This window comes from Cornus florida, unplaced genomic scaffold, assembly GCF_030987335.1.
Source record: "Cornus florida cultivar Cherokee Brave unplaced genomic scaffold, ASM3098733v1 CherokeeBrave_3.0.0_Hap2_Chr09, whole genome shotgun sequence".
Lineage (NCBI taxonomy): Eukaryota > Viridiplantae > Streptophyta > Magnoliopsida > Cornales > Cornaceae > Cornus > Cornus florida.
In genome coordinates, this window is record NW_026775579.1 from 55,515,846 (window position 1) to 55,587,934 (window position 72,089).

At 37.8% G+C, this 72,089-nt stretch overlaps 2 protein-coding genes and 1 non-coding gene across 3 annotated transcripts; all 3 read left to right on the forward strand.

Moving 5' to 3' along the window:
• Positions 1 to 27,044: 27,044 nt before the first annotated feature.
• LOC132275733 (small nucleolar RNA R71) lies at positions 27,045 to 27,151 on the forward strand. The gene has a single exon (XR_009470723.1). It is a non-coding gene; the product is annotated as a small nucleolar RNA R71 (small nucleolar RNA).
• Positions 27,152 to 37,422: 10,271 nt separating this feature from the next.
• On the forward strand, positions 37,423 to 41,140 carry LOC132273993 (receptor-like protein EIX2). Its single transcript, XM_059775127.1, has 2 exons — positions 37,423 to 40,150; positions 40,820 to 41,140. Exon 1 carries the CDS (start codon positions 38,011 to 38,013, stop codon positions 40,132 to 40,134), a length of 2,124 nt encoding a protein of 707 aa, XP_059631110.1. The 5' UTR covers positions 37,423 to 38,010; the 3' UTR covers positions 40,135 to 40,150; positions 40,820 to 41,140.
• A 25,391-nt stretch (positions 41,141 to 66,531) lies between these two features.
• On the forward strand, positions 66,532 to 67,143 carry LOC132272639 (uncharacterized). The gene has a single exon (XM_059773742.1). The coding sequence runs from the start codon at positions 66,532 to 66,534 to the stop codon at positions 67,141 to 67,143; it is 612 nt and encodes a 203-aa protein (XP_059629725.1).
• The last annotated feature ends 4,946 nt before the right edge of the window (positions 67,144 to 72,089 follow it).

Consider the following 72,089-nt stretch of genomic DNA (forward strand, 5'->3'; position numbering starts at 1 on the left):
GAATGAAGATTCCGAGGAGGAGAAAGAAGTCTTCCAAAAGAAAAATGCAAATGAAACTAACCTTAGAGAGTGAAAACGGCAGAAAGTACTGCAAAGCCACTGGAAGGAGGATCTTTCGCGAGAGATTGCCAGAGAGGATTCAAACAGCAGAAGGTGAGATGGAGACGATAAAGAGGATCGATGGAGAATCTATGAAGCTTATAAAGACAAGGTGAGCCCAAGGGCCGAGGAGTCAGGAAAGCGATGAGTTTTTTTTTATGAATCTCGAAACGCCGACCCCTAAATCTAACCGTCCATTCTCCCACACGATCTTCTCGAGCCGTCAGGTCATCATTAGCAGCCTCTAAAAATTACCCCCTAATCAATAAGGGGTAATTATGGGGGCAGTTGAGGATGCGGCAAGTGGCATGGGCCGGATATAGTTCGCTGAAACGGGATCGGGTCGAATGATTGAAGTAGGATCCATGCCAAAGCGCCCTGGAATGGGCCGAACCTGGGGGATCCACCGAGGAAGGTCAAGCCCATTGGAAGATCAAGCCCAGAAGGAAGAGAGCTTTTGAATATAGGCCCAATGTAATCAGTTAACAACAATAAGGGTGATGGCCTATAAATAGACCATTACAGGTGGAAAGTGAGAAAGAAGAATTCTAGAGAGAGAGAGAGAGATAGGAAAAGAGAGAAGAAATGAAATCTTGCATCGTCACCTACCTAGGGTTGTGTGGAAGGTGGATTGCATTGTTTACATACTTATATGTTAAAGTATTTGTTATCTAAGAAGCATGTTTACTTGCTTAATTGCTTATGTGTTAATGATTTTAAAAGGCATGCTTATTTGCTATAATTGTATTCACATGTTTAAATGTTTAATTGCTAAAATGTGTGTTATATGGCCATGACGATGAAATGTATAACTAATTAAAAATATATTAATTATGATATGATGACAAGTGTGATTTAGATGGTAATGGCAAGTGGTAAGCATGGTGTGTGCAGTTTTAATTTAAATGATAATGTGGCAAGTAGTGAATATGGTAGGTGCAAGCATGTCTCATATGGTATTGTGATAGTTATTAGGCATGGATATGCAAGTATTTTTTAAAAAAAATGAAAGACGGAATGTTTAAAATAAATAAATAAATTTAAATGATGGGATATGATTGTATCATGGTATGGGATACGGTTATTATATATATATGGATACATGTATAGGAGTATGTGGTTGAGCATGGATGGTTGTGTGGGTTTTAACCTGAGTAGGCGAGGAGCTCGGTTGCTCCGTGGTTGTTTGGAGTGCCGGTTCTTATCGAACGAATGGCGTGGACTTTTAGCTCGTGGATTGAGCTATTTGGTGTGTAGTCATTTTGATTTTCTTGATGCATTTTGTGCGGTGCTTAGAGCACGACTTTAAATTGGGTTCATATTTTATGGCACGGTGTCCATAGAGTGTGTGAGTTTCATGCATTGGTGGATGGGTTCCTTTGACCTTGGAGGTCGGGTGTGTGAGTGAGGGTTTCGAGGGAGAAAGGTATGACCTTAGGAGGTTAGGGTTTATGACTTGGGTCACGGTTTGGTACAAAGGTTCTTTTTGAACCGGTCGTGGTAGGTGTGACAGAAGTTATTTGGGTCACGAATGTAGTCTATGGGATGTAGATGTGTATCTTCTGGTACGAACTGAGGATGCGTGTTAGTTCTGACTATTGTGGGTACTTGTTGGATTTTGTAGGTCTGGGGTGATATAGGACCGGTTGCAGGGTGTGGAGCGTTTTGTGTCTTGTAATAGTCTGTTTTGGAAACTGGGTTGTCAAGGAATGATTCTCATTTTGGATAGTTGTAGGAGCGTGTTACGGGTAATTAACTCACAGTGAGTTGATTACATGGTTCGGTGGATGAGTGGGGTTATAGGTTGTCACGGTTGTCAAGAGAGTCTCGAGGTAATGTATAGTGGTTAGTTTTAGTTGTGTAGAGCAAGACTACACTATAAGGCAGGTTGTATGAGGTCATTGAAGTGCTCAGTCGTTTACGGATGAAGTGATTGATGGTAGGTACGGTGTTACCAAATAGACTGTGTTCTAGGATTTGAAAGTTGTGGGCTGGAGTTGGATTTTATGTTATGTCTGAGGTATCAGGAGATTGTGCTTGGTGTTTAAGGATTCGAAAAGGTAAACTGATGATTAAAATAATTGGGACGAGGTTGATTTTGTGGGTTTAGTTGTTAGCCCCATTTGACGTTTGTTGGGGCCAATGGTGTTCTGAGGAACGACGAAGAGGGGACGTAATGTTGTTGAACCTAAGGTATTAAGTTTTCTTGTTTAGGCATATAGATCACCTTAGAAAGAGTAGTTTAAGTAGTTGGTTAAGTATTAATGATTGATTACATAGTTGGTGATTTTGAGGAGATTATTGGGTGTTAAGCATTTTGAGATTGTGCCCATTTTATTTTGAGGATTTGTCGGCATGACATTGCCGTATGGAGGTTATTTCCTCATGGTAAATAGTGGCTGTTGTGGAAGGTATTAAGAGTAATGCTTATTCTTTTGTTATAATGGTGTCATAGGTTGAATTGTTTGGTGGTGACTTGGTGATGTTGTGAGATGAGAGGTTTGAGTTGTCATTTGAGGATGATGGTAGTAGAGGCGTTATGGCGTGATGTTTAGTATTGATGAGCATAATGGTTTAGGGTATGATCAAAGGGTAGTTTGGAGATTATGAGTTGTTTATTATATGTTTTCGGGTAGGTGATGGGGGTTGTGCATCAGTCTAGGTGATGGTGAGCAGCTTAGTCCTTAGAGCCAGTGAGGACGATGTTACCAGATAGGTACCTTTTTCTTTTGACGAGTCAATGGGTTGTTGTGACTAGGGTAACGAGTCGAGTGTGCACGGTGATCGAGGCAGTATCGTTTGGGAAGGTAGTGATGGAACAGGTAATAAAGTGTTATGACATAGGGGTTGTCATTTGGGAGTGACAGGATGTAGTGTCCGATGGGTTGTAATCGTTTCTAGTGTTGGTATGTTGTGAGCATTGATGCTCTTGTCTGATGGTTGTGTTGTGAGTTGTATCTTAGTACTCGACGAATAGGTGGTAGGGATCTGATTGGTTTTGGTTAGCATGGGTATTGCGGGGTATCATATGCTAGGTTTCTGTGTTGATAGTGTATAATGGTCCGTTAGTGGCGAGGTCACCTAGAATTAAGTGCGTAGTTCTATACGGGTATCCATTGTTCTTCTCCTTGTGTGTAAAGAGTTTAGTTCATCTCAGGTGAGATTGGGTATCCATGGTTGGACAGTTGGTGTGTAGCATGTGACAAGGTGTCGGGTGCATTCAGGTGCGAGTCGTCAGTCTCTTGTGAGAATGGGGTTTGTTACCCTTTCCATTTGTTCTAGTCTTAACAAGGATGTCGTTTATCGTGAGTCTTGTTTTCTATTTAGGAGTTGTGCGCTTTCGTGGGTGGACGGACTTGTGGGTGATTTGTTATGTTGTTGAGTTCATCGGTAAAGGTTTGGTTGATTTGGTCGACTCACTCCCACGGAGGGAGATAAAGTCATTGGTTTTTAGTAGTGATTGTTTTGAGGGTGGTTTTGACGGTACGAGTTGCTGAATAGGGATTGTGTTTTTGGTGTCTAACACTTTTGGTGATGGCTAGGGGTGTGTCGTGAATTGTAAGCTTGAGGATAGTTAGGTGATGTGATGTGAGTCATGTACTTGGATGTTTTTATAGGCGTTTGATTCGAGTAGTGTCTTGAGGATAAGAGTCGATGTCGCCTTAGAACTACGTGATTAAAGAAAGTGAAAGTGGGATTCCGTTGAGGAATAATTGGAATGATTGATTTTGGTTTTGAGGTTTCAGGCATAAGATGGTCGTACTGTGTATTTTGAAGAAGTAAGAATTGAATCGAATGATGTTATGGATTCGTCTACCTGGTATGGGTGATATGAGATCATTAGAGTTTTTACGCTGGTCGATGATTGTAACGTTTGGTGCTGTGCTATTACTAGCTTGTTAGGGTTGTATGATTAAAACATGATTGGGATTTTTGGAGTAAGTATGTGACTGTTTAGCAGTTATGGTTACGTAGAACGATGGATTGATAACGAGGAAATCTTATGGTTGTCTTGTGGACTGTGTGAGAGTATGTTTGAGGTTTGGACCTGAGGATAGGAACGACATCTATGTTAAGATCGGATCGATGATGAGAATGGCTTGGCCAACCATTTCTCCTGAATCAGTCACTCTTAGCACGATGTCGGGTCAAAGGTCAATGATTGTTTCAATTTGTCAGGGATAGTGAGAGCACGGTATTGCGCGTTGTGTTGGTGTGACAGTGTGGATTCGGATTATTTGTTTTGGGTGATGAAGTGTGTTAGGTAGTACCAAGTGTCTGGTATAGGGTTTGCGGTTCGATCATTCATTATTGAAGATTTTGTTTTGGGGATTTGTGACTTGGGTATATGATAATTTGTTTTATTGTTCTGGTGATTCATGATTATGTAGTCGTTGGGAGATTCATTATCTAGTCATCTTGAGGATAATAAGTTTAGTTATTGCTGCTTGGTGTGGTTGGTAGTCGTTGTACGGGTATATAATGGTGTAGTTAAGTGTTAGGTAATGAGTGTTCGGTCTGACAGAGATGTGTAGATTAGAGTTAAGCTTGATTGTGAAATGGACGGGGTTCTTTGTCTAGGGTTTTGTGTGTCCTTTTAGGAAGGAGTTGAGATTGGATGTTGTCATGTTCGGTGGTCTAGTGACCGTTCTTCTTTCGGGCTTCGGAGTCTTGCGTAGCAGTGTAGAGTGGACCGATGTCCGTTTTGAGTTGGGTATAGGGCCTAGTTGGCCTTGTATTCTGATGTCATGAGTAATGAGTACCCTCATAAGGGTAGTGAGCATTGTGTTTTGTGGTAGTGGTGTGTGATTGCCTGGTGACGTCCGGTGTCAAAGGCAAAAATGTTGGTGAGTTTATGGTTTTGAGATTTTGTGAGGTATTCACGGGAAGGTGTGTGCTTGTAGGTCTCCTTCTTTAAGAAGGGTAGATTTCGAGGACGAAATCTTTTAAGGAGGGTAGATTGCAATATTTTTAATTCATTTACATATGTATATATTTGTGGTGGGAAAAAAAAAAAATTGAAAAGAAAAAGATTTTTCATTAGTGGTAGGACCCACCACTAATGAAAAATCTTTTTCTTTTAAATTTTTTTTTCACCACTAACATTAATTTGTGGCCAAGAAACCAATTTAGTCTCATTTTTTCTCTCTCCCCGTAAGCTCTTTCTTCCCCTCACTCCCCTTTTTTTTTTTTTTTTTTTTTTTTTTGATCTCAAACTTCACTCTTCAATTACTTTCTCAATTGTTGGAATTTTTGGGTGCCGTTTGTGGCAAATCAGAGAGCTCGGCGAGATTTTCAAGTGGGTGCAAGCAATTTCAGTTTTGGTACATCCTAGGAATTCAAAAAATTTGGACCCATTTGAGGGTTTTCTACAAATTTGAGGTAGGGGTGTTATAATCCATGACTTCTTAGATTTTTGTGAATTTTCCTTCTTAATTTGACCATAAGTATGCTTAATTTTAATTATCTTGTGCATTGCTATTGTGGTTGTTTGTGCTCAAAATGACAAATGTGGTTTACATGCTAATTGGGTTATATGCATGGCTATTTACATTATTGTGAGGAAGCATGCTTAATTTTGGTATATTGTGTGACTTGTAAATTCTCAATTACTATGGAAATTGATGTTGTGGTTGTGAAATAAATGTTTAGAATTTCCTATCAAAATAATAATAATAATAATAAAATGATGAAAATGTAGAAGAGCATGTAGAATTTTATTGTTGAATTGTGCTTAGTAGCATAAAACATTCATGCATCTATTGGGAATAAAAGAAAAAGGGAAAAGAGTTTTAGAAAACAAAGGAAATTGTTTTTGGGGAAATTTTTTTAAAATGTGTTTGCGAAAACCAGACACTTAGGAGGTGCCTAGTGGTCCGTGGTGTTAGTATAGTCTAGAAGGGAGTGTAGTTAAGTTAACTAGGCCGGATGTGACGCATTGGAGGTGCCTTGTGGTCGTGGATAGTTTGCAAATCCTCCTTCTGTGACGCCTTGGAGGTGCATTGGGTCGGATTACACTAACGGTTTGGAAGTTAAAACGGAGATATTTCGGATAAGGGGAGCGACATGGGCATGGCATTGCATATCATTGTCATACATGGTATACTTGTGACTTTGATGACAATTGTGGTTATATTTGACGTTATGGTTATGGATTGTATCCCTAGTATAATATGATTCCATTCTCTTGATTTGTATTCTATACGTGGATTCGTAGGGTCATAAGAAGTGTGTCTTAGACACCTCTTACTGAGCTTATACTTCACCCCATTATTTTAACATTTTTCAGCTTTGGGAAAGGAAGTGGCAGACGGTGTTCCTCTATAGGTTTTGATGGGTTAGTGGACTGTTTGACCTATTTTGTAGCTATGATCTCATATTATTATTACTATTATTATTTATAAACCCTAGGATGACACGTATATTATGTATTGTCATAGGAAAGAATGGTAATGTCTTTTGTTGACCTCGGGTTCGGGTAAGGACCTGGTTAGCGATTCGGACCCTCGGGTTCGGGTCGTTACAAAAAAAAATTCTTATCTAGGAACATAATTCTATTATATATTTTCAGGGCCTCGTAGGATTAGTCGAGGTGCGTGCAAGCTAGCCCAGACACCCACGATTACCAAAAAATAATAATAATAAAAAATAATTCTGTTATATAAATAATTAATGAAAATTTAAAATATATAGGTTTTGGATATAAAAAAGATTAAAGAAAGTAAAATTTAAAATATATGTGTTTTGGATTATATGGTAGGGTATTGAAAAGAGTGTTAAGAAAGTACGTGAAAGACAATTCTTCTCTGAGAATAAAATTCTATTATATAAATAATTACATAATATTTATTTAGGGTATAAAAATTGTGTGGATATAAAAATGGTGTTAAAAATATTAAAGAAAGTAATTGAAATTGAATAGAATTCTCTTATATAAATAATTGTTTTCTATAGTGAATTAATATAAATGGTAACCAAAAGGCTATATATGTGTTTAAAATATATTAGGTAAAGAGAAACTCTAAAAGAGAGAACACAATTATATGAGGATAGAGTAGTCATTAAAAAGTTATTTTTTAAACCTAATCGCTTATTGATAAATAACCTTCCCCACGCTTAAAATTTTAGTCTCTTTTAAACGGTACTTACCATGTTAAGCGGTGTCCTAAAATTTTATCAAACAAACTAGCTTATTTTTAAAAATCACTTACCGTGTTCTGCATTCAGCGCTGAATTAAGAAATCAAATAGGCCCATAATATTGTTATACATGATACTATATATATATATATATAAAATTATGTATTTCACCAAAAATTAATAAATCAATTTGACAATGGATATTAATGTCAGATCATAAAAATACCAAAATCAAAACATAAAATGTGTGTAAAGATGGTAAGCAGAAAATAAGTCTATTCATGGAATAATTATATTATCTTGATGGAATCCCGTATCAATTCAATTTTCACTTGACTATTTTAATTTGAGTTGCTTGATCTATAATTGATATATTATCACGTTTGTTTATATAACAGATGATTAAAATCTAATGCGTTCTCATCCAACTATTACATATAAAATCTTTTATATAAATCTATACTGTTGAGAGGTAAATCAAGCACAAATATAAAATTTTGTAGATAAATTGGCAATAAGATGAAATAAAATAATATGAAGTGAATGAATTATGAAAATGAGGTTAGAATTCATGTATGTTTTGTAGATAAATTGGCAATAAGATGAAATAAAATAACATGAAGTGAATGAATTATGAAAATGAGGTTAGAATTCATGCCCAAGTTACATTTTTATTTATAGTAGTTTTACATCGTTTCAATGATTCGAGGGGTTGCATTGTATGACCATTGTTTATTGTATTTATATTTTGTTAATATTATTTGAATTCACATTATTTGAGAAGAAAAAAGCAATGTTATAAACTAAACAAGACTAAATCATAAACCAACAAACTTATTTTTATAAATCGCTTACCATGCTTTGTGTTAAGCGCTGAACGACATTATCAAATAGGTGATTACAGGAATTAAAATAATACTCCTCAGTCCCAAAATTCTTGTCATCTTTATATTTTGGATGTTCCATTCCAAAAATGAGTATACTGTTTTGTATAACATTTTCAAACTTTGCTTTTTAAAAATTCACTCTTATGAATACAATAAAAAAACTCCTTACCCTAAAAAGTTAGATTTTCCAAACATTCAAACAATTTTGGGACAGAAAGAGTACTAGATCTATAATTACAAAGGTGGATTGATATGAATTGGACTCAAATACTTGCTAACATAAAAAACCAAAAAGGGCAGTGAATTTTTAAAATGAAAATGGACTAACAAAAAGTAACGGGATAGTGAAATTTTAAAATCATTCTTATTTTATGTATTATTTAAATGAAATTTTATTAAAAAAAAGCAAAGTGATAATTCTTGGGCATAATTTTTTTTTAGGGTGAAATATCCGACCTCCCCTTTAATTTATCCATATATCTCTCAGCTGAAATTATTATTAAAATAGCCCTGACGTTCCTTGAGATTTGTCCAAATTTCTCTGTCAACCCTTGACGCCAGTCAAATTTAAGTCTGTCAAAGGAAAATTTTATAAATGCCCAAACTACATCTAAGTGAGAAAAATTGACTCAAATGATCTTGTTAGTATACCAAATAACATTTTCAACATATAATTCAACATATTTGTTGTCAAAACAAAGTATTCATCAAATAATTCATATAATTTAATAAAATAGACATTGGCTAATAATAATTCATCATTTGATTCATCAACCAACCATTTATTCAAAAAATATTTGTCTTCTATTGCCCACAAAAAATTGTTTTTAACTCATCAAAAATAATAGATATAAGAAATGGTAATTTTGTGAATTTAGAAAACATTTCATTGATTAAGGTCCTTTAAACACAAAGTTTTTCAAAACACAATATGTATTCTAATAGAATGGATATGCATGCTCTGGGACAGAAGGATTTGAACCTCCGAATAGCAGGACTAAAACCCGTTGCCTTACCACTTGGCCATGCCCTATCTCGATTTATATTCGACACTAATAAAGACTAATATTGGTATTGATTATTCGTTAATTCTAGTCCAAATATCTATAAAATAAATTAAATGGTTAATTTCAGTGTCACCCCCTCAGGTTCGGCTAAATATCACATTAAAACACCTTTCGAAAATAAGTATCACTCACACCCCAAATCACTTTTCTGTCTCTAACACCGTTAAAAAGATGTGAATGGACATTTTTACCCTCATTTCTTTATTGTATTTTAATTCTAACATATTAGAAACATGAAAGGACTAAGTTGCCCATCTCACTCTCTCTCTTAAATGATAACCAATTTGCAGCATCTCTCTCTATTATACATTTACATGTATTTTCATATATATGTATGTGTATATATATATATATATATATATATATATATATATATATATATATTTTATACACATACATGCGTATACACAGATATACAAACCCAAACTTGTATAGATATATATTTACACTGATATAGAAAACATAAAAAAAAAATTCAGCGATTTTCTTGAGAAAATTTACAAGTGCCTCGTCAAATTTTGATCTCCAATGATGGAGCAGACAAAAAAAATAATAACTATTCATGACTATGAGTTCCATGGTTTCCGGCAACTATCGATTCTAGCCTAATACGAATTTTGCCACCACCACTATAACCACCACTACCACCCACTATTGCCTCCACCACTACCATCCAACGATAGAGATGTCATACACGAATCGTAAAAAAAATATGAATATCTTGATTGTGAAATAGTAATGTGACGTTACACAATTTTTCATTTTTTCGGTATTTTTCAAAATTTCTGTAATTATTTATTTTCTTATCTCGTTCTACGTGTCATGCACCGATTAGCGTGCCACGAAGGTTACGAGAGTGGTTTGGGACATTTCTTTGAGTTTATGAGTCTTATAAATGTACTTCGGGTCATTTATGTATTTTTCAAATTTTTTGTCTAGGTCCAGTGTGGGTCCCGCACCCAGATTTTTCACGCTCAGAGCTACTTTTCCGAATCATTACATTTCATATTATGTTATTTGGAGCAGACCTATGTGTTTAAGTGTACACTTGTGGCGTATTATATGGTTTGATTACATAAAGGGGCATTTTGGACATTTTTGAGGTCAAGGTGGACCAAGGCACTATAAATAGACCGCTCATCAAATTTTTTTTGCCCATTTTCTTCTTCCAGCCGGGTCTTCACTCCCTCTCTCTAAAAATTTCTACTTCTCTCTCTAAAACCTAAGCAAAAAGCCAAGGTTTCATCATCTTCCTTTAGGATTTGAACTTTGCCATTAAAGGCAAAGTTGTAGAGCTCGACAAGAGTTTCAAGTTGATTGGAGCGGATTTTCATTTGTGTGACATTGAAACTTAAAAAATTTGGGGCTTGGTTCATCTCACGGAGGTAGGGGTCTCTAAACCTCACAACCTTTGATTTTTTGTGAGTTAATTCTCTTCTATTTGTGTTATATCATGTATAAATTGTGAATGTGAAGCATAATGGTTAGAGTTTGTTGTTGCAATTGATGATATACATATCCTATGTAACTATGATGTGTTAAATTGCATGCCTATGTGGATTATAGGGAGGTTATATGATGATGACTTTGCTATATGATCTACATGTCCAAAATGCCATAGTTATGAAGTTGATTGGGTATGAAATATTATATTTATTGTTGTTTAAGCATGTAAACATGATTATGGTTTGATGTATGAATATTTATGTTCGCATGATGATGAAATCATTGGGACATTCATACATTGGCATTGTGGGAATAAAGGGAAAGTTGTTTTTGTTTTGAAAATGAGGCAATTGATTTTAAAAATTGGGGTTTTCAATGAAAGTTTGTAAAAATCGGACGATAAAGAGTCGCCTTGTCTCCGTGGGGTTAATGGAACCTAGAGGGAACATGGGGAGACTACCCTATGCATGGTTGAGTTACTTAGGCCCCAAATAACACTAAGGAGTTGTCTTAGGTCAGGGATAGTTAGCCAATTATTCTCTTATTTATATTAACGGTTTGACGGTTATTATGTTGGTACGTCCTTTACTTCTTAGCTGATGACTTTGAAGTAATGGGATCAAATCAGCATAATATAGAACGTGAGGCTTTAAAATAGTAGTAGAGAAGGACTCATACTTGGGGCCGAGCCTACTTAAAAGCCAGAAAACCTTGTTCTGATTTGAAACAGGTTTCCCAATGGCATTGAGCTGATCACATATAGACTTGAATTCACGGAGATATTCATTCAGTGAAAAAGATCCCTTCTTTATGTACTGAAGTTTTATAAGAACCTCAAATTCCCTGGCTTGTAAATCTTGGGAGTAGGCGTTGGCTAAATATTTCCATACATCTGCAGATATTTTAAGGCCAATAACCAGTCCAAAAACCTCTTCAGTGAGTATGGATGTGATCCAGGCTTTAACTAGCCGGTCAGATCGTGTCCACGCAACAAAAAAAGGATTAGGAACCCTTTTTCTTTCTTTTCTCAAAATTTCATGAACTGGAGGCTGGATTTTTCCGGCAATGAAACCAAGTAGGTCTTGACTTTCAATCAAAGATAAAACTTGTGTTTCCCATAGCAGATAGTTTGTAGATGTCAACTAAAGAGAAACAAAATTGACAACATTCAGAGTTGATGGGTAGGGATATAAAGCCATTGGAGAAGAAAAGGAAAATAGAGAAAAAACTGACCCTTTTATGCGATAGCTATTGCTGTGATACCATAAAGAAAAATAACTCTGAGTGAAGAAAGGAGAGGAAAAGGGTTTTTAGAAATATAGATTTCTTCTATATCGATCAATGATGGTGATGATACACTTATATACATATTACAAGTCAAAATTATACAAAAGGAAATGTGATATGGTAGCAATATTTAGAAGAGGAAGTCAAGGTGAAGATTGATTGTTTCCTTGTGTGTCAAAACTGCTAACTCATTAGGTACGTGCACCAATATTGCTTTGAATCTCTCACATATCTCGTGCATTAATATTGCATTGAATTTCTCCTTCCATATCTCTATTTTTAAGAGGATTGGATCTCTGTTGTCATGAGTCGTGAGACTCTTCTAAAAGAGTTCAATTTGGTGCTTTTATACCCGCCCTCAAACTAGATTGTGGGTTTTCCCATAATCCTAGTTTGACTCGTAACATAAAGAAGGCCTCTCAAGAAAGTGGCTTTGTAAAGATGTCAGCAAACTGGTGGGTAAAGAGAACAAATTTTGTGATAAGGGTACCGGAAGCAACCTTTTCACGCACAAAGTGATAATCTAGTTCAATGTGCTTCGTTTGAGTATGAAACATGGGATTAACAGTTATATGAAGAGCAGAGAGATTATCATAAACCAAAACTTGTGGCGTGGGTTGAAAAATACCAATATCTCGTAGCAAAAAGGAAATCCAAGTTGACTCTGCAGTGGTAGAAGCTATAGCCCAATATTCTGCTTTGGTACTAGAGCGAGCAACTATTGGTTGCTTTTTAGCATACCATGATATACAATTGGCACCTAAAAAGGTACAAAATCCTATTGTAGACCATCTAGTAACAGGGCATCCAGCCCAATCTGCATCAGAAAATCCATAAAGATTTAAACTGCTCGCTTCCAAAATACAAAGGCCATATGAGAGAGTTCCTTTGATATAGCGTAAGATACGTCTTATGAGCTGAAATTGAGTTTGTGTAGGTTGTTGCATGTGTAGGTAGGCCGTAGTAACATCATAGGAAAGATCTGGATGAGTCATGGTAAGGTGTTGAAGTGAGCTTGCTATTCACCGTTATTCAATGACATCTGAAAATAAAGCATCACCATCTCTAAGTGTGGAGATTTTGTTGGCCATTGATGTAACAATAGGTCTACAATATTCCATATAGATGTTGTGGAGCAAATCTGTTGCATATTTAGATTAAGAAAGAAAAATCCCTTTAGCATTGTAGTTGATCTCAATGCCTAAAAAATAGTGAAGTGGTCCAAGATCTTTCATAGAAAAGGCTGAATAAAGGTGGCCAACCAAGTCATCAAGCAAGAACGAAGAACTGCTAGTGAGTATAACATCATCAACATATAATAAAAGCAGCATAACATCATTGCCATGGTGATAAACAAATAATGAAGGGTCTGCACTACTGCAAAAGAAACCATATTCAAGTAAGAAGGAACTGAACTTGTCAAACTAGGGACGTGGTGCCTGCTTCAGTCCATATAAAGCCTTTTTAAGTTGACAAACATAGGTAAGATGTAATGTCTCAGATCCTGGCGGTTGCTTGTAATGTCTCAGATTTTTCTAAATTTTTTCGAATTTTTTTATTTTATTTATTTCTCGTATCTCATTTTACGTGTCGAGCACCGTGGGATGTGCCGGATGAGTCCCGAGAGTTATCTTCGAGTTCAGGACTCTTAGAAATGCATTATTGGCCACAAAGATATTTTTCAAAATTTTGGGCCAGGAGGTCCCGAGTGGGACCCGTACCCGAGTTTTTTGTGCAAGGAATTATTATTATTTTTTGTTTTTGGGCATCATTGCACTTCATACATCATTATTTGGTGCATAATTATGTGACCATGTGGTTAGTTATGTGCTGTGGCATGTATATATATGTGTGTGTATGTGTGTATATATATATATATATATATATATATATATATATATATATATATATATAATGAGGCATAAGTGATATTGTGGTCACGTGGACCCCACTTGGGCAACTAATGAAAAAAGGGGCTAAGGCCCCATTTTCTTTTCATTTTTTCTTTCTTTCCCAGCCGGTGATTTCTCTCTCCTTGCGCCATTTTTTCTTTTCCTTTTCTTTTAAGCTTCGAAATTTCTCTTCCATTTTTCAGCTGATCGGGTTGGTTTTCAGGCTCGGTTCCTTAACGGAAAATGATTTGCTCATCATTATCTACCACATAGTTCAAGGGTTTAATTTTTAGTTGAGCAATGGATATTTTAGGAATTTTTGAAAGTTTTAGATCTAAAACTTAAGAGGGGGTTTTGATCTATTTCGAGTCGGATTTTGTAGTCGCTCCTTTGGTACAGTGTGATCTCCTTGGCGTCAACTACAATCCCACCGAATAGTTTTTTATTCAGCCGGCGTTGACTAGAGTTGACCGGTGTTGACTTTCAGACCGGGGATACTTTTTAGGTGCATTTTGAGGTAGGGGTGTCTAAACCATTATGTTTTGACTTTAGTTGAGTTCTTTTACTTGATTTCTTGATAAACATGTTTAGAATGATAGTCATTGAAGTAAAAAGTTTGAGTATGTGTTACGTGATGCAAACACATTCAAAAAATGATATTGGTGGTGTTATATATATGTTTGGTTACAAAGTTGTTTTAAGAGTATGTATTGTATTAAATTTTTTTCTTGAAATTATATATATATATATCTATATATACATGATGATGATGAGTATGTATGGTTAAATTGGTAAAGTTGCAAGCATGTATATGTTAATTTCATTCATGCTTGATTCCATTCATGGCATATGCATGGTATGGGGAAAACGAGGTTGAAATGATTTTAAGGAATGTGTTTGGAAAGGATTGTGAGAAAGGGTTTTGTAAAAGAAATCGGGTTTCGCGAGCTTGGGAAGAGGGGCTAATTTGACCTAGAGGGAGCGCGTGCTAGTTTTGGATGTGAAAAAGTTAATATTAGGCCCTAAATAATTGCCAGATTTGGAACTAGGGATAGTTATCAATCTCACCTTGGTAAAGTCGGATAACAATTTTTGGTGTGTATTGTGTTGGGCTGGGACTGTGGTTGGGAAGGCATTGAATTTCATGGCATATTGGAATTCATGGTTATGATTGATTATGTGATGATAATCTTTTGAATTGAATGGCATGGATTGTGATTTTGATAATTCCCCTTGTATGATCCCAACTTCTTTTTCCCGTTTTTTGGTTGCTAGCTCAAGAGAGTTCAAAGTCGGTGTTTTAGGCATTTCCTACGGAGCTGATGAGCTCATCCCCTTATCTTAATATTTTTAGGAAATCGAAGGAGAAAGGGCGTATGACTTGTATTCACGGATTTAAACGATGCTAGGATTCTTCATAGTATTATAACGTTGTATTTACGGCCATGGTGGCCTCATTTATCTACTTAAATTCTTTAAAATTGTGTAAAGATGATTTGTATAGTTTAGTTATTAATGATGTACAAAATGATTGTTTAATAGATGTATATATATTAATTATGCATGTTTTCGGGACAGGTTTAGAACGTATTCAAGGACCCAAATGGACCAAAAAGGGTGTCTGGCTTCAAACTAGCAAGCACAGGCCAAAACAGGCCTTAGCAAGGCAAACTGGTCGACGCCTAGGCATTTCACGTTGACCGGTATCTATACAGTGTGGTTTTTCGTTTCGTTAGATCAAACCAGTCGACGTGTTCCCATTTCACATCGATCAGTTCCTGGACTTCTGTTATTTTGTTTCCCTCTCCTCTTGTGACCAACCACCCACGCTATATGATGTTGTAATGGTACTCTGTGAACCTTAGAATGATGTATTAATCATGTATTGACATTAAAATGACCCGTTTTGCCCTTAAATGACCTTGGGTTCGGGTAAAGACCAGGGTAATGATCTGGACTCCTGGGTTTGGGTCATTACATTGCTCTATATATACGATGTGTTGAAGGTGCCTATGAAGAAAAGCAATTTTTACATCGAGTTACTTAATAATCCATCTTTTGACAGTGGCAATTGTGAGAACAGTGCGAATGGTGCAGGGTTTGATAACTAAACTAAATGTTTCAGGAAAATCAACGCCTTCTTGTTGGTTGTAGCCTTTTGCTACAAGACGAGCTTTAAGACAGTCAAGACTGCCATCAAATTTTAATTTTGTTTTGAACACCCATCGATACGCAATAACATGCGTATTAGCTGCGTGTGGTACTAGTACCTAAGTCTTGTTGATTTTTAAGGCATCTAGTTTCTCTAGCATGACAGCTTTCCATCCCGGGTGCTTTAAGGCACTTTTAATAGTCTTTGGTTCTCTTGGTATAGCAGAATGAGTGGTAAATTTAACATAATGAGGATTAGGCATAACAATACTAGATTTGCTTCGTGCTGTCTTATGATGTATTTTTAATGGTGGCTCTATCAATGGGGCAGTGTTTGATGATGACTCCATCAATGATGTATCAATATTATCTTCATGAGCGATGTTGTGATGAGATGTGTTGGAATCTATAGAAGATGTATCCAACGAATAAGTGGTAGAATGAAGATTGCTATTATAAAGAAGTGTTGGTGCATCATGTTCAAAAAATCTCCCTCGTTCTTGAAGATCAGGAGTTGATATGGACAAGTCAGGGTTGACATCACAAGGATCTTCCCATTGACTAAGATTAAACGGATCACCAAGTACCTGTTCTTCACCAAAATTATGAGGAGTAACAAAAGGAAAAAGTTGTTCATCAAAGACCACATGGCAGGAAATGTAGACTTTACCACTTGGTGAGTGTAAGCACCGATAACCTTTATTTATCACTAAATCCCCGAAAAACACAAGGTAAAGACCGCGATTCAAGTTTATTTGAGGCATATTTCCGCAAACAAGGGAAGCAACGACAACCAAAAGTACGAAGCATGGTATAATATAATTTGGTTATTTTCCATATAGTTGAAAATAAGGACATTTCATATGCAAGGCTGTTAAAGGAAGCCTATTAATCAAGAAATTGGTCGTAGAAAAGGCTTCTACCCAATATTATTTTGGAGCAGATGCTTGTAGAAGCATAACTAATCCAAGTTCAACAATGTGACGGTGTTTGTGTTCTGCAATACCATTCTGTTCTGGAGTGCATGAACATGATATTTGATATATAATGCCTTTCTTAGTCAAATGATGCAAAAATTCTTTCAGACTGAATTCTCCTCTACCATTAGATTGAAATATTTGAATCTCTTTCCCAAGTGTTTTTTTTTTTTTTTTTTTTTTTTTTTTTTTTTTTTTTCATACTTTGAAAATCTAGAAAAGTAAAGAAAAAATCACTTTTCTTTTTTAAAGGATAGAACCAATAGTATCAAGAAAAGTCAACAATGAACACAACATAATACAAAAACCCTTGTGTAGAGGATAAAGGAAATGGACCCCATAAATCATAGTTTTATTAAGTGGTTCTAATGACTTGTCGATTGAAGGATAAAAAAGCAACTTAGAACTTTTACTAAGCTGACAACTAGTGCATAATCCATGTGCTTTCTTAGTTACCAAAATCTGATTACTAGAATTCAAAAACTTTAAAACTCGATCTTGTGGATGACCAAGTCTGTTGTGCCGAACTTCTTCATTTGTAGCTTGAAAATGATTTAAAAAAATAGTAGTGCCTTTATTATGAGATTTATTCAATGCATAGAGACCTTCCTTCTTATTTTCGGATGCTAGTATCTCTCCCGTTGTCATGTCCTTAATAGCAAATCCATTAACATTAAACTCAAAAGTGCAAGGACAATCAGAAGTTAATTGAGAAACAGATAAGAGATTTTTCGCAGTATTAGGGACCAATAAAATGTCCCTTAAAGGTATATAATTCTTTGCACAAGAAATTCTTCCGTCTCCTTGACGCGGCATTTGCCGTAAACCACCGTCATGAAGCTTGAGAGTGTGTGGATTTTAAGGCGAGGACCAAGAGTTTTACATTTATAGAAGCCACTACTACCTTTCACTATAAATATAGCTAGGGCGAGTAGGGATCGTCCTAAGGGATTGTGAGGATCGAACAATGTCATGGAATCGTTATTAGGGCTAGTAGGTCGAGTGATCAAACAATTAGTTGGTTGGTTGATTAGAGAACAACTAAATTAAACTAAGTGATAACAAAAGAATGCAATTAAGAGTAAGTAAGAGAGAGAGATCTTGGGGTTTAGAGATCACCACCAAGCAATGCATTTCTGTACCATTGACAAGTGATTAATGAGGGCAAATGGTGTGTTGTAATATTGGTGTGTGTGTGTGTTTGGTTGGTTCAACAAGGAAGGATGACCAATTAAGCATTTATTGTTTAAACATCATGTGAAAGTCATAATATATCTAAGTAATGAAACATATATTGTCTAAACAACATGTGCAAATACAACACAAGGATAGAGATATATGCTACTTGTATTCAAAAGCTTGGATCATCAAACAACAAGCATGGATTGTCCTCCCGTTTAACACTACACTACAATTACACTACATCTACACTACTAGCATGAACATAAATTAGGGGAGAGGCACAATCCATCAAGGAATAAGTATAAACCATCAAGAGAATCACAAGAGCATTCCTTTAAGCACTATGTTTTGACAATCTCCAAATCTATAGCATCAATACACATAGACATGCATCAATAACACAAAATCTAGAAACAAGCACATGAACATCTACTCTAGTATACATAGACATATGGATAGAATGAAATGATGAATTGGAAGCACTAAACAACATAAATTATTGAATAAACAAGATCTATATATATCAAAGTGTCAAAACATCAATTACAATACTAATCCCTCAATAATACACAAGATTAAGATATAGAAAGCATGCTTGGGGCTAACTCTAGCCCCAAGAGGATGTTTAACCACTCATGGTGATGTTGCTCCAACCCTCAAGGGCTAACTCCATGGTTGAAATCTGCTCCTTGTTGATGAAGAACTCCAATGGTGTCTCTAGCCTCCTCTTCTATGCTTCCTCTCCAAGAGATGATATGATAATGATGTTGCCCCCCCCTTTGTAAAAAGCAATCCTTATCCTTATATAGTTAGGTCAAATAACACCCAAAATGAGCTGAGGTCGTGCACACAATATTCCCTAATGATTGGATAAAGGACAACTTTCAATGAGATGGAAATTTAACTTTTTCGCACTGGAGGAAGTTCGATCGATCGAGCCTTGGACTTGGATTGATCGAACTGGCTGAGATCCATCGAACTTAGGCTGGATCGATCCAACTGGTTGAGCTTTTTGGGAAAAAAAAAATCCGAGATATATTTGGGGGATATTTATGGGAAAAGGACAAAAGTGGTTAGTGGGTGGTACAGCTGTGGATATGATCAATCATTTGAATAAGGACAAAAGTGTTCGATCGATCGAAGGGTGGTGTTGGATCGATCGAACTTTTGGACTTTATGCTTTTGGGCCAAGGCTTGGATCTATCTTGAAGTGCTGAGATCGATCATTGTTCGATCGATCAAACCTTGAAGTTGGATCGATCGAACTTTGCTGCTTCTCAACTTTGTCTTCATTTGCTTTCTTCTTTCTCCACTTTGCTTATTTCTTTGTTTAATCCTAGAATTGCTTCAATTAAGCTCTTATTTGGCTGAGTTAGCTTATTTTCGGGATAAGTGCCTGAAAATGGAAATAATACGAAATCAATCTAAAATGGTAAAGTAAGATAGATAAAGGTACTAGAATGCCTAAGCTTAAGGGGTTTAAATACGTACTTTTCAGCGCTCATCACACCCCCAAACTTAAATATTGCTAGTCCCTAGCAATGAACTAGAAAGTAAAGGAATGAAAATGAACAACTAAATAACTATAACTAGAAAACAATAAATGGATAACGCCACTTTCGTAGGGAACACGTTTGCACTTAGCTTATGCAACAAGCCTTTTAAACCCCTAGGTTACCCCTAGTGGACGAGTGAAGTCTCGTGAGGGTTTCCAGAAATGATACCCACAAACATTAAGCTCATTCTTTCAAAAGAGGCAACAATATTGCAAACAAGCATCGGGAGTAAACTACCTCAAGTATGCAATTTTTCAAACATTTCCAAGCAATCTTCCAAAATCTCAACATCAAGTAAGCAAATATGATCCTCTACACATCAAGAAAATGATCATGCAAATCAAAACAACTCTAGAATTCTTTTGAGTGGACCAGTATCAAATGTCTTGCTATCTTAGCCAACTAAAGAATTTAATCACATCCTTACCCTCAAACTAGCACACAAATCTAGTACCGATCATCAAGACAAAAAATGGACCTTTTATTAAAACTTCATTGTTCTAGGTGCACTTATTCTTTTCACTCGATTTTTTTTTTTTAGGATCAAAGATGGAAGTATGGTGCAATGTGTTGATCTATTAAGCTTTCTGGCGATTCATGAGGTCGAGCGTTAGGTCAATGACTCCCAAATCAGACGGCTTTAGGGCATTAGACATTTAAATACCCTTACGGACTTACAAGCTTAAATCAACTAGGCTACAAATCAAGACAACAACCATCAATCATTTCCCACTTCTCACCTTTTGGGAGAAGTCCTCACTTTTTTTTGCTTTTTTTTTTTTTGAATTCAATTATTAACCTAGAGTTCGGGCCCTCCACCTTTCGGCGCGAGAAGTTCAATGCTTGATGAGGCTAGAATCCCGGCTACTTAGTGAAAAGGGGTTGTTATCCACCTTTATCAAGAATGAAAGCTTTCAATGCACTACTAGTCCAATTGGGATATAACCAATTCAATAATCAATAAAGCATGTACCCCACAAATGAATACTAGTGTGCGCCTGTGCTAGTGTAGAATTTTAGAATGAATCTCAAAACAATCACAAAATCAAGATGATGTGGACCACAAGTGTAAGTAAGATATCAATCTTTCGAAAAAATTTACTCCTAAATGGCATCCACAAGGCATAGAAGGAGTATTGGACTCTCAAGTCAAGCAATTTTTAAATTTTAAGCAATATAGTCCTCAAAAGATCAAAATCATAGCTAGATATGGATTAATCATAGAAATATCCCTCAAATACACAAGTCATGCTCAAAATTTTGAATTTAAAACTAACACTATAAAGCACCATTCCCCTCCAAACTTAAATGGCACAATGTCCTCAATGTGCAAAGAGAACAAATGATAGAGTATACCAGTGCAACTAAGCAAGAATTATCAGAATTGAAGTATCCGAATAGGGTGGCATGGCTCCCCCAAACTTGGGATGAACTATGGTCCTGAAAATTGTCACTTGGATAAACTCATCAGATAACAAAATGGGATAATTAGTGCACAGTGGACATGAAGTGTAAATAAGATAAATAGATAAAGAAATGAGAGAGGTATAAGGGTAGTCCTAAAAATTGGGTAGCACTCTCTCACTGAAGTCACTGTGATGCACCTGGCGGATTCAAACATATAGATATGAGAATATAATCATATGAGATCTATAGTAAAAATAGATATATAAAATAGATAAAGTACAGGTACAACAAAAATATCAAAGCTAACAGACCGGCTGAAAAAATATAGTACTGTACAGTGACAAAAATAAAGTATTAATAGGAGAGAGGGATCATGAGATAGAAAGGACTGGGAGCTCAGGAGGATGAGGTAGGACGGGCAGGTAGGGCTCCGCGGATATCTTTGGATAGATCTCAGAATATGGTCGCGACATCCATGCAGAAGGAAGCAAAATTAGCTCTGTGGGTTGTGAGATCAGCTTGGATGGCAACAACAGTTTCCTCAAGTCTGCAGTCGTACTCCAAAGCCGGGGGTCAGATCTGGAGCCTCAGGCATAGATGAATCAGAAGAAAGCTCCCGAGTCTAATCCTGCTCGTGAATGGGCGACCTGGCTGGAGAGTCCTGCTCTACGTCTTTTGCAAGGCACTCTAAGTTAATATCTATATGATCGGCAGCTGGATCGACTGGTGCATCGTCCGCTGCGGGATCTGCTGCTGCTGTCTCTGCCTGTGCCTGTGCTTGGGCCTCATCATCCTCTAACTCCGCTGCAGCCACTACTGCGTGGTCCTATAGTCTAGTAATAATGGATCGGTAGCTCTTGTCCCAGTCCTTCTTCAGGAAGTGACAGGAACCTCTCTCGGGGTGCTCCCGAGGATGAATGGGGTAGCACTGATCTATCAAAAACTGGGTGATGAGGTGGCTGAAAGGAAGAGACTTAGCCCGTTCGGGTGTCTCCTTGCTGATGTACTCGTCATATAGCTTCCTCATCATGCTCCAGATGAGCGCGGGAATGGACACCCAGTGCCGCCGCTCTTCTAAATCTTGTGCCCTGCCATGTATATATTCCGATAGAGAATGGAATCGGTGAACCAAAGGCCATCTGGAAAGAATGTCCGAGTGGCGAAGGTCTCGTCACTGGCATGATGACCTGTAAGAAAGACAGCAATATCGGCGTATGAAGGCCTGAATAGCCTCGGATAGGTGTCCTGAAGCACTGGAGGACAGCGGTGTGGATAATGGCAAGAGCGGGCTAGTGAGTCCACTATGATGGTGATCGGATGGCCATCTACAGAAGTGACTAGCTCTGCTGTGGTATGCGGCGATGGTCGGAGGTTCTGGTAGAGCAACCGTACCAGCTGCGGGTAGACCGGCTCTGTGATGGGGGCAAGAATAGCGGCCAGGCCTATAAATGATGTCATAGTAGGTGGATCGGGTCAGCATCAATCTAGAGAAGAAGGCCGTGTCGAGCACTGACTCATGGTTGACCGTCGTGTGCGTATATCTAGGCGCGGGCCTATCACGCTCCAGATGAGCTGGCTGAGCAGGCTGAGCTGGTTGAGGTGAATGCTCAGCTCCAGCATGCGATGGAGATGGCAATGAAGTGAATGTAGGATGAGCCGCAGAGGTGGATGGTATATGGTCATCCTCAGCCTCATGAGATGGTGACTGAGGTGGGGTAGCCTGTGCTGGCTCCTCCCGTGCATAAGAGGGCTCTGCTGGCTCCTCTGTCCATGGTTTAATGTGTCAGTAGGGCCCGTGCTGCCTGTTGGCAACGGTCTTCCTCTTAACCATGGCCTGCGAAAAGAAAAACTTGCAATGGGAGTTAGTACCAGAGTAAGAAATTTTAAGCACAATATAGAGACATGTATGTCAAGTAAAATAGACAAAACAAATATGACATGAATCTATGCAAGTGGCAGGATATGAAACATACTTAAAAATGTAAGTATGAAATGCATCCAATATGGAATATCACAGGCATTGGGCATATATGAGATAGCATGAACATAAGATATGATGAATGAAGTGTGTGTGTGAGATCTGTGAAGTTCGATCGATCATAAAAAGGAGTGAGATCGATCACAAAAGTTAGATCAATCAAAAATAAGTGAGATCGATCTCACAACTTCGATCGATCGGGGACATAAGTTCGATCGATCTCTCAAGATCGATCTGAGATACAAGTTCGATCGATCGAACTGTGTGACGATGAAAACTCAAAGGTCACAGATCTGTGACTTTGGAAGCACGGGGCCCACACGAACGTGTTCATGGGCCCATCAACAAATCAAATCATCCAATCCCATTACCCAATCATGGCCGATACTTCCAAATCGAATCAAAGCATAAAAAATATATACACATGTATACACATATATATAGACACAAATGCTTCAAGCTTCAACAATAGAGAATTTTGTCATGTATATAACATGTATTCAACATATAAAGTATGTATGCACAAGATTGAAGCTTAAATCATGAGGGACATTCTCGGATTTTACCTCAAACGATAAGAGAAGTGGAGATGTGGAAGAGTGGAGATGAATCTGAGAAAGTAGAGAGAGATTGATGCTTAAATGCTCGCCGGAAAGTTCACCGGAGGTGGGAGAGGTGATGGCACAATGGCGACGGAGAAGGGGGATAGGGTTTGCAGAGAGGGTGAGATCGATCTAGAAAACCCTCAGTTTTATTTTTAAAAACATTCCCGACAGAGTTCGATTGATCAAACTTCAACTGAGATCGATCGAACTTTGATGAACTCTCTTCAAAGTATTTTTGAATTATTAAAATTTTTGAAATTTACAAAATGAAAAATTAGAAATTGGAATTAAAATTAAAAATTGGAAAATACAGTAAAATAAAATAGAATAATATATATATATATATATATATATATATATATATATATATAATTAAATTTAATTGAATAAACAATAATAATTAAAAACTAATTAAAATATTTTTGAATTTTTGAAAACTTTTTGAATTATAAAATGAAATAAAATGAAATGGAAATAAAATAAAAGTGAAAATATTTTTAGAGTTTTGAAAATTTGAAAAGTCAAAACAAAGTCAAAATAATGAATTGAAGAACTGAGATCGATCGAAACAAGAGTTTGATCGATCAGACAGAGAGCAAAAATATGCAAGTTTTTGGCTTAGAAAATTGGCTAAGTGTTGGAACTTGAAGATCGATCGAACTTGGAAGTTGGATCGATCAAAGAACTTTCAGATCGATCTTGGAATGTTTCGATCGATGAGAGAGAGAGAGGTGAAATATGCAGGTTGATGCAGGCTCAAAATTTTTCTAAGTGTTGAATCATGAGATCGATCGAACTTGGAAGTTGGATCGATCGAAGTTCTCTTGATCAATCTAAGAGTTAGTTCGAACGATGGGACAGAGAGGTGATTTGGATGCAGGTTTCTGTAGGTCGAAATTTTTTCTAAGTGTTAGATGCAGAATAGAGTTTGATCGATCAAACTCAGGTTTGAGATTGATCGAACTATGCAGAATGCTCAATAATGACATGAAAGCTCATGCAATCCTCACCAAAGTTCCTTTCAATGCATATGAGAACCAAAAACAAGTATCTAGACTTCGCAAGAAATGAAATGAAAGATAGAAATGGGGGTGGAATAGGGTTTTGACACCCTACGAATGCTTTTGCTAGTCTTTAACGTCTCTAGTAAGACATTAGGCTCTTTTAGTCCGGATCAAAGATCTTATAATGCATTCCCTCCTTGTTGGGGTGATAGATGCTTTGAACTCCACCCGACAAATGGTTCTTTAAAGAACTTGTTGGATTAAGCTTAAAAGAAAACTTTGGTCCCTTGTCTGTGCAATTACAACCTTTGGGCTTCCATGCCCTTTCAAAGCAAGAATTTGAAACAAGATTTAGAATGCAAGGTTGAAGATGATCCTTTGGAAGTTTTGGTCTTACACAAAAGGTCATTTCCTTGACATTGAAGATTATTACATTTATCTACAACATTAACCTCTCCTTCATATTTATCAAATGAATTGGGCGTGGGATTAAAGGTATTCAACTTCACCTTCATGTGGCCAAATGAGATCTTCATTATCCCCGTCCTACAATTGATGTTGGCATTAGTGGTTTCCAAGAAAGGACGGCCAATGATAATAGGAATTTGGCTCTCAGGATTGGGAACCGGTTCCGTGTCAATGACAACGAAATCAACGAGAAAGAAGAATTTGTCAATTTTAATCAAAACATCCTCAATTATACCCCTAGGCTTCTTAATGGATCGGTCGGGAAGTTGCAAAACTATTGATGTCGGTTTCAATTCACCTAGGCCCAATTTGACATAAACCGAGTATAGAAGAAGGCTAACACTTGCTCCTAAGTTAAGAAGTGCCCGATTAATGATATGATCACCAATAATGCATGATGTAGTGGGTGAACCGGGGTCCTTAAACTTTGGAAGAGTGTTATGTTGCAAAATCGAGCTTACTTGCTTGGTCAAAACCACTTTTCTTGGTGCTTGGCTTTTGTTCTTTCGCTTTTGGGTGCACAAGTCTTTCAAGAATTTGGCATAAGCCGAAATTTGCTTGATTACATCTAATAGTGGAAGATTAACTTTCACTTGCCTAAACATTTCCATAATTTTATTAGTTTTTGCCTTTTGCTTGTCTTTTGAAATGGATCATTTTAAGGCATCCGGAAATGGAACTTTTGGTTCAAACACTTTTTCAGAATTGTCTTTTGAACTCTCTTCAACACAAGAAGTTCTTAAGTCATTTTGTTCCAAATCATTTTTTAGCAAAATTTTTTCAACATCATTCTTCAAAACTTCTTTTTCAAACACATTTTTCAAAACTTTCTCATTCACAAGATCATGCACATGCAATGAAGGAGGAATGGGAGGTGAAACGGGACGGGCGACAACTTGAGGTTGCACCGGTTCACTCTCTTCATTGGATATTCCAACTTGGTTGTCCACAATCCTACAACTTTGTAAGGTAGTCACCGCATTAACATGTTCAATGGTGTGGCCTTCCGATGAGGAATGGGTTTCCACAACACATTGTTGCTTAGGTGGGGCATTAATAGGCATCTTTCCCTTCTCTCTTGCATTGAGAGTGCTTGCTATTTACTCTACTTGGGTTTCTAGCTTCGCAATAGATTGAGAGTGAGAATGAAGTAATTGAGTGTTAGCCTCTAAAGTGCCCAAAGCATTTAAAACTTTTTCTTCAAAGGTGGGACTTCTAGTATTACCTTGGGAATAAGATTGGTTGGGAAAATGAGAATTAGCAAATTGATTCCCTTGTGATTGATAAGGTCTATAACCTTGGGATCCTTGGTTTTAAAGTGGAGGTGGAATGTATTTCCTTTGAAAACCGCCTTGGGAAGGATTTGAGCCCCCTCCTTGGTTTTTCCAAGAGAAATTCAGATGATTCCTCCAACTTGGATTATAGTGAGTACCATAAGGATTGTTCCCTTGGTTCACAAAAGCTGCATTGACTTGTTCATTAGGTTCATTTTGCACTTGTCCGAAAGGACAATGAGAAGTAGAATAAAGAACACTAGAACAAGTCATACATGTTTCATTTGATGCACGATGAGAATAGTTAGGGAAGGAAGATACTTGGTTCGCCGAGTTTTGGTTAATAAAAAATTGATCAAACCTTTGAGATAAAGACTTCATTTCGCTGGCTATTTCATTTGAATGGTCGACTTGATGTAAGCCAACACTCTTCCTAGCTTGTGAATTTCTACCATTCTTGGATGATAGTGTTTAATGCAAAGAATTTTTACTCATGCTCTCATAAAGACGCCACACGTCATCCTCATGCCTATCAATGTATGAGCCACCCATGGAAACATCAACCATACCCTTATAGTTGTCCGATAAGCTCTCAAAGAAATATTGAACTAATTGCCATTTGGGCATGTCATGATGTGGACATTTCCTAAGCAATTCATTGAAGCGTTCTCATGCCTCATGAAACGTTTCTCCATCCCCATGTGAAAATTCTCGAATTAAGGTTCTCATGGCATTGGTCTTTGAAATCAGATAGTACTTCTTCAAGAATTCTTGTTGCATTTCTACCCAAGAAGTGATTGAAAAAGGCCTAAGATTGTTAAACCAATACTTTGCCTTATCTTTTAAGGTGAATGGAAAAAGTTTGAGTCTTAAAACCTCTTCCGGCATGTTTGTATATTTCACGGTAGAGCATACTTCAAGAAATTCATCCAAATGCTTATAAGGTTTTTCACTTGGAAGTTCATGATAGTTAGGAAGCATGTGAATGGTTTGTGGCTTAATTTCATAATGATGTGCTCTAAATGGAGGTAATTGGATGCATGTAGGTGCATTATACTCATTAGGCACATAATGGTCTCTTAAAGCAAGAGGTGGATTAACTACTTGAGGTGCAACATGAACACCTTGGTTTTGAATTCCTTGATTGATGATGGGAGGTTGTGGAGCATACATTGGCCTTAGCATTCCATATGGAACTTGGCCTTGTTGTTGTGGTGGTTGGTGAATGAATGGCCTAGGCATGCCTAATAGTACTTGTATGTTCTCATTGTGCACATTGGGATGAAGGATACCTTGTTGGTCTATGTGACAAAGGTCCTCAACATGATCATTATTATGGTCATCCATTGCTAGATTGGTTCTATTTGAACTTCCTCTTCCCCTAGTATTTCTAACGATGGATTCAAGATGCAAATCAAGAGAGACAAGAGTTGGTCTCAATGAACGACGTCCATGCATGCACAATGCAAAACACAAAGAAACACAAAGAATGACAAACACTATGCCTTCAAAACAATGCAATTAGACTTCTTCCACAAACATTTAATTCATGAAGCTTGAGAGTGTGTGGATTTTAAGGCGAGGACCAAGAGTTTTACATTTATAGAAGCCACTACTACCTTTCACTATAAATATAGCTAGGGCGAGTAGGGATCGTCCCAAGGGATTGTGAGGATCGAACAATGTCGTGGAATCGTTATTAGGGCTAGTAGGTCGGTGATTAAACAATTGGTTGGTTGGTTGATTAGAGAACAACTAAATTAAACTAAGTGATAACAAAAGAATGCAATTAAGAGTAAGTAAGAGAGAGAGAGATCTTGGGGTTTAGAGATCACCACCAAGCAATGCATTTCTATACCATTGACAAGTGATTGATAAGGGCAAATGGTGTGTTGTAATATTGGTGTGTGTGTGTGTTTGGTTGGTTTAACAAGCAAGAATGACCAATTAAGCATGTATTGTCTAAACATCATGTGAAAGGCAAAATATATCTAAGCAATGAAGCATATATTGTCTAAACAATATGTGAAAAGCACAATAGATCAAAATAAGTCATTAATCCTTTCATTAAGCTCACAATCCAAATACAACACAAGGATAGAGATATATGCTACTTGTATTCAAAAGCTTGAATCATCAAATAACAAGCATGGATTGTCCTCCCATTTAACACTACACTACAATTACACTACATCTACACTACTAGCATGAAAATAAACTAGGGGAGAGGCACAATCCATCAAGGAATAAGTATGAACCATCAAGAGAATCACAAGAACATTCCTTTAAGCACTATGTTTTGACAATCTCCAAATCTATAGCATCAATACACATAGACATGCATCAATAACACAAAATCTAGAGATAAGCGCATGAACATCTACTCTAGCATACATAGACATATGGATAGAATGAAATGATCAATTGGAAGCATTAAACAACATAAATTATTTAATAAACAAGATTTATATATATCAAAGTGTCAAAACATCGATTACAACACTAATCCCTCAATAATACACAAGATTAAGATATAAAAAGCATGCTTGGGGCTAACTCTAGCCCCAAGAGGATGTCTAGCCACTCATGGTGATGTTGCTCCAACCCTCAAGGGCTAACTCCATGGTTGAAATCTGCTCCTTGTTGATGAAGAACTCCAATGGTGTCTCTAGCCTCCTCCTCTATGCTTCCTCTCCAAGAGATGATATGATAATGATGTTGGCCCCCTTTTGTAAAAAGCAATCCTTATCCTTATATAGGTAGGTCAAATGACACCCAAAATGAGCTGGGGTCGTGCACACAATATTCCCTAATGATTGGATAAAGGACACCTTTCAATGAGATGGAAATTTAACTTTTTCGCACTGGAGGAAGTTTGATCGATCGAGCCTTGGACTTGGATCGATCGAATTGGTTGAGATCCATCAAACTTAGGCTAGATCGATCCAACTAGTTGAGCTTTTTGGGAAAAGACAAATCCGAGATATTTTGGGAGATATTTATGAGAAAATGACAAAAGTGGTTAGTGGGTGGTACAGCTGTGGAAAGGATCAATCATTTGAATAAGGACAAAAGTGTTCGATCGATCGAAGGGTTGTGTTGGATCGATCGAACTTTTGGACTTTATGCTTTTGGGCCAAGGCTTGGATCTATCTTGAAGTGCTGAGATCGATCATTGTTCGATCGATCGAACCTTGAAGTTGGATCGATCGAACTTTATCGCTTCCTACCTTTGGCTTCATTTGCTTTCTTCTTTCTCCACTTTGCTCATTTCTTTGTTTAATCGCATAATTGCTTCAATTAAGCTCTTACTTGGCTGAGTTAGCTTATTTTCGGGATAAGTGCCTGAAAATGGAAATAATACGAAATCAATCTAAAACGGTAAAGTAAGATAGATAAAGGTACTAGAATGCCTAAGCTTAAGGGGTTTAAATACACACTTTTCAGCGCTCGTCACTCCTATATGAGTGATAAATAAGTGATTCCCATTCCCAAACATAATAGTATCAGTGCCCTTATAAGGTATAAGATTGGTAAGTTTACCTGGATCGCTTATATGATGTCAAGAAGCACCGGTGTCTAAATACCAATCATCATTATGAGAGTTGCTTATCTGCATGGCAGAAAGGGCTTGTGGCATATCTTCTACTTGATAGCTGTTGTCAAATCTATGCAAGCATTTAAGAGCATTGTGTCCACGTATTTTACAAATTTGGCACACAATAATATAGCTTTCTGAACGTCTTTGCTCAATATTTTTGTCTTGTCTTGTGAATTTGCTTTGTCATCAACTTCTCGTTGGTAAGTGGTTTGAGTAAAGCCTTTCCTTTTGATGAGAAGAGTTGACCACCACCTCTCCTGTTTGTGTTGTGATTTCCAATTTTATGAGAAATAAAGGCCATGGTGTGATATGCCGCTTCATCATTATGTCCCTTACTTCTTAGCTCATGACTTTGAAGTAATGGGATCAAATCAGCATAAGACAGAACGAGAAGCTTTAACATAGCAGTAGAGAATGACTCATACTTAGGACCGAGCCCACTTAAATGCTAGAAAACCTTATTCTAATCTGAAACAGGTTTCCCAATAGCATTGAGTTAATCACATACAGCTTGAATTCACAGAGATATTCATTTAGTGAAGAAGATTCTTTCTTTATGTACTGAAGTTTTAGAAGAAGCTCAAATTCCCTGGCTTGTGATGTAATGACCCAGTCATTTTCCTTCCTTTCTTTTTTTCAGAAATTCTTTTTTTCTTCTTTTCTCTATTTCGTCCTTTAGTCATTTTTTCATTTTTCTTTACATAACCTCACTTTTTGTGCTCGGATTTAATTCCAGCTTGGCATACATCCATGATATTTTATTTCCATGATATCTACATTTTTACTTTCGTAGAAAAGCATATTAAATGTTTACTTTTCTTGTAAAGTGTATGAAAGCATGACTTTTTGGTAATTATCCTAAACTTGAGGGGTTTTTGTGTAATTAGATAAAGTAATTATATTTCGTCTTAGGGATCATTTTGTAATTTAATTTGGTAGATATTTCCAAAAAGGACTTGTTTGTAATTTTCAAAAAATGTGACAAGTGTCACATTCCTAAGGTGCCACTTGTTGGTTTTGTGGTGGAACCACTTGGAGGCTTAATCCTTGACATATGAAGGGTGGAGATTCATCCATTTGTTGACTTAGGATTGGACCACTTGTTGGCATAGATGGTTGACAAGTGTAGGTTCAATATTAAGCCTCAGAAGTTTACATAGGATGGTAACAAGTGTAGGACTCACCTTTAGTCTTGCATTAGTATGTGTGTGAGAGGTAGTGTAAGAGCACCTAGTGAGTGGAGAATTCCACCATTTTAACTTAGGATTTTCACATTTAGTTCATGCATCTCTTTCCTCTCAAGAACTTTAACTTAGCCTCCATTGAAAGAAAAGCTTGACCAATAGCTTTGACTTCAATTTTGGTGCCCTTCCACTCACCTAAAACCATTAAACTTGGAATACTTAAGTTTCCTCTCACTCTCCTCTATAAAACCCTTGTTTAATTTTTCATTTTTAAGCTTGGTTGCCTTGGATTATAGAGATTCTATTCTCTTTTGAGGTAGGGGGTGTTATAGTTTATTATTCAAGTCAATTATTATTTTTCATAATGATGTATAAGTTGTATGTAAGATTGTATTAAATTGAGAAACTAATGATTAATTGTAACTTGCATATAACTCATTTTAGACTTGATATATGGCATGGCCATGACTTGATCTTTGTTGTATATTAGTTTGGTATGATTTAAATGAACTTTTAAATTTAGAGAATTAATGAATTTAAATTGATTTAAATTCTACTTAATTGTACCATGCTTAAATTCCATTTTTGACTTGATATATGACATGTCCATGAGTTACTTCTTGTCATATATTTAATTGGAATCCTTTGCACAACTCTTTAAATCTAGAGAAATTACTTAATTAGTTTAATTAATTTCTATCTTATTGTTCTAATGATTTAGTCATTCAATTCATGGAACTTGTTGTGTTTTATCACATATCATGATTTGTTGCTCTACTTGTTGATTTTGGAAACTTGGGATATTATCAAGAACTTGACTAGGCTAGGACTTGGTTCTAGTACGGGAGATAGAAAGCTCCCTACATTATAGTGCACACTAGGGGAAGGTACCCATGGGTTAATAGCCCTAAAGTGATCCCAAGAGTACGGTTTTAATCCAGGCAATATCCAAGTATCCACTTTGGTTTGATTTCGCATTTAAATTCCAAGTTGTTAACTTTGTGAATTTACATCTCATTGTGCTATGTTGAAAGTTTTAATGTCACTTTAATAGCATGGATTAAATTGTATTGAATTGCAAACCTTGTATTAAGATAAACATATGCATTCCCTACGAGTAAACTTGTTTACTCACCCCAAAGTTACCGGGTGTTTTTTAGGTAAAGAAGTTATATTGTGGGATGCACAACAATCTTAGACTTGCTACACTACTTGGAGTATTTTTTCTATGTTAGAATATGCACTTGTTAGCATATCGCACTTCATCTTGGTTATTATGTCAAAATGTGTATTTGTTATTCAAACTATGTAATGTGCACTTAAGTGCACCTTTTGATACTATATGGCTGTGTGTGTAATGATGCCAAGGGCCAAACATGTTTACTTTAACACTTGTATTCATTTGGTGCAATAGTTTGTGTTAAAAGCATATTTTAACCAACCTTGGAGGTTTAACATATGAGATCCTTATAATTAACATATATAAGGCCATAAGTGGTTGTAATACATTCATTTGGTCATTTCAAGGTTGTTGGCATGTTCACATACTCAAACATCTCATTGAAAATCAGTTTTAAACTTTCATTTTTAAACCAAATCATCATAGGATTCAAAGCATGGGTTGAACCTTAACACCTTTGGCATATAGCAGGCCTTATAGCAGCTTTTCGAGGTATTTCGGTATTAGATTTGTCTTTGCACAGTAATTCATCATTCTAATAGCCAATTCTACTGTTCAAGGCCTATTTCGGTCGACCGAACCTTTATTTCGGTCTACCGAAACAACCAGCACTTAGATGCAAGTTTTCAGCACATTTTTTGGTCATTTCGGTTGACCGAAACTCCATTTCGGTCGACCTAAATAGCTTTCATATGCACAGCCTCCAGATTTTGTTTCAGCATTGATCTTCCAACTTCAAATGGTCATAACTTTTTCGTTTGTAATCTAAATGGGGTGATTCTTGAGCCTAAACTCAAGGATTTTGAGTCAAATTTCCAATGGTTTCAATCCCATTCTCAGATTCCAAACACAGTGAGAGATATGTATGTTTTAGTGAAGTAGTGTTAGTTTTCACTTAAATCGGGAAAGTGTATTTTGTGGGAATTCTTACCCAAAGTTCTTAGAACCTTTTGGAATGTTAGGAAATGATTAGATTAGGTTGTATTCACCTTGTTTTACTTATTTAGAGTCAATTTTCTCCTTCTAATTGTGAATTGACCATTTTGCCATTGTTTGACGGATTTAGCCCGTTTTAATTCTAGTTTCCCCTTTTGCTCTCTTTAGCTTCCATGACCACATGGAATGTCACATTTGTGTCTTAGAGATGATTTATATCTCAAAGGACTATGGTTTCATCTTTTGCTTCCGCATCTGGATCCGTTAACAGGTTAATCCTCGGTTCATCACTAACGTATCGGGATGAATAAAACTCGGGTCACGACATGTGAATCTTGGGAGTAGGCATTGGCTAAAGCTTTCTAGACATCTGTAGATGTTTTAACACCAACAGCCAGTCCTAGAACCTCTTCTATGAGTGTAGATGTGATCTAGGCTTTAACCAGCCAGTCAGTTCTTGTCCACGCAGCGAAAAGAGGATTAAAAACCCTTTTGCTTTCATCTTCTGTCAAAATTTCATGATCTGGATGCTAGATTTTTTCGGTGATGAAACCAAGTAGGTCTTGACTTTTAATCAAAGACAGTACTTGTGTTTCCCATAACAGATAGTGTAACGACCCGAACCAGGGGTCTGAATCGCTAACCGAGTCCTTATCCAAATCCGATGACACATTAGGGGTAAAATGGTCATTTTATAATATATAAGAATAATCTGTCCTTAAACTAGTCAAATGGAGTTTTAAAACAATCATCCTAGTCATTTCATGACATTCGAAGAGGTTCTACGATCATTGGTCATAATTGTCCAATAGTGCCCCTACTCGGTTTAGGGGAGATCCCAACACTGTCTCATAAAATAACCATATCTCTCAACATGAATGAAATTTGAAAATAAGATTGGTATCATTGGAAAACGGACTCAAAATCGTTGAAAATGGACTCAAGAATGACCCTATTTGAGTTCGGAACGAAGACGTTATGACCGCACAAATTAGGTGATCCAAGTTGACAAACTGTCAAGGCAAAATGAACCATTGGGGGACCTGAACCAGTTCAACATAGGTAGTGTGCCCTAAATGTGAACCAAATGCACCCCTTAAACCAGTTCAATAGGCTGAACCGGTTCCAAATGACCAGAACCCTGAAAAATGCCCAAAAAAGCCTAAAACTGAGAACTTGTGCACATAGGCACCCCTTTTGTCCCTTGGTGACCTTATTCAAAGTTCAAACCTATCCCAAATCATACATTTGACAGTGAAAATAACATTACTAGGTATCTTTACATTCAAATGAAACAGTAAATGAGTCCATTATAACATCTAAAGTTAAACAAGTCCGTAATACATCAAAATATGGGCTTAAGACCTTACATGGATATCGAAATCACAATGAGATCGACCACGAGATACATGAGGATGGTCTCAGAACCATTTCCAACCATGAAATAGATACAAAATATCACTTATCACAATTTACAACAAAAGGTAATATACACATTGATCTAAAAAAAAATCCAAGTCCCTTGCAACCCGACTAAACTTATGGTGCCTTGTCGTCCATCACTTCCTTTCCGTGTCTTGAAAAAAATATATAATATAATTGGGATGAGCCAACCGTTCAGTAAGAGGTGTCTAAGACACACCTTTTAATGACCCTGTGAATCCACACTGAGCATAGGACAAAAAGAAATACGGGATCATGCCATAGGGAATATCACAACAACAACAACCACAACAAATATACGTACAGATCGTCTAATTAAAAAATACACAATGTATGCCAATGGAGTGTAATGTCAAGCCAATGTCTCTCCCCATTTCCAAAATAATTCCATTTCACCGTTCCAAACCGTTAGTGCAATCCGACCTATGGTGACTCCAAGACGTCACGAGAGGAGGATTACCTAGTTATCCCCGACTACATGGCAACTCCAAGGCATCGTTTCTAGCCTAGGTAGCTCAATCACGCTAGGGTTTCTCCCTAGTCGCCTCTAGACCACACTAACGCCACGGACCACTAGACAACTCCTAGGTACCCAGGTTTTCACAAACACTTGTCAAAAACATTTTTCGCCAAAACAAATTTCATTTGCTTATAAAACAAACTTTTTCCCTTTTATTCCCAATGAAATGTATGGATGCCTCATGCCACAATCAACCATGACAATATATATAATTTTCCATAATTTGTAATCAACCACAACAATATATATAGCATGCTTTAAAAAAATTACAAGGAGAACACATCATGCTTTCATACAATATAATTCCAACACATCAAACATACAAGGTATGCAAAGTCATCATTTTAGACATACATCTTCACAATATAACAATTAACAAATAATTTAATCATGTTTACATCATAGAGATCATGAGCCTAGAAAATTAACACAATCCATGCACATAATATAACAATTATGGAGGATAAAATTCACTAAGTTCAAAGAGATCATGGATTATAACACATCTACCTCAAGAAATGAAGAAAATCCTCAAAGAGAACCCCAAATTTGAAAATCCCTAGGATGGCCAAATCAAAATTTGCTTCGATTAAAACGTCGTCCTCAACGAGCTCATCAACTTTGCCTTCTATGGCAAAATTGCATTCTAGGTGTAAAAAGAGAGATCTAGCTTTGAATTTGTGAAGAAAAAGAAAAAAGAACTAAGAAGAGAGAGAGAGAGAGAGAGTGAGAGAGCGCTTCTATGTGAGAGACTGAGAGAATCTGTGCAATGGCCTTAAGGCCATTATAATTAAAAAATACCAGTGGGCCCCACAATTGTAATAAAATCATCTTTTAATAGCATTATATATAAATATATATAGTAATCACTTTACCACCACACAAATAATCATACAATTAGGTAAATATGCATAAAATAATGATGTGTGAAATGCAATAAACCCGAAACACAGTTCTCGTGCTCAACAACTCTGGTAACGGGTCTAAGCTAGGACCTCAAGGCCCGAAAAATGAAAAAATGCCGCGAAATGGCAACCAATACATTTTCAAGAGTTCTGAACTCAAGGAAATGCCCCAACCAACTCTCAAACACATCCGACACACTCTACGGTGTCCGGCATGCAAAACGAGACACGACGGAAATAACCGTGAAAAAATAGAAAAATCACAGAAATGGAAAATGGGAAAAATCAGAAACATTACAAATAGTTTGTAGATGTCAACTTAAGAGAAACAAAATTAACAACATTCAAAATTGATGGGTAGGGTTATAAAGCCATTGGAGAAGAAGAGGAAAAGAAAGAAAAAATAACCCTTTTATGCGACAGCTATTGCTCTGATACTATAAAGAAGAATAGCTTTGAGAGAAGAAAGGAGAGGAAAATGGTTTTTAGAAATAAATGGATTTCTTGTATATCGATCAATAATGGTGATGATACACTTATATACATATTACGAGTCAAAATTATACAAAAGGAAAGGTGATATGGTAGCAATATTTAGAAGAGGAAATCAAGGTGAAGATTCAAGATTGATTGTTTCCTTGTGTGTCCAAATTGCTAACTCATTAGGTAGGTGCACTAATAATGCCTTGAATCTTTCTCATATCTCGTGCATCAATATTGCATTGAATTACTCCTTCCATATCTCTATTTTTAAGAGGATTGGATCTCTACTGTCGTAAGACTCTTGTACATGAGTTAAATTTGGTGCTTCTATAACAAATACACTAGAAAAGAGATTTAAAAAGTCTTTAGCACAGTTAATGCTGTGTCAGATTTGCTGAGAAATGAACTGCATGAGGTACAGTAAATTCACTAATGATCAATTTCCATGTACATATCTTTTTGAAAAATTTGGCTTACTAAATCTCCGTACTTAGATTTTATGTAAGAAACTGTGAAAATGTGAAGTGAGACGAAACTCCCACTCAAGACCGCGGGAGACCAGTACATTAGACAATTAGGGTTACTAAAAATCTCCGTACTTTGATTTTCTGTAACAAACTGTAAAAGATGTAAAGTGAGGCTGGTGAGATGAAACTTCCATTGGTTTTCCAACACAAGTTGAGAAAAGCCTTGGTAGCAAAAAAAGTTGGAAAAGTAGTTCTGCCTGAAGAAACTAGCACAAGTTTGTGCTTATAAATACTAGCTCGAATCTGCACTTCTAACTCATTCACCAACATTTTTCAATCACTTCCATAAACGAAGCCATGAGAAAACCAATTACAAGTGTTCTTGTGATGTTATCTGCCCTTTTTTTCATTGAAGGGCTTGGTGTTCAGCTGCAATACAAGCGAGAATCAAACATAAGCTGCGATGAGAGCGAACTAAAAGCTCTTATCAAAATGAAAGAATCGCCCATTGATGATTCAAACCGCTTGTCATCGTGGGTTGGAGAAGACTGTGTACCTGGAAGGGGGTGGGTTGCAGCAAGAGGACAGGCAAAGTCGTGAAGCTTGATCTGCGAAATCCATTTTCTGTTGATTTTGTTAGATATTTTTACGGTGTTGGCGGTGTCATCGATTATCCAGAGAATTACTACAGAGCCTGCTTGGAAGGTAAAATAAATCATTCTATACTCGAATTGAAGCATTTGCAATACATAGACTTGAGCAATAATGACTTTTCAGGAACCCTAATTTCAGAACTACTCTTTGATTCCCTTAATAACCTGAGATATGTTAACCTCTCTTTTAGTAGTCTTGATGGTTCACTCCCAAGTGAGATGGTCAATATGACACAGCTTAATGTCCTCGATCTCCGTGATAATTTTTTATTTGGTAAAATACCACTAACCATAAGGAATCTTAGCAGCTTGCTAATCCTTGATTTGTCGCATAACCAATTTAGTGGCGAGGTTCCGATTTTCCTAGAAAATAAATCTGATTTGCTCCTGAATAGTTTAAAGTACCTGCGTCTTGAAAGCAATATGTTTAGTGGTTTGCTGCCAGAGAACTTGGGGGAATTTCGGAATCGAAAGCACCTTCTTCTTGCTGACAACTTGTTTTGTGGTCCAATCCCGACGTCAATTGGACAACTCTCAAAACTAGAAAGGTTGGATTTGTCTTCAACTTCATTAGATGGTAAGGTATCTGAACTCCACTTTGTCAACCTCACTAGGTTAAATGAGTTGTCCTTGTCTTCAAACCAGTTGGTTTTGGATGTCAGTCCCCATTGGGTTCCTCCATTTCAACTTCAAACTCTTGACTTGGGCAACTGCAAATTAGGACCCCAGTTTCCTCCCTGGCTTCAAACGCAGAGACATGTTGACAAGTTAGTGATGTCTAATACAAGCATCTCAGATACCATCCCTGATTGGTTTGAGAATCTGTACTCTCATATCAACTGGCTGGATATATCCCATAACCAGATCACCGGTAGACTGCCAAAATTTCAAGAATCTAACGGTTCTCAAAGGTTCTTTTTTTTGAATTCCAATAAATTTGAAGGCATATTAATGCCGATTCCTTCTGGGATTGTCATTTTAGATCTCTCCAACAACTTACTTTCTGGGCGTATTTCTGTCATCATAAATAATGCGACAATGAGATTGGAAATTATTGCTCTCTCGAATAACAATTTGAATGGAGGCATTCCGGTGTATTTGTGCAAGATAAAGGCTTTGAAAGCAATTATTTTCTCAAAAAATCAGTTGTTGGGAAAACTTCCCTCACGCATTGGGGACTTGCATCAACGGGAGGTCATTGATCTGATGTATAACAATCTACATGGTGAAATCCCAACTTCTTTGGGTTCTCTAAGAAACCTCAACTCGTTACACTTGAACAACAAGAAGTTTGAAGGGAAGATATTTTTTTCTCTACAGAATATGACATACCTTGAAACACTAGATCTAAGTGAAAATGAATTCATTGGTATTCTCCCTCCTTGGATAGGGGAAAACCTATCCAATCTAAAATTTCTCAATCTTCAATCAAAGAAGTTTTATGGTGATCTTTCTCCACAACTTTGTCACCTCTTAGCTCTTCAACTGTTAAACTTGGCACATAATGACATAACTGGAAATATTCCGAGGTGTTTTGGCAATTTTAGTGCCATGAATGTGGAAGAGGAATTTGTCTCATTTTGTGGACATATTGGGAAGGTGGTAGGGGAATTTGATATTTCATTTCATATTAGTCCTACTGATAATATAGATTACAAAGATTCCATTTCTTTGTATATGAAAGGAAGGAAACTTGAATACACCAAAACACTCCCATTTGTCATATCCATAGACCTTTCAAACAATCACATAACTGGAGAGATTCCGGGAGGCTTGATGGATCTTGTTGGGTTGCAGAATTTGAATATATCCGGAAATTATCTAAATGGAAGGATTCCCAAGAGGATTGGCAATTTGAAAAACTTGGAATCTCTCGATTTGTCCAGAAACAAACTTTCTGGTTCAATCCCTCAAAGCCTGTTAGCTTTGAATTTTCTAAGCTTTTTAAACTTGTCATCCAACAACTTGTCCGGGATAATACCAACAGGAAGTCAACTTCAGATGCTCAATGATCCATCATCAATCTATGGTGGCAACAGTGAACTCTGTGGACCACAAATCTCTAAGCCTTGTTCCGGTGATACATCATCTGATACATTATCTGATGGTCATGAACATGTTGGTGAGACTGAAGATGGAGATGAGTCTGAACTTTTGTGGTTCTATGGTAGCATTGGACCTGGTTTTCTGGTTGGCTTCTTGGGAGTTTGTGGCATTTTGCATTTCAAGAAGTCTTGGAGGTATGCCTACTTTCAGTTTGTGGAGAACACCTACAACAATGCAGTTGCTGTGAAGGTAGCTTGGGTGCAAAGAAAGTTCCGCAAGGATAAAATTGCAGGATAAATTTCTCTCTAAAATGGTCAGTCTCTCTCTCCATCCCCCAACACACACATACAGATATCTATCTCCTTGCATGTGAATATACACAGTGTTCTTCGTTTTCTTGTCCTTACTCGTTGTCTATTCGAAACTTTTGAGATATTCTCTTATTGCAAATTGGAAATGAAAATTAATTACTGTATAACAATATTCTCAAGCATAATGCTTGGCCTATGCATGATTTACTCAATTATAATCAGAACATCAAGAACATATAACCATTCAATCTTTAGCATCATGTGGTAATAACAATTAATTTATTTCCTCCCTGTGAAATTTATTTATTTATTTATTTTTTTCTAGTTGGTATTCACACACACTGCCTTCACGGAGGGTTGAACCCTTGACATCCCTTTGGAAAGTAGGAGCCTTATACCGCTAGGTCATAGGCGTGTTGGTATTTCCTCCCTATGTTAGCTTCAAAGTTTTTTTTATTTTGAACTGCCTATGATGTAACTTGTTCAAAATCTTACTGCGAAATGAAACTAACCAAGTAGGAAGTAGTATCAACTATAAGATATCAAATATTGTAGATGTGTTTCCTTTAGTCATCTATGGTAATATCTACTGACATTTTTGGTACCTTCTTTTTTGTTCTCTTCATCGTAAGGATTCAAATTCAGTTTTCATTTTCTTTTTTCGCCACAAGGTTTAAACTCAGTTGGAGCAGAGGAGATTCAGGTGTAAGGTGGCAGAGCTAGCAGTAGCAGTGGGTTTCCATAAGCTGTCAATCGAGAAGGATCACTACAATAAACTTCAGAAAATAAAGTTAGACCTTGATTTTTTTTTTTTTGTTTTTTTGTTTTGGTTAAAGTATTGCAAGTATGTTGTGCTTGTTAGAGTTTGAGTACTAGTATTTCCTTCCATTTCATGACTTTCTGGTTGCCATTTCCCTTTGTTAAAGTCAGAATCCTTTTGCTTTGAGTGTGATTTTGTTCTTGCTTTTTAAACTAATGTTATGTTTGGTTCACATGAATATATATATATATATGGAACAGAAACTTTCCATCTGTTCCGCTTAAATTGACTTCGTGTACGTGGGCTGTCTGTCTTTGTTTGCATCTTAGGCTTCTGCCTTGATGTTCTATCTCCTGGGAACTTATTTGGAAATCATCCCTCTGTTCTGCTTCACATAACTTTGGATATTTCTGAGAGCTTTTTCTTTGGTGTCAGAGTATCATTTATTGGAAATTTGTCCAGAGCAAAGTGGAAATCATTTAGCTCTTCCTTAGAAGCTAGAACCATGCTTGAAATTAATATCGCCAAATTCTTTGGACCGTATACTTCTCAAAGGCTGATTTAGTAGTTCAAGTTTTCTTAGTCCTTGAAACATTTATGTGCTTCTAAAATATGAGCTCCACACATTTAAAGAACTATAATGGGATTAGCCTGGGATTTCTGTTTATCATAGAAGAGTGATGGAAAGTGTAGAACTTGATAAATATTGTATTTATCTTTCACACTTGTTATGTAGCTCTTGGTTGGTTGGTTATATATATATATATATATAAACTCTCTGTAATTTGTGTGTCGTGATAACCTTGATTTTAGCTGAACCACATAAATTTGTTATTTTTTTTAATGTCTTGTTTTATTATTATGTTAATTTTTGCAACATGAGCTGCATTGCATCTTCTATGGCATTTCAAGTGAAAATTTATATCTTAAAACAGGACCAATAAAGAAAACAGGGACTTCACCATGTTTCATAGAATGCAATCTTTTATAGGCTTTAGTAGTATGACACAGCTTTTAACATCATTTACTGCCAGTTTCTTATCTGACCCAAGAAGACTGGTTTGTCATCAAAATGCTAAATGAACTTTAAATCGACTATTCAAATTCAAGGGGAAATTCAAATCAGTGTTTTTTCTATTTGAGTTTGACCATGTCAGTCCAGCCAAATTCTAACCTAGGGATACTTAGGCATGAAATGTGGTGTTGGCGCAGCCAGTTAATCGTAGCTAATCAAAAGACTCTTGTAACATTTCCGATTTTCTGCATTTTTTTTATTTATTTTTTATTTTTTCCTTTTTTTCCGGAATGGAATGTTGTCGCCACAAGGGCATTTCCGTCTTTTCACGTTTTGCGTACGGGATTGTGGTTGGATCTAATTGCATTTTGTGTATTTTAATTTATATGATTATGTAGTGTTTACTTAGTGGTGCATGTATTTTAATGTGTAGTGCAAATTGAAATGAAAAGAAAAAGGGAAAAGAAAAGAAATTGGTGGGACTCACCATTAACCACAAAGTGGTCTAGAGACCACAATTATGCATTCTCATTCCTCTCTCCTGTAACTGTCTTCTCTCTCTCATTTCCATTTCTTTCTTCCTTCCATTTGAGAAGCAAACTTTGGATCTTGGTAACTTCTTCAATTGTTGGAGTTTTTAAGTGCCGTTTGAGGGTAAACAGAAAGTACGACAAGCTCTACACGTGAGTACCTTCAATTCCAGCTTTGAGCCTTCCTAGGGAATTCGAAATTCTTGACCCAATTTAAGGGTTTTGTGAAATCTTGAGGTAGGGGCTTCCTAATTCACATTATTTTTGCACCTTTGTGAATTAATTTACTTGAATTGTGTTATAGCATGCTTATTTGTGTTAATTGTAGCCTAAAAATGTCTTGAATGTATATATGTGAATATGTGAAGACTTGTCTTGATTGCACTATTTGAAATACATGCTTATATTGTGAGTTATGCCTATTGTATTGTTCACATGCTACGAATGGTGTATGAAAGCATGCCCTATTGTATTTTGTGATAATTCAATTATTGTTTAAATATTAGAAGTATGAGAACATGCTCACTTGTGTTGTGTCAAATTCCTCATTTTCATAGTATTGAGATCATGAGGCATGCATGTATACCATTGGGCTGCAGGAAGGGAAGAAATTTGTTTTTGAAATGAAAATGGGGAGTTTTGGGAAAGAATGTTTGATGAAAGTGTTTTGGAAAACCTGGTCGCTGCGGGGGTACCAAAGGGCTGGAGGTTAATATAGCCTAGAGGGGATTAGGGAGTCGCCCTAGCGTGGTTGAGCTAGCTGGGAATCATAAGGACGCCGCGGGGGTACCAAGGGTTAGGGACATTAGCCAATCCTCCTCTCGTGTTGCTGCGGGGTCACTAAAGGGCGAGCTGTATTAACAGTTTGAAAGCGATGATTAAATTGTGAAAAATGGAGAGCGACATTGGCATGCATTACATCTCCATTGCATCTCATTATTTGTGTTAAGAATGATAACCATGTTGTATTCTTCCCTATGTTGTATGACCCCAACTCCTATTGGCCTATTCCTTGTTTTGGATTCACGGGGTCTCATAAGGTGCGTCATAGGCGTCACCTACTGAGCAAATTGCTTACCCCACCATACTTATATTTTTTTCAGGTCATGGTAAGAAAATGGCGGATGAAAATCCTCCGCAAGCTTGAAAGACGTTAGAAGATTATTTTTGCTATTTTGTATTTGGCCATTTCTTGTGTAATTGTAGTTTTAGGAATGTAAATAAGTTTGTATTCATGGCCATTGAGAAAATGTAATTAACTTTTAATTACACCTAATCCTCTTGTGTATTTTAGTGACGTGTGGTAAATTATGTTAATAACGTGGTTGTTGTTATTGAATTTATTGTTGAAATGTATTAAAATTACACATAAGTGTAGTGGCGTGGGTGGTTGAACAACCAAATGTTGGTGTATGTGAGTTCTCATTGGACAGTGGCAAGTGGAATTGAAAGTTTCCCAGAACCGGTCGACGTATAGCTTCCCATACGTCGACCGGTATCCTCTCAGTGTGGATTAATATTGCATACGTTCCAAACCAGTCGACGTATGGCATCCTATACATCGACCGGTATCACGTCCTAAACTAGTCGACGTATGGCTTCCCATACATCGACCGGTATCTTGGCAGTGGGTTTTCCTACCGTTCATACCCAAAGCAGTCGATATGTCGACCGGTTTCTGTCTCTTAAGTAATATGTGTTTAGTTTCCCAAATTGCACTTTGGCACCTAAGGGAGGTTTCACGTAATTATTTTATGACCCAATAAAATGCAATAATTACATTTTAACCACCAAAAGGACTATATTGCCCCGAACCTTATTTTGTTTATTATGCAATGCAAGCAAATGACTATTTTACCCTTTAAGACTCAATTTATTGAATTATGGCAAATTACCATTTTATCCTTTTTGGACCTTGTTATTTAATTTTAATGTGAAATGACCATTTTGCCCTCGGATGTTTTTGGGTCAGGTTAGGACCCGTTTAATGATCCGGATCCATGAGGAGCTGGGTCGTTACAAAATGGTATCAGAGCGTGGCTTCGAAAACCTTTGGGACGACAGGTAAAGGCCTACATAGAGTTGCGTGGGGTGTTGTTTGCATTGTTTACGTGATTACTTGCTACGTGTTTATTTACTTGAACAAATATGTTTAATTGTCTATATGCTTATGTGCCTAAATGTTTACGTTAAATGTTTCTTGCATAGTTGTGCATGTTAAATGTTGGTACGTTATCATTTCCTGTTGAGTCATCCACGGTGGACTTTAGCGTCTTGTTTTTGAACCGTTCTCTCGTTTTATAGCACGATGTCATGACGTGAAAAGTTAAGGGAAGTTGGCCCTAGGCCGACTAGAGGTGATATTAGCGAGAGCTCCGGCTCCAATCCGGAGGAGCTAAATGATGAGGACACGCTTCTTAGGGACTTGATTCCCCCGAGAGGTGTTCCCACAAGGAGAGACAATGTTGAAGCACCCGTAGAAGTGGGTGAAGGTTCTGTGGCACTGGAGTTGAATCGTCTGTTGCAAAGTGATATAAGGGCAACGATTGCTGCTCAGTCGCAATCGGCACCACAACCTACAGTTCAAGTTGAGGAGACGCCAGCTCAGAAGCGTCTCAAGATCATTAAGGGATTTTCTCAGTTGATGCCGGTTATGTTTGAGGGCGGTGCGGATCCAATGGTAGCAGACGACTACATGGATCAAGTTGAAACTCAGTTGATCTTAATGGAAGTGACGGAGGATCACCTGAAGATCATCCTAGCAACTTATAAGTTTGCTAAGGATGCCAAACTATGGTGGAAGTCGGTTACGAGCCGGTACAAGGTAGAGGAAATGAGTTGGGACAAGTTCAAGGAATTGTTCTATGAAAAGTATTTTCCAATTTCAAAAAGATGGGAGTTACAAGACCAGTTTCATAATCTTATTCAAGGGAACATGTTAGTGGCGGAATATGAGAACAAGTTCACCTCACTCTCCCGTTTTGCTCCAGAAATGGTGAGAGATGAAGCTAACAAGACTCGGAAGTTTGTTTTCGGTTTTAATGATCGAATGAGACCGTTGATCAAATCACAGTTCATTAAGGTTTATTCTAAAGTAGTGGAAAGGGCTTTGGTGTTGGAGGCTGACAATAGAGAGAAGGATGCAAGAAGAGAGCAACTGAATCAAAAGAGAGGTGTAGGGCCATCTTCAGAGGGATCTTCTTGGAAGAGGAATAAAGGTGGTCTGTTTCAGTTTCAGGAGCAACAGTTTGCACGATTTGCTCCTACCACTCCTGTACCAGCTGGATCTGATAAGAGTGGAGTCGTATGTTTTCAGTGTCAGCCGCTAGGGCATTACAAGTCCAGTTGCCCTATGAGATCGTCTGCAGTTTCTCCAGCTCTAAGGGCTCGTTATAGCTGTGGCTAGCAGGGTCACTTGATTCGAGATTGTCTGAGTCAGGGAGCAGGCACCGGTAGTGGCAAAGGGTCACGGCAGAGGCCGTCTCAGTCGGCCACAGTTCAGTTAGGTTTTAGACCACCGCCACCACCTCAGCCTGCTATGTCTTCTCAGGGCTCACGACCTGTTAGGAGGGATGCTCCTACTAGGTCGGTGCAGCAGTCTGGTTTTCAGGGTGGCAGTTCTCAAGCATAGGCACCGCAGGGACGTGTCTTTGCACTTGCACCGGCTGATGCATCTTCTGGACCGTCAGTTCTTCGAGGTATCTTTCTAGTGTTTGGTTCTTGGGCTCATATTCTTTTTGGCTTTGGTGCATCTCATTCTTTCATTTCATCTTCATTTGCACTTGCATTGGGGTTAGAGGTCAGTTTCATGGATCAAGAGTTATCGGTTGATACGCCAGTAGGGGTTTCTGTGTCTTTGAACCAGTTGTGAGGGATTGTTTCATTGTGATAATCGGACGGACGTTTGTGTTTGACCTTATCCTCTTGGAGATGACTAGCTTTGATGTCATTCTCAGGATGGATTGGTTAGCATTCTTTCATGCCACGATTGATTATTTCAGAGGAAGAGTTACAGTTTGTACTCCTGAGGGTGATTGTGTTTTTTTTCATGGGAGATCGGAGTGATTCCTAGCCTTTATCGTTGTATGGAATTCATAGAAAAGGACGTAGTGATTACTTCTTGGCTAGCCTTCTAGCCAAAGAAGATGGTGTTGTAGAAACAGATTATCTGGTGGTTGTTCGTGATTTTCTAGACGTGTTTCCAGAGGATCTGACGGAGTTGCCACCACACCAGGAAGTAGAGTTCACTATTAATTTGATGCTCGGTACTGCGCCGATTTCTATGGCACCATATCGTATGGCATGAGTTGAATTGGAAGAATTGAAGAGGCAGCTTGATGACTTAAGGATGAAAGGTTTCATCCGACCGAGTATGTCACCGTGGGGCGCACCAGTCTTATTTGCTAAGAAGAAAGATGGTTCTTTGAGGTTGTGCATTTATTGCCGGAAGTTGAATCATGCCACCATCAAGAATAAGTATCCTTTGCCAAGGATAAATGATTTGTTTGATCAGTTGAGAGGAGCCAGTTGTTTCTCGAAGATCAATTTGAGGTCTTGCTATTATCAGTTGCAGGTTAGGGATGAAGATATCTCGGAAACAGCGTTCCGTACACGGTATGGATACTATGAGTTTTTGGTTATGCCTTTTGGCTTGACTAATGCGCTAGCGGCATTCATGGACTTAATGAACCATGTCTTTCACGATTACTTAGACCAGTTTATGGTAGTTTTCGTGGATGACATTCTTGTGTACTCACGGATTCGGAAAGAGCATGAGGTCCATTTAAGTGTTATGTTACAGATTTTGCGGGAACACCGATTGTATGCCAAATATGAGAAGTGTGAGTTTTAGCTACAAGGGGTGAAATTTTTAGGACATGTTGTTTCAGAAGGCGGAGTGTTAGTTGATCCATCAAAGGTTGAAGCAGTTTTGAATTGGGAGCAACCCAAGAATGTGTTTGAGATTCGCAGTTTCCTTGGTCTACGGGTTACTACCGGAGATTTATGAAAGATTTCTCCCATTTGGCAGCATCTATGACCCGTTTAACCCGAAAAGGGATCAAGTTTACGTGGAATGAAGCTTGTGAGTCATCTTTTCAGGAGTTGAAGACAAGATTGACTACGGCTCTAGTGTTGGTGATACCTGAGCGTAGCTTGGGTTATGTGATTTATTGTGATGCTTCACGCGATGGTTTAGGATGTGTATTGATGCAAGATGGTAGAGTAGTGGCTTATGGGTCTCGGCAGTTAAAGACTCATAAGTACAACTACCCTACTCATGATTTAGAGTTGGCGACAGTGGTGTTTGCTTTGAAGTGTTGGAGACATTACTTGTATGGTGAGAGATTCGAGGTATTCTCGGATCATAAGAGTCTCAAGTACCTTTTCTCCCAAAAGGACTTGAACAACAGGCAGAGACGATGGGTTGAGTACTTGGAGGATTATAATTTTGATCTGCAGTATCATCCGGGCAAGGCAAATGTTGTAGCTGATGCCTTAAGCTGGAAATCTCGTGGTACTTTGGCCGGTTTGGCTATCCGGAAGTGGAAGATGCTTGAAAGTTTGGCGAAAATGGGATTGTATTGTTACGATGAGGATGGTTGCAATGAATCGGTATTCTTGTTTAGTCTTGTAGCTCAGCCCACTCTTGTTAGAGGAGTGATTAAGTCACAGAGACAGGATTCGGATTTAGATGCCATTCATGCTTTAATCTCTAGTAGTGAGACAATGAAAGATTGGACCTTGCATGCAGATGGGGGTCTACGATTTAGAGATTTGTTGGTTATTCCTACAAATTGTCGTGAGGATGATCTACGGGAGTTTCAAACTTCCCAATTTACAGTTCATCCAGGAGGTACTAAGATGTATCACAATTTGAGGCGTCAGTATTGGTGGAACCGGATAAAGAAGGATGTTGCACAGTTTGTGGTTAAGTACCTTACCTGTCAGCAGGTGAAGGCCGAGCATCAAAAACCGGCAGGGTTGTTACAACCATTGCCTGTAGCACAATGGAAATGGGAACAGATCGCGATGGATTTTGTGATAGGTCTTCCAAGGTCACGAAGAGGCAACGAGGCCATATGGGTCATCATTGACAGGTTGACCAAGACGGCTCACTTTTTACCTATTAAGGCAATAGATGATGCAGAGAAGCTTGGTGTTCTTTACGTGAAGGAGATTTTAAGGTTACATGGAGTTCCAGTAACCATTGTTTTGGACAGGAATGCTAAGTTCACTTTGAAGTTCTGGGAAGGACTTCAAGCAGCGTTTGGCTCAACGTTGCACCTGAGTATGGCATTCCATCCGCAGACGGACGGCCAGTCGGAGCGTACTATCCAGATTTTGGAAGATATGCTTCGGGCATGTGTGCTTGACTTGGGTGGTAGTTGGGAGGATCAGCTTCCGCTTATTGAGTTTGCTTACAACAACAGTTATCAAGCGAGTATCTAGATGGCTCAATTTGAGGCGTTATATGGTAGACCTTGTAGGTCTCCTGTTTGTTGGACTGAGATAGGCGAGACAGCCGCCTAAGGACCCGACATTGTACTCGAGACTACCGAGAAAATTAAGCTGATAAGACAGAGGTTACTTACAGCTCAGAGCCGACAGAAGAGCTATGCGGATAAGCGGAGACGACCGTTATCCTTTGAGGTGGGAGACCACGTTTTCCTTCGAGTTTCTCCACGGAAGGGTTTGATGAGGTTCGGGAAGAATGGTAAGTTGTCACCACGATTCATTGGACCGTTTGAGATTTTGGACCGTGTAGGGGAAGTTGCCTACAGACTCACTTTACCGCCACGGATGGATAAGGTTCACAATGTGTTTCATATGTCGATGCTATGGAAGTATGAACCGGATCCATCTCACATTTTGAATTGGGTTAATGTGGACATTGATGAAGATGTCACCTATGAAGAGGGACCAGTTCAGATCCTTGACACACGGCAGAAGGTGTTAAGGGGTAAGACGATATCATTAGTGAAAGTTCTTTGGAGACACCACGGAGTCGAGGATGCTACTTAGGAGCTGGAACAGCAAGTTTGCTCCATGTACCCAGAGTTGTTCTCTTCCCCAGGTATGGCTTGATTTCGGGGACGAAATTCTTTTAAGTTGGGGAGATTGTAACGTTTCTGATTTTCTACATTTTTTTTTTCTTTTTTTCGGAATGTTGTCACCGCAAGGGCATTTCTGTCTTTTCACGTTTTGCGTACGGGATTGTGGTTGGGTCCAATTGCATTTTGTGTATTTTAATTTATATGATTATGTGGTGTTTACTTAGTGGTGCATGTATTTTAATGTGTACTGCAAATTGAAATGAAAAGAAAAATGGAAAAGAAAAGAAATTGGTGGGACACACCATTAACCACAAAGTGGTCAAGAGACCACAATTATGCATTCTCATTCCTCTCTCCCGTAGCTTTCTTCTTTCTCTCATTTCCATTTCTTTCTTCCTTCCATTTGAGAAGCAAACTTTGGATCTTGGTAACTTCTTTAATTCTTGGTGTTTTTAAGTGCCGTTTGAGGCTAAACGGAAAGCGCGACAAGCTCTACGCGTGAGTACCATCAATTCCAGCTTTGTGCCTCCCTAGGGAATTCAAAATTCTTGACCCAATTTAAGGGTTTTGTGAAATCTTGAGGTAGGGGCTTCCTAATTCACATTATTCATGCACCTTTGTGAATTAATTTACTTGAATTGTGTAATAGCATGCTTATTTGTGTTAATTGTAGCCTAAAAATGTCTTGAATGTATATATGTGAATATGTGAAGACTTGCCTTGATTGCACTACTTGAAATACATGCTTATATTGTGAGTTATGCCTATTGTATTGTTCACATGCTACGAATGGTGTATGAAAGCATGCCCTATTGTATTTTGTGATAATCCAATTATTGTTTAAATATTAGAAGTATGAGAACATGCTCACTTGTGTTGTGTCAAATTCCTCATTTTCATAGTATTGAGATCATGAGGCATACATGTATACCATTGGGCTGCAGGAAGGGAAAAAATTTGTTTTAGAATGAAAATGGGGAGTTTTGGGCAAGAATGTTTGATGAAATTGTTTTGGAAAACCCGATCACCGCGGGGGTACCAAAGGGTCGGAGGTTAATATAGCCTAGAGGGGACTAGGGAGTCGCCCTAGCGTGGTTGAGCTAGCTGGGCCCCATAATGACACCGCGGGGGTACCAAGGGTCAGGGACACTAGCCAATCCTCCTCTCGTGTCGTTGCGGGGTCACTAAAGGGCGGGCTGTATTAATAGTTTGAAAGCGATGATTAAAGTATGAAAAATGGGGAGCGACATTGGCATGCATTGCATCTCCATTGCATCTCATTTTTTGTGTTGAGAATGATAACCATGTTGTATTCTTCCCTATGTTGTATGACCCTAACTCCTATTGGACTATTCCTTGTTTTGAATTCACGGGGTCTCATGAGGTGCGTCTTAGGCGTCACCTGCTGAGCAAATTGCTCACCCCACCATACTTATATTTTTTTTAGGTCATGGTAAGGAAATGGCGGATAAAAATCCTCCGCAAGCTTGAAAGATGTTAGAAGATGATTTTTGCTATTTTGTATTTGGCCATTTCATGTGCAATTGTAGTTTTAGGAATGTAAATAAGTTTGTATTCATGGCCACAGAGAAAATGTAATTAACTTTTAATTACACCTAATCCTCTAGTGTATTTTAGTGACGTGTGGTAAATTATATTAATAACGTGGTTGTTGTTATTGAATTTATTGTTGAAATGTATTAAAATTACACGTAAGTGTAGTGGCGTGGGTGGTTGAACGACCAAATGTGGGTGTATGTGAGTTCTCATTGGACAGTGGCAAGTGGAATTAAAAGTTTCCCAGAACCGGTCGACGTATGGCTTCCCATACGTCGACCGGTATCAGCTCAGTATGGGTTAATATTGCATACGTTCCAAACCAATAGACGTATGGCATCCCATACGGCGACCGGTATCACGTCCCAAACCAGTCGACGTATGGCTTCCCATACGTCGACCGGTATGTTGGCAGTGGGTTTTCCACTATTCATACCCAAACCAGTCAACGTCGACCGGTTTCTGTCTCTTAAGTAATGTGTTTAGTTTCCCAAATTGCACTTTGGCACCCAAGTGAGGTTTCACATAATTATTTTATGACCCTGCAATAATTACATTTTAACCACCAAAAGGACTATATTACCCCGAACCTTATTTTGTTTATTATGCAATGCAAGCAAATGACTGTTTTACCCTTCAAGACTCGATTTATTGAATTATGGCAAATTACAATTTTGTCCTTTTTGGACCTTGTTATTTAATTTTAACGTGAAATAACCGTTTTGCCCTCGGATGTTTTTGGGTCGGGTTAGGACACGTTTAATGATCCGGATCCATGAGGAGCTGGGTCGTTACAACTCTTTACTTCTCCAATAAACTGCCAAATGAGGGTCATTTTGTTTTTATGTTATCATGTTTGAGCCCAACCTAGATACAAATTTAAAATACAAATGAGACAATTCATTTTGTCCTCTGTTTTTCCACAAGGTAATAGAATTAACCTGTGCTTCTGTACAATTGAGTCTGTCTACCCTCTCATCACCTCTTTATCTTTTCTCCGATGGCCTTATTAAGAATTAGGCTACCGCAGGGATGGAGTCAGAATTTTTTTCCAGGGGCACATTGTACACTAAATACATACTAGTATAAATTATTGTTTATGGGGTATATACATAAAGAGACATAGGTTGATATATATAGAGATTGATATTTTTGGGATGGGGTAAATTAATAAAGGACAATGCTTGTGTCCAGGTTGGATGAAGTTCATTGAACCTGCTGATGTGGCCCAATAGAATTGCAACATGTGTCCAAAATCAAAAGTTAGGTTTAAGTTGGATATTGTCCAATTATTCGGGTTTAATGGCTGTTTGGGTTGACACTATTGAGCCCACTCATCCAGTGGGTTCTGCAAATTATTCACGTACTTATTGTGTTTGAGGATACAGTAGGGGACCGTCTGGTGGCTTTGAAATTCTATAATCGGTTTTGGACCACCATTGACGCTCACTTCCACTATTAACAGTAGGAGTGGTGGCTTTGCTGGCTTGAAATGCCTCAGGTTTGGAAACCACCTTCGATGATTATGGTGAAAGGTCATATAGATATTGGTTGGCAAGTGCAAAACCTGGCCAGAGGAGGAGGGGAAGTATTTGGAGCTCTTAAGAGCACCACTCCGACTGTTAAGGAAGTGCGGTTTGAAAGCGATGCGAAGGTGGTGATGGCTGCCCTCCTGTGTGTTCTCATGGTGATGGTGGTAACAACTTGGCTCCATATCGCTTTATTTTCGATTATCCATTGTCGGGGAATTCCTGTTGGTTAGGGTACTGTCAAGCTTTCAGTAACTGAACTCATATCTGTTATGTGTGTTGAATGCTTGTATGTTGATATCCTTACAATAGACAAGAAAACCTTATGTAATCTTTTGGTGTAATGGTGTTTTGGTTGCCATGTAAAAAAAAAAAAAAAGTAATGGTTGATTAATATGCCAACAATGTCAAGTGAGAAGGCAGACAAAATAGCTGGTGAGAAAAGAACAATTTAGTTTGATTGGTTTGATTGCAGTCAGAGGATGACCTTATGTATTGACCACGAACACTAATTATGCAATATGGAAGAATAGAAAACTGCGTGAACTCATAATATACTATCCAACAATAATTGAAGAAATTTGACAAATTCAAACTTCAAATTACTTTATGTTGAAGGGATGCAATAGAAGAAATTAGTCATTTGTTTTTTGGAAAACCTTCGTTATATGCATATCATGCTAAAAAGGTTAGTTTGAAAAAAAAATTGTGATAACCGGCCAATATAATTTATATTATATATATATACACAATATTATTCAAGAAAAAATAGTAAAAAAGAATTTATTTAAAAAAAAAAATGATAAAAATGAACATATGACGCAATTGATTGGAATCCAATAAAAATATATAAAAATTTCTAACATCCATCAATTTGGAGTTGTGTTTAATATTACATTATATTATTGTTCATCTTTCCTCCCAGTAACAAAAATCTATACAATTCAAACCCTTTTCTTTTTGTTTATTGTTACTGCAGTGAGAATGATGGGAGAATGTTGTAAGGAGTGAAAATTGTGGTTGAGTGTTGCAAGGAGTGAGAATTGTTGTTGATGTGTAATAATCCATAAGCTTTTAGTTTCCTCCAATATTTCTATAATAAATTAAGGAAATATATCAAATACCAAAATGATTTAAACTAAATTATTAGAAGTTTTATTTTGTTTTTTTTAAATTCATAAGCAAAGCTTTGAAGGCTTCATCATTATAAATTGGTGATGTTCATTCAAATGGAATGTAGATAAAAAAAAATTGTGACCAATGTCACGCCAAAAAATAAAAAATAATCCTAACCAAAAAATCTAATCTTTTTATATTTAAAGCAATTGCTTATTCTTTTTATTATCATTGTATATTATTAATAAGAAATTACAAAACTAGACATGTTTATAATGGAAATAAATTAAAACCAAATTGGTTAGCATTTTCTTTTATATGAATTCCTTTCTATCCGAATTCTCAAAGCATACCAATTAAAAATAAAAAAATTAATTATTTCCAATCCCTTCAATGATGAAAGGTTGAACAATATCCGTTCAACCACGGAATTTTTTTTAATGTTTTGGGAGTTTCTTAATTAGCTTGCTATACACAAGTTTGCTATTCATGTTGATTTATATTTGTTATTCTTTGATCTCTCTAGCTACTTGAAGAGACTAAGAGAATTAATTTTTTTTTTTTTTTTTCATGCTAAATAAATTTTGGAAAGGAGATTAGAGTAATACAGTATTCAAAGGACCAGGCTTAATTGACAACACTGGGCCATTTTTTGCTGATCTTTTTAATTGGTATGTTTTGAGAATTCAGATGGGAAGGAATTCGTGTAAAAGAAAATCCTAACCAATTTGGTTTCAATTTGTTTCCATCAAAAACATGTCTAGTTTTGTCATTTCCTCACCTTAGATATAAAAAGAAACAATTGCCTTAAATATAAAAAGAAGAAACAATTGCCTTAAATATAAAAAAAAAAAAAAAACACAGATTAATTAATTACCGTATGATTAGATTCTAAGGTCAGGATATACTATTCTATGCTCACCAGGGAACAACTGAATGCCACTGTAATTAATTAATCAGTGTTTCTTTTTTATATTTGAGGCAATTGTTTCTTCTTTTTATTACCATTATATATTATTAATAGGAAATGACAAAACTAGACATTTTTTTAATGGAAACAAATTAAAACTAAATTGGTTAGGATTTTCATTTATACAAATTCCTTCCCATCCGAATTTTCAAAACATACCAATTAAAAATTAAAAAAAAATTAATTATTTTCAATTCCTTTGATATAAGGTTAAAATATAGAAGGCCCACATCTGAAAAAAGATAAAAATAATGAAATTTCCAATCCCATTAACTTTGAATTGCCAAGGTGCATTCCACCTCCATCACCATCACCTCCACCACCGCGGCCACCACCTACCCTAGCATTGCTGCCACCTCTACCACTGCTGGCCACCACCTCCACCGCCGCCACCACCTACCCCGCCACACATACAAATAAACATATTTTGAGAGTACAACAATACTTTGTAATTGGATTATTTAGTAAGTAATTGTTTCATAGACATAAATTAATTGCAAGGTTGAGAAAGGGATGATTGTGCGTTAATTTTTTAACTGGTATGCTCTGAGAATTCTCTGGGTGAACCAATAGGAATGAAGGGAATTGGAAATAATTATTACTATTTTTTTTAATTGGTATGCTTAAAGAATTTGGATGAGAAGGAATTCGCATAAAAGAAAATCATAACCAATTTGGTTTTAATTTGTTTCCATTAAAAACATGTCTAGTTTTATCATTTCCTATTAATAATATATAATGAAAAAAAAAAAAAACAATTGCCTTAAGGAAACACTGATTAATTAATTACCGTAGAGTTAGATTCTAAGGATAGGATTAAAAGTGAGTATACTACTCTATGCTCACCAAGGAACAATTGAACGTTACTATATATATATATATATATATTAAATATGATTCTTAAATGATTGTGGGATTTAATATATGATGTTGTAGTTCTAATGCCTAATAATATAATAAATTATTAGGTAGTCTAGAATATTGATCTCGGCCAATCGGTGTGTTGACATATAAGTAAAAGTAAGTTGATATTAATATAAATCCGACATAATTGCTTATGTGTCAACACACCATTAGTTCGAGATCAATAATCTTAAGACTATTTAATAATTTATCCTGTACATGCATCTTGAGTGGCAGGGTTACCTCTCTTATTTGGTGTACGTTTAACAATGTGTATATATGTATATATAATATTGTTTATTCCATCATTTTGCCCAATGGAAAGAAGACAAGTGGCGAGTTTTGACAAGCTTGCCATATTGATTTAGTGTTCTAATTATTCAAGAATAGGAGGATGTGACGTGGAATTGTTAATGTGGTAACATGGCAAGTCTTAATGGAACTTGCCATGTCAGAGTGTAATACTGATAAGTATCCCTTTGGAATATTAAAATCACGGGAAATTAAAAGGGAGTGGCGAGTCCCATTAGGACTTACCAAACTTGGGATATAATGTCTTAAAAGGAGATGGCATGGAGTTATTACCTAGAGCGCAACCTCATGAGAAGGTTAAAGTCAAAGATTCAACCAACCAATAATTTATCAACACATGGCGAGCTTCATTAAACTTGCCACGGTGGATTAATTCTGTTAAAGATGAATTTATTGGAAGTTCCTATTCTTATAAGATACCAATTAAATGGGTATTTTCCATTTAAATTAAAGTTGACCAAGTCACGAAAAGGGGACGTGGAGGCAATATTTTCTCCTTATTTTTAGGAGACATTAGCAACTGCCCAAGCCAAGTCAACCTTTGTTGCTAAAATTCAGCAAGCCGTGGGGTTTCAATTTATTTCAATATATATATAATGAGGCAAGGTTAAGAAGAGGTTGCTAGAATTAGGGAAGTGCTCCACAACCATGACGCCATGAAGTTCATATGGAGGGTTCAGCCTAAAATTCAGGAAATCATGGTCTACGGAAGGAAAGGAAGTGGGTTGGATATAATCCCATGGTGAAACAGTCGCAGAAATTAAGGAGTCCATGGCGTCATGAATTTCAAGCCCAGAAAGGAAGGTTTGGTTGAGGGAAGTTGCAGAAAATTAAGGAGATGTGGTCCAAGGAACGTGGGATGGTATATATTTATGTGCGAATATATATGTATATATATATATATATATATATATATATTTATATTATATGCAGCCCACGATGAGAAAATATCTAAAGTCCAGGGGCCACAATGCTATGAAAACCAAGATGAAAATAGAAAGTCCAACAGAAGGAGGCTATTAAGGTTTAAAGGGAAACGTGGGTCTTAGAATAATTCCTATAAACATGCATGTATATATGGAATTAGAGGAGAAGAAAGACTTTAAATAAGGAAAGAATTACAAGAAATCGTGGAACATGATTAGTTGAAAGTGGTGGAACCATGAAAGGTAACTACCACTATTTGAAGTAAGTAATTCGTGTCTGAGAAGAAGAAGAAATCAGCAGCAAATAAAGGAGACGTGGGTTTACAGAATTAGACATATATATATATATATGGAATTACAAAGATCGTGGGGATTCTTGGCTAAACAAGAATACGTTGGTTGAAAGTGGTGGAACTTCATAAGAGAATTACCACTGACTGAGGGAAGTTATCAAGGATTACGAATGATAAGGCTAAAGCCTACAAAATCATGTCTGAAATTAAGGAAAGAAGTCGACAACACGGGGAAGAAGAACAAGATCGTGGGACACCTGTCGATTGACAAAGAGGACACGTGGAAATTCACTTTAAAACTACCCATGACGTGAGTTCATTGAGGATTAAAGATAACATGGCTGAAGTCTGCAGCAAAGGAAGAAGGAGATGGAAGGAAGAAGTTACAACTGCCAATGAATCATGGGACACCTGGTAGTCTGAAGTCATTCCACGTGGAAGATGCTGAAGCTACCATACCAAGCTACTGCATGCATGGAAATCTCTATAAATAGAGCACTTAGAGCTAGTTTGCAAACCTTGTTCAAATCACACAACAAAACAGCACTTCAATTCCTTACATTAATGTATCTTTACATTCATGTAATGCAATTTCAATATGTTTAATTCAAGTCTTGCACTTATTATTCCTACTTTCCAACACTTTACTTTGAAGTCCTGCACTTTCAATACAGCTTTCCTTTCCACTAGCCATAGTTCAGTCCGAAAGTCCTTTTTCAAGGCAAAAAGAACCCTTGAAGGTGGTAATTCCAGTCCTTTATTCAATCGCCTGATCCCTACAATCTCCTACTGGATCGTTGTTCAGATATCCACTTTGGAACGACGGAAGTTCCTAGCACGCCTGACATCCACTCCCACTTTCCATTCATTTGGAGAGCAGAACTAGCGTTTTTTCGTGAGCCAAACATTATTGGCACGCTCGGTCTGTCCATGACCCTGCCGAACTATAAGAGATGCAAGTCAGTGAACTTCCAGTGGAAAGTTCACGATTCGCACCTGATGAAAATGATATGGTGGAAAAATTTGATCAAACAATGGCAAATGGATCTATTATGGACAACATCCGCATGATGGTAATGCAACAAGATAGGTTTGCGCAAGACTAAGCTAGAGTCGCCCAAGACTTAGCCAGAGTTACGCAAGACCAATCTAAGGCTAGTCAAGACCATGCAAAAACCGTTCTTGCTAATGAGCGAAAATTAGAAGAGATGGTGGACCGAATCTCTCAAAAGTTCGAGTTTATGTTGGAAAGGTCCTTTGGAGGTTTGTCTCAAATTTTGGCCCCTCGGCCAAGCAACTCTGAAAGGTCTCAATAGTCGGCCTTTTAAGCTAGCAGGCCAGCCACGTTTATTGAAGGAAGTGCCTCTTAACAACACGCAGGGCTGTTCCCTCCAACTCAGCAGTAGGTGCAGTCCCTTCCAATGGCACAGACTTACACTCCAGCTGCACCTGTGATTACTCCAGTGGCACAGATGACTGTTCCACAAGCTGCGCCATGCCAACCATCCAACAAGTTCAGAATCCTCCACCTATGGCATTTCCACAACAACTTGGCATGATCAGCCTAGCCAACCATGGCCATACCACAATCCTCAAGCACAACAGAATGTTTCACCTATGAACATTCAGCCAGCCGCACCTGTTCCAACAAGGCCACCCATGGTTATTCTTATAGCGGTTGGGGGGCAACCTTTTCCAAGGGAGCCATTTTTTGACCAAGGAGGAAGAAACCATGGCAGAAACAACTATGCAGATGCCAACCCCTTGCTTATGGCGGGTAGGGGGCATCAACTGGCCAATAAACCTCAAGATTGGCCAGACAACAACCTTCCACAACCCATGGCACTTGACAGAGGCTAATTTGCAGAATTCCTTTAACAAGAATTTGGCCTAACTTGAAGGGTTGGAAGGCCAACTTACAAAAAGCCCTATCCAGAGTTCATTAATGAAGTTGAATTTCCAAGGAATTTCAGAATTCCAGAGTTTGCAACGTTCAATGGAGAAGGCGAACAATACACATTGGAACATATCAGTCGATTCACTATTCAGTGTCGAGAAGCAACAACCAATCCATGGCTGAAGGTACATTTGTTTCCAAATACACTGACTAGGTATGCTTTCAGGTGGTATTCTAACTTGCCAGCCAACTCTATCCAAAGTTGGCAGCAATTTGAGGATTTATTCCATACTCAGTTTTACAGAGCTGAGCCTGAAGTGTCCACGGCAGACCTATCCAGACATCATCAACTACCTGGAGAGTCTGTGATAAGTTTCCTTTCTAGGTTCAAGCGGGCCAAGTTCAAATGTAATTTGTCTTTGCCGTCAGAAGAATATGTGAAGATAGCTGTGAACGGCCTAGAATTTGAACTTCGTAAGAAGTTTGAAGGAGTACAATTTCATGACTTATTCAAGGGCACTTACTGTCGTGATCCTAATTATTAGGTGTATACCACTGAAACTGAAGGGGAGTTTGAAGTAAATGTAGCCGAGCTCAACATAAAGAAGGCTTATACTTGTGAGTCCTTGACAAAACCAAAATCAGCCACAGCTAACTCGCAGGCCGCCTCTGGTTTCAAGTGGAAGAGGGCAGACCTTTCCAGAAGTTACTCTTTTGACATCTCTAAAGCCGAGCAAATTTTTTATTTACTCATGGCTGACAAGCAACTGATTTTCATAATAGGCCACAAGATGCCATTGGCCTTAGAAATGGCCGAGAAAGAGTATTGCAAATTTCACAATTCATGGAGGCATTCCACTAATAATTGTGTGATTTTCCGTAACATATTGTAAAAGGCGATTGAAGATGGCAGGTTGAAGTTCCCAGAAAAAATAGAAGTCATGGGTGTTGACAAAAATCCTTTTCCCAAGGTTGTTGCCATAAATGTTACTTCCATTGCCGCGAAACACCCTAAGAAGGAGGTGCACTTGGCAGATTCAAGAGCTAGAGGAAAACTTGAAAGTCCTGAAGCTGCAGCGTCCTTGGAGAAAACAGTGACCGAGTTAGAAAAGCAATTCTGTGAGGCTCAATTAGCTTTAATCCAGCAAGGTTATTGCCCCAAGTGTAAACTTCATAATGAAGGCTGTCATAAAGATGTTCCAAAGGAGAAGCTATCCAATGATGACTGAGGCCAAAAAAGGAAGGCCCATGATCAACTGACTTTCCAAAAAGTGGAAAACACAGTTTTTGTAACCATTCCAGAAAAGGAAAGCCGGGTCCATCCAGAAAGAAAGGTAGTAGAGAGGAGATCAGAATTCCTTCCAAGGAGTTTAGAACGGAATAGAATTTCCTATCAGGCAGGGCCTTCTCCTAGCAAAAAGTTTGAAAGGAGTAGATGGCAAGACAGAGGTTCTGAAGGTGACAGGCCTTCCAAGCCAAAAATGGCCTCGGAGGTATGGGTCAGAAGGGGGAGTCAGTATCTCCGACCAAGAATGGTTAGACCTCTTACCTATCAAGATGAGAGGTGGAGAAGGCTTGATCATCCCAAGTTCCCTATTCATGATGACTCTTATATGACCCGTACACAAAAGCGAAGGCTGCAAAGAAAGAGGACTGATAGAAGGAAATTATGGGAGAAAGACCATGGTTGGTCTACCTGGCCAAAAAAGACTACTAAGCCATCAGATTTATCTGAACTTTCAGCTAAAAGAAAGGTTAGAGAACTTAATGATTTATTGGACCTAGTTTCAGAGGTTAGAAATGCCTTGAATGCGGACGACTCTCCTACAAAAGATAGAACAAACTTGGAAATCTCCAACAGTTCTAGCAGTAGCAGCAAGAAAATATGTTTTGTAAGCCTTCCAGATAAATTTACTTGCAATATGGTAGTGGTTCTTCCTTTATTTTTTGAGCCATTGCTAAATCAGCCTAATTCAATGGAAGGAGATGTAGCAGATACAAGTCCTCCCTTGGAAAGCCCTAAACAGTCTAGTTCTGGGCTAATCAATATGGAACCGAATAATGGTATTTGATGAGCGTTGAAAAGTGCGTATTTAAACCTCTTAAGCTTAGGCATTCTAGTACCTTTATCTATCTTTTTTTACCATTTTAAATTGATTTCGTAATATTTCCATTTTCAAGCACTTATCCTGAAAATAAGCTAACTCAGCCAAATAAGAGCTTAATTGAAACAATTCTGAGATTAAATAAAGAAAGGAGCAAAGCGAAGAAAGAAAGGAGCAAAGTGAAACTAAATGTGGAAGCAGCAAAGTTTGATCGATCTAACTTCAAGGTTCGATCGATCGAATACTGATCGATCTCAATACTTTAAGATAGATCCAAACCTTGACCCAAATCAGAAAGTCCAAAGTTCGATCGATCCAACACCACCCTTCGATCGATCGAACACTTTTGTCCTTATTCAAATGATTGATCTTATCCACAGCTGTACCACCCACTAACCACTTTTGTCCTTTTCCCAAAAATATCTCCCAAAATATCTCAGATTTGTCTTTTCCCAAAAAGGTCAACCAGTTGGATCGATCCGACCTTAGTTCAATAGATCTCAGCCAAGTTCGATCGATCCAAATCCAAGGTTCGATCGATCGAACTTCCTCTAGTGCGAAAAAGTTAAAAAGCCAGCTTGTTCAATCCGTCCTCTATCCAATCATTAAAGAATATTCTTTGCACAACCCCAGCTCATTTGGTGTGTCACTTGACCAACCTATAAAAGGAATATGATGTAATTTTTGAGCTAAGATACAATTCTAGGGATTATTCTCAAAGTAGGCAAGCTTTAGGGAGGAAGAAGAGGAGGAGGAAGCTAGAGACACCATTGGAGTTCTTCATCAACAAGGAGCAGATTTCTTCCATGGAGTTAGCCCTTGAGGGTTGGAGCAACATCACCAAGAGTGGCTAGACATCCTCTTGGGGCTAGAGTTAGCCCCAAGCATGCTTTCTTTATCTTAGTCTTGTGTATTATTGAGGGATTAGTGTTGTAATTAATGTTTTGACACTTTGATATATATATAGATCTTGATTGTTCAATGATTTAGTTAAATGTTTTCAATTGATCATTTCATTCTATCCATATGTCTATGTATGTTAGAATAGATGTTCATGTGCTTGTCTCTAGATTTTGTGATATTGATGCATGTCTATGTGTATTGATGCTATAGATTTAGAGATTGTCAAAACATAGTGCTTAATGGAATGCTCTTGTGATTTTCTTGATGGTTCATACTTATTCCTTGATGGATTGTGCCTCTCCCCTAGTTTATTTTCATGCTAGTAGTGTAGATGTAGTGTAGTTGTAGTGTAGTGTTAAATGGGAGGACAATCCATGCTTGTTGCTTGATGATCCATGCTTTTGAATGCAAGTAGCATATGTCTCTAACCTTGTGTCGTATTTGGATTGTGAGCTTAATGAAAGGATTAATGACTTGTTTTGATCTATTGTGCCTTTCACATGTTATTTAGACAATATATCCTTCATTGCTTAGATATATTGTGCCTTTCACATGATGTTTAGACAATACATGCTTGACTAGCTATCCTTGCTTATTGAATCAACCAAACACACACACACCAATATTGCAACACACCATTTGCCCTCATTAGTCACTTGTCAATGGTATAGAAATGCATTGCTTGGTGGTGATCTCTAAACCCCAAGACTCTTTTCTATCTTATTTGTTCTTAGTTGCATTATTTTGTTATCACTTAGTTTAATTTAGTTGCTCTTTTGTCTAATCAACTAACCAACCAATTGTTTGATCACTCGACCTACTAGTCTTAATAGCGATTCCATAACCTTATTCAACCCTCATAATCCCTTGGGACGATCCCTATTCACCCTAGCTATATTTGTAGTGAAAGGTAGTAGTGGCTTTTATATATGTAAAACTCTTGGCCCTCGCCTAAAATTCACACTCTCAAACTTGATGGTAGTGTGATAGACCAGTCAGTATTCATATAGAAGAGGTCTTTAAAGATGAAGCTGAGCATCTCCAGAAATTAAAGGGGGTTGTGATTGAAGAGAATAGCCCCACGAGGCCAAAGAAAGTTATGTTGTAAAAGCCACCATATGGTATGACTCAGCAGCTCAAACCTTTGTACATCAAGGTACTAGTGGAAGGAAGGCCCTTGGCAAGAGTTCTGGTGGACAATGGTTCAGTATTGAATGTTGTTCCAGTCAATGTTATGCGCATGCTTGGAAAGTCTCTTGAAGATATCATTCCAACTGATGTATCCATTAGTGGATTCACGGGAGGAATAGTGAAGACGCAAGGAATCCTACCGTTGGAATTAATGGTGCGAGATAGAACTTCCATCACAGCCTTCTTTGTTATTGAGTCTACAATGGCTTATAATTTGCTCTTAGGCCGCGAATGGATTCACCCAAATTTTTGCATTCCATCTTCACTCTATCAAATGCTAATATTCTGGGATGGAGATGAAGTAAAAGTGGTGGAAGCTGATAGCAGGCCATTTGTGGCAAGGGTTTACCATGCAGATGTTGAGTTATATAGTGAAGAATTCGTTCCAATCAGATTTATTAGAAAGGATAGCAAGGGTCGTCCAAGGAAGGCCACCATGAGAAGAACTCTTACGGAAGAAGATGTAAGGGAGCTTTTCCAAGAAACACCAAGGCCAACAATTCTACCTAAGGCCAGTGTTCAGCACTATATTTCAAACAAAAGTTTTTATGGAAGAGAAACCTAAAGAAAATAGAATACTTGGCCAGGTGGTTAATTGCTGCCTTGCCACGTTGAAAGTATATCTACCCGAACTACGGCTGGAAAGGGCTGCTGTTGCTGGTACTTCATTTTCAACCAATGTTTTGGAGATTATGGAAGATACTGAAGACAAGTTAGATGATATCCAGCTGACAGACTTGAAGGTGGCATAAACAAAGTTAAATGATCTCAAGGCCGAAGTACAAGATTCACTTTTGGAAGTTAATCTTGGAACAGAACAGGACCCTCGAACTACCTACATCAGTAAGCTTTTGGAACCGATTTTAGAGAAGAATTAATTTCCTTACTTCATGAGTACAAAGATTGCTTTGCATGGACGTATGAGGAAATGCCTGGACTTTCCAGAGAGTTGGTAGAGCATAAGCTACCAATCAAGGAAGGTTTCAAGCCTTTCAAGTAGCCTCCAAGGAGGATGTCCCAAGAAGTGGTTCTAAAGGTCAAAGAAGAGATAGAAAGGTTACACAAGGCTGGTTTTATAAGAACCGCCAGGCATGTAGACTGGATTTCCAATATAGTTCTAGTTGTTAAGAAAAATGGCAAGCTAAGGGTATGTGTGGATTTCCGGAATATCAATCTTGCAACTCCAAAAAATGAATACCCTATGCCTATTGCTGACCAATTAGTAGATTCTACTGCCAAGAATGAAATTCTTTCATTCATAGATGGGCATTCCGGATACAACCAAATTTATATTGCGGAAGAGGACATTGCCAAGGCGGCTTTCAGATGTCCAGGATCCATTGGAACCTTTGAATGGGTTGTCATGCCATTTGTATTGAAGAATGCTGGAGCAACATATCAAAGGTCCATGAATGCAATTTTCCATGACATGATTGGCCATTTCTTGGAAGTTTACATTGATGATGTAGTCATCAAATCCTCGACCAAGGCTCAACATCTCCATAATTTAAAGATGGCTTTTGAAAGAATGAGGCAGCGCAAGTTGAAGATGAATCATTTGAAGTGTGCCTTTAGGGTTTCAGCTGGAAATTTTCTGGGTTTTTTAGTCCACCAAAGAGGTATTGAAGTAGACCAAAATAAAGCAAAGGCAATTATTGAAGCAAAGCCACTGGCCACTAAGAAAGAACTATAAAGGTTTCTTGGCTAGGTTGGATATTTGAGGAGATTCATTGCCAACCATACTGGAAAGACTCATGTTTTCTCTTCGTTGCTGAAATTGAAAGGTACTGAGGAGTTCAAGTTGATGGAACATCACCAGCAAGCCTTTAAAGGTCTAAAAAGCTACCTGGCTAACCCTCCAGTGATGATGCCTCCAATCAAGAAGTGGCCTTTAAGATTATACTTATCGGCCGCTGACAAATCCATTAGAACTCTTCTAGCTCAAAATAATGAATGGGGAAAGGAACAAGCCATCTATTATCTAAGTAGGGTGCTCACACCAATAGAATGTAGGTACACTTCCATTGAAAAGTTGTGTCTTTCCTTATATTATGTAGCTATGAAGTTGAGAACCTACATATTGCCAGTAGCTGTGTATATCATTTCTCAAATAGATTTGATTAAGTATATGCTCTCAAGGCCTTTGATTACTGGGCGGATTGGAAAATGGTCATTGGCTTTGATAGAGTTTTCTTTCAAATATATTCCACAAAAGGCGGTCAAAGGAAGGGCAGTTGCAGAATTTCTAGCTGATCATCCTTCCACCGAGATTAATTCCGAAGTGTGTGACGAGGTGGATAATCTCTACCTTGACTATACACATTGGACTTTCATGTTTGATGGGTCAAGCACCTATGATGGAGGAGGAGCTGGAATAGTTATCATTTCACTAAAAGGAAGAAAAACCACATCTTCTTTCTTCTTGGATTTCAAGTGTATAAACAATCAAGCTAAGTATGAGGCACTAATCATTAGGTTGGAAATCTTGCTAGAGTTAAAGGTGGATAAGGTCCAGATTATTGGAGATTCTAACTTGATACTTAGCTAACTTTCTGAAGAATATAGATGTTTCAACTGGCATTTGAGGTCTTTCCACTCTTTGGCCTTGGAATTACTTTGCCAGTTTGATGATTTCCAACTCAAATATTGGCCAAGGCATTTGAACACATAGGCTGATGACCTAGCACAACTAGCCTCTCGAGTGAAAGTCCCACCGGGTGTAGAAGTGACCTTGATCAAAATTAAATGAAGGACTCTCCCTTCCGTAGGGTCATGGTATGAAATGGCAAGTCATTTCCAAGCTGATGAGCCAGAAAGAATCAAATCTGCCAAGAAGACGTGGGGGATTTTCAATGTTGATATAGATGGATTAGACTTGGAAGATTGGAGAACACCAATTATCCAATTCTTGCAGGAGCCTAGTACCAATGTGGACAAGAGAATTCAGCTTTTGGCACCTCATTATATTCTAATTGATGGAGATCTCTACAAAAAGAGTAAAGAAGATGACTTTTGTTAAGATGCCTTGGCAGGGATGAATCCATAAGAGTAATGGCAGAATCGCACCTTGGAATATGCAGAGCACACCAAGCTGGAATCAAGATGAGGTGGCTTCTTAGAAGGTACTATTATTATTGGAAAGGCATATTAAAAGACTACATAGAGTTTGCAAAAACCTGTATTGCATGTCAAGAACATGGCCTGCTCCAGAGAGTTCCAGGTTTAAACATGTAGCCAATAGTGAAAATATGGCCATTAAGAGGGTGGGCTTTAGACTTCATTGGAAAGTTAAGGCCACCATCTGCAGATGGTCACACTTATATGGTAGTTGCAACAGATTATTTCACAAAGTGGATGGAGGCCATTCCATTAAAGACTTATAAGCAACCAACAGTCATTAATTTCATCAAGAATCACATTATACACAGATTCAGAATTCCAAAGACTCTCACCACAGATAGAAGCCTTTCTTTCATTGGAAGTGAGGTTATTGACTATTGTGCTGAATGTGGCGTTCAAGTAATCAGTTCTACTCCATATTTTGCCCAAGCAAATGGAAAGGCAGAAGCTTCCAACAAAGTGATTCTTAACATCCTTGAAAATATTATTGAGAATCATCCAAGGGAGTGGCATCACCTACTTTCTGAGGCCCTTTGGGCTTACATGAATTCAAAAAGGTCAAGTACAAGTGTCACACCATCTATGCTTACATATGGACATGATGCCGTTCTTCTAATGGAAATGACCATTAGGTCTGCAAGGGTGGCTTTCCAAAATAAGCTAACTCTAGCAGAGTACAACCAGGCCATGTTGGTGGAATTGGAAGACCTTGATGAAGTCTGTCTTAATGCCTTAGACCATATTATTACTCAAAAGAAGAAAGTCATGCGGGCATATAATAAGAACGTTAAGGCAAAGACATTTATTGAATGAGACCTGGTATGGCAAGTCAAATTTCCACCTGGGGTTAAAACCTTGGAATATGGAAAATGGACACCTAACTGGGATGGTCCTTACTTGGTGGAAAAATTCCTTTGAAAAGGGGCTTATAGATTGATGGATATAGATGGAGGGTCCCATAAGCACCTAGTAAATAGTGTATACTTGAAAGAGTATCACCCTTCCATCTATGAAGACTGGAAAGCTACAGTCATTCTACCAGTCACATAATGCAGCTGGTAACGTCCTTTCCAAGTAAACCAAAAAGTTGGAAATGAGGCATGTTGGCCATACTTTGGCCATTCTGGTAGTCAAGTCAAAATGAAGGAAAGATTAATTCCAAGAAGTGGCTAAGTACTTGGAAAAGTACATTGGCTAAAGTTATGAAGTGGACTTAGTTGTATTTCCAATATCAGCTAATTTCCTAAGTATAGAAGATTTCAGTACGAAAGCGGTTACACTACATGGTCCAGGTTTCGTTCAAACTGGAAATCGATCGTCTTGCTTGTATATACATGTATTTCCATTATGGCAATTTCTTTCATTTCTCTAAATTCCTTTGTTGTTGAAAGCCATTTTATGACTATGCCTTATTGTTAATATATGTGAAAGAATCTTCCAGTTTCAGTGACTTAGACATTTCTTTCATATAAACTGTGAAAGAGGCACATGCGATGGATTGAGAAATAAAACATCATCCCATTAGATACTTGATTTCATTACAAAAGCCCAAAAATGGCCACTTAAACCTAGAGTTGGCCATACAAGTGATTCCAAAAGTATCTACTATTTATTTCCTACCACCATCCATTACACCATATTTTTTAAAACAACCACATAGAAGAACCATCTGGGATCAAATAGAGGCAAGAGCACCTCCAAGTTCCATCCAAATTTTCCTTGCTTCTCGAAGATTGGCCAATGCTCTAACCTTAGCTTCTTTAAATTTGAGAAATTCATCAACCCGTTTTTCCCGTTCCTTCCTTAAAGGTTCAGATGCATTTACAAGGGCACTAGCTGTTTGATCCAACTCAAATTCTTCACGTTCCACTTGTTCCAACTCTCTTTAAATCTTGGCTAGTTCTTCATTCAAGCCTTCTTTCTTGGCCATAAGCTTTTCAACTCATTCTTTGATTTCTAGGTAGGGTTCTAATGAGAGTTGGAAATCCTCAAGAGCTTTATCTTTGAGCTTGGCTTCCTTATCACATTCAGAAATTACGGAAGTACTGGAGTTTACATGGGTGATGATGAATTAAAGTTGGTGTTGCAGTTTGGTCAAAGAAGCCTAGATGGACTCCAGAAATTTAAGGTGTTTTTTGAGGGTCACTATAGTGCTGGCCAAACTTTAGTGAAAAGATAACACATCTTCTACATCATGGGCAAGGTAAGATAATAATTTTCCTTTGGCCATAGTTATAACATCATCTGAGGTTCCTGGAAGCATGAGAACACTGGTGCTTAAGGTGGAAGTACTGGAAGATTTGGTGGCCTTGATCACTTTATAAAGATCGGCCAAAGCCGGAAGAGCTTTTCTTTGCACCATAAAGGAGGTTGAGGTAGACATAGAAGGAGTGGCCTGAAATGAGAGCAACTTTGTATTAGATAGAAAGAAAGATAGGAGGCAAAGTTTAAAAGTATGGAAGTTTGCCTCTGGAATGGAAGGAACTTGGCCTGCGGAAGTTCCACCAGTTTTGGAAGGGATAGATATTCCAGTCGTAGAAGTTGGAATGGGCAGACTTTCTTCTTTTTTGCTGGTCAAACTTTCCATATTTGAAGCTTGAAGGGCTAAATCCTCTCCTTGGGTAATTTGTTGGTCCAAATGGATATTCATAAAGTTGTGTCCTGTGGAAGAGCCCTGTTAGTTAAGTTGGAAGAAATTTACAAACATTTTTTAGCAACGAAGTTGGAAAGAAGTGGGAATAGAGACTTACCAAAATAATTTCTTTGTTTAGTTTCGATTTTTTGTACTTTGGAGAGTCTCTAGGCTGTTGGAATTCTTCTGTTTTTTCCAGATCAATCATGATTTTTCTCTTTGCTTTTCCAACAATCTTTCCAGAAGGGCTGCGCATTTTGAAGGCTCTACTAGAATGTTGAGTAGCGGTTTGACCCTTGGAAATACCAACTTCTTCATCAAAGGAATCTTCATCGGAAGAGGAGAATTGGGGTTGAAATTCCTTTTTGACAATAGCTAGTCCCTGCAAGAGGAAATAGAAGTAAGGAACAAGAATCTAGAAAAGCTAAGTACATGAACATTGAAATACCTGATGAGTCTTTCCTTTTCCTTTTACTTTGTACAAAGCATCTTCCTTTTCTTCCTGTATTTCCTTTTCAACTTCTTCTTCTTCCTCTTCGTCATCGCTTGAGGAAAGACTTTTAACACTTTCGTCACCACTTTTGGCTATACCCTTAATCTTGCCAGTCACTGTAGTGGTTTTCTCTCCAGCTTCATCCTCCTCACTTTCTTCGAGTACTTCCTCTTCTCCTTCTGAAATTTTCCAAGTCTTAGTATATGGAAGATTGATGGATTTCATAAGGAAAGATGGAAAATAGAGTTTATAGTGAATACATTTGTACCTGGAGATAAAGGCTTGAAAGAAGCTAGTATGGAATAACAGACAGTTTTATGATTTTTTGTCCGGGTAGAGGAAATGTAAGTTGACCACCATACATTGAATTCATTGGTGGATTGAGGCTTGCTAGTATGGCCTTGGAAGTTAAAAACAGCTCTTTCTGCTACATAAGCATGATCAATTGCTGCGAATTGTTCAGCATCTGTGAGACGAACACGTTGGTCAAAGAATCTGTTATAAGATTTGTAAGGTGGCAAAGGAATCATTTGGGAAAAACCCATTTGCCTTGCCAGCTGGATTATAGAACTCAACACCGCAGAAGCTATTCTTTAGAGTAGGTTGGGCAGTGCTATAATGGAGGTCACAAACAAGAAGAAAACTGGCCCAAATATTTTTCCAATCTTCAGAATGTTTTTTGGTAGACACTTTAGGAGATGGAACCAACCATGATGGCATGCGACCAATGGCGATTAATGGATCAAAGAACTCATCGTTACCAGTCTCACATTTATTGTAGAAATACTCAAAGTTTTCAGCAAAGCTGAAAGGAGAAGGATCTGCTATTGCCAAGGAATGGCATAGAAGGGATTTTCTAGTTGGAGTGATTAAGGATGAAGTTCTATTTTGGAAGTACACTTTAAGCCACATCTGGAATAACCAAAAGGGGCCTTGGAACCTTGAAAACTTTGAAGTAAGAAGGTCATGAAAGCCTCTGTATAAGTGGGAAAGCACAAGGGGAGCTAATGCCAAATCCCCATTTCTAGCTAAGGAAACTGCCACTTGAACGAAGTCCTTTGTGACCTGGCCAGATGGAACACACAGTAGATGGCCAGAAAGCCAACAGATCAAGAAAGCGATGTGTTCATCTTCTTGAATTGGGCCAGTTTTCTTACAATGTTTGATGAAAGGAAGATGCGAGGAGATAAATTTCTTACTTCCAGTGGTCTTAGTAGGGAAAATGAATGGTTCAATGAAGAGGGTGGCGCTTACATCATCCCCATGGGGTTTAAGACCTGTAATGCAACAAATATCTCTCAAAGTGGGGGACATCATTCCACATTTAAGATGAAGAGAATTGGTGGTCGAAGACCAAAAGAAAAGTGCTAGAAAGAGGTGGTTCGGATCAAGGGTAATGGAGGACTTACTAATTTGAATAATGTCAAAGATGCCTTATTTTTTCCATTGGGAAGAAATCTTTTCGTCCCTGGAAAGATGATTCACCCAAGAAGACCAGGACGAGCGATATGTTATCCAATTTCTTATACTGAAAGAAGGTTTCACTTTTTTCCCTTTCTTTGAGATAAGGGGAAATTCTGAATCAAAAGGGAAGGGGGATTTACCGGAAGGATAGAATTCGGCCAATTCAGAGGGGGCTACGTCAGTAAAGGCTGGACCTAATCCAACTGAAGAATCTTTGAAGTGAATCAGAGGTTCAAGATGAAGCCTAGCAGGGTTTAAAGACTTCAAGAGTACTTGAACTTGGTGGCTATGGCTTCGAGTCTTGATTTTAGTTTGAATAGAATGAGCTGGCATAGACGAGCTAGTAGTCTGTTTAGAAGGTTTTTTAGGAGCCATGGTGTGTAATTTTTCGTGGATTGAGATTTTCTTTCCTAGGGTTTTAAAGGAAGAAAAGAAGATAGGAGGAAAACTATTATTGGCAAATGATAAGGATGAAGGATATATATATATATATATAGACGAGAAGCAAACGAGGCGTTAAAGTCTTGATATGCCTTTTTGAGGATGAGTAGTTGGAGAATTTCAAAATTCAAAAGGAGTAATAAGTAGGATTGGGAAGTTTGATAGCTTTTAGTCGTAAATGGATAGGATTTTCTGTGGGATACGGGACCATTAAAGGAAGGGATTGTCTGCAGAAGAAGCCGAGGGAACGACCACGTGTTATAAGGATCTTCTTTTAATGATTATCCTAAGTCTTCCAAGAGTTCAAGTCGTATTTGCAGGGAGTGGGGTATGAATTTTGAAATTCGAAAAGGAAAAGTAAAGAGATTTTTATGGGGAGTCATCTTTTGGGGGCGCATGATACTTAGGAGGTTGGCGGTTGGAAGTAATTAATATAGTAGGAACCAAGGAGATTAATTGTGTTAAGTATTGAAAGGTTGAATAACCATAATGGTGGTATTTTGATGACGGAATTCAAATCCCATGCCTTATTTTGAGGAAGATCCACAAGGCGTGGAATTTGGGGGGCATATGTTTATTCCATCGTTTTGCCCAATGGAAAGAAGACAAGTGGTGAGTTTTGACAAGCTTGCCATATTGATTTAGTGTTCTAATTATTCAAGAATAGGAGAATGTGACGTGGAATTGTTAATGTGGTAACATGGCAAGTCTTAATGGAACTTGCCATGT

Bases quoted from the DNA above. Each gene is read 5' to 3' on its own strand.
- LOC132273993 (XM_059775127.1), top strand. From the start codon at position 38,011: ATGGTCAATATGACACAGCTTAATGTCCTCGATCTCCGTGATAATTTT.
- LOC132272639 (XM_059773742.1), top strand. From the start codon at position 66,532: ATGGTAGTTGCAACAGATTATTTCACAAAGTGGATGGAGGCCATTCCA.